The sequence below is a fragment of the Mesoplodon mirus genome, assembly GCF_964341445.2.
Source record: "Mesoplodon mirus genome assembly, chromosome: 1".
Taxonomy (NCBI): domain Eukaryota; kingdom Metazoa; phylum Chordata; class Mammalia; order Artiodactyla; family Ziphiidae; genus Mesoplodon; species Mesoplodon mirus.
This window is the reverse complement of record NC_138976.1, coordinates 75,839,102-75,907,185: the sequence shown is the minus strand read 5'-3', so window position 1 is coordinate 75,907,185 and position 68,084 is coordinate 75,839,102. Positions and strand designations below refer to the sequence as shown.

The following is a 68,084-nucleotide window of genomic DNA, read 5'->3' as shown; positions in this document are numbered from 1 at the left end:
AGTAGTAATAGAATTTTTTCATTTCTCAAAATAAAAGAAAAAACTTTCATTAAGAATGCCTCAACATGCTGTTCCTAGACATATTACATCATTTTTATAGGGAAAACCCATAAAATTCACTTCTTCATTACTTCCATGGAATACAAAGGTCCCGAAGGACTTTGTCTAAGTTCATGCTAAACATCAGTGAAACAGTTCCCTCTCTAGCTTCTGAAAGCATAGTCTGTGATATTCTTTGCTACTCATTTACCCCTGTACTGAGTTGATCAGTGTTCCCCACAAAATTCATGTCCTTCCCGGGAACCTCAGAATGTGATCTTAGTTGGAAATAGGGTTGTTACAGATTTAATTAGTTAAGCAAAGGATCCAGTGTGACCAGTGTCTTTATGAGAAGAAGAGTCACAGACAGCACACAGGGAGAAAGCTGCATGACAGTGGAGGCACAGATTGGGGTGATGTGCCCACAAGCCAAGGAAGGCCAAGGGTTGCGGGCAGCACTGAAAGCTAAGAGAAAGGCATGGAACAGATGCTTTCTTAGAGCCTTCAGAGAGAGCACGGCCCTTCTGACACCTTGACTTCAGACTTCTAGCCTCCAGAACTGTGAGAAAATAAATGTCTGTTGTTTTAAGCCACTCAGTTTGAGGCACTTTGTTAATGGCAGTCCTAGGAAACTAATACACCCCTTAAGTCACCATGGTTTTCCTTCTGGCTTCAGGATTCTTCTGCACCTGCTAGAGCCAAATCCAGTCTTTATGTGACCTTCCTGGACTCAGGCTACTCATTCATCCCCTGTCGCTGCTCTTCCGCTTCTGTAACATCGCTGGCCCTTGGTTCTCCTCTGCATCCTTCTCAGCCCCTCACTGCCTCCTACTCACTGACGAGCGCCATCCCTGGGTTCACCCCCTCTCTTCTACTCACCCCCTGTTGTGATCTCATCCAGACGCCAGCTCTCCTAATGCCTGCAAGCTGAGGACGCCTCACAGTGTCCCCTGCCCGCCAAACCGCTCTCCTGAGTTCTAGTTTTTAACTTCCTACTGCCTCCTGGACATTTCCACCTGGCACTTGTACACGCACTTCAAATACTACACAGCTAAGATGGAAGTCATCGTCTAGAACTCCCTTCTCAAACAAGCCTGTTTCTCCTCCTCCAGTGTGTCCACGCAGGGGCACAGGTCAGACATTAGACGTCTTCCTGGACCCCCACTGCACCCTTCACTGTGGTCACCAAGGCCAAAGGATGTTGCCCATGAGGGTTTGGGGACTCCAAGGCCTCTGTCCATCCCTGCCGCTGCTTCGGCTCTAGCTCAGACTCTCACCATCTCTGTGACTAGTACCAAATCCCACTTTAAGGCTGCTCACCGGAACTGCCTTCTTATGCCACCTTGAGGTAAGTCACTTCCCTGGTCAAATGCTTCAGAGGCTCCTGGTTACCTGCAGGACAATGCCTTCAGCATACCTCGGCTTGGAAAAATAAGGCTTCTTAGCACCTGGCTCTCAGAAGTTTAGAGTGAAAGGACTCTAGATTCAATTCCAAAATGCACCATGTGCTTGCTGTGTGGCCTTGGGCAAGGTATTTAACCTTTGTGCCTCAGATTAGATTTCTCATCTGTAAAATGGGTATAATAATAGTACCTACCTCACTGGGTTGTCCTAAAGATTAAATGAGTTATGCTTAAAGTGCCAGAACTGTTTCCAGCACATGGGAAGTGAGCACTGACCATTAACTGCCATTGCTATGGAAACTGCGTTCTTCCTCCTTTCCTCCCAGCTCCGCAGGTACCTTGTTCTCCAGTCAATCAGAATGATTCTCTCATCACGCTCTGTGTTCCTCTGGTTCCCAGCCTCCACACACACTGCCTGGAATACCTTTTCCCTCTCCCCTCTCAGCCCAAGAACTCAGTGAACATGCTTCAAGACCCATCTCCTCTGTGGAGCTGCCCTAGCCACCCCTCTGCTGGGGTCAGACGTACTCCTCACCGGGCCCTCATCAGTTCAACATGTGTTCCTCTGTCAGAGCACAGATCATACTCAATCATAACAAACTGTCTCCTGCCTCTTGGTTAAGTCCTCAGGCAAGGCCTGTGCCTTATTGATCTTGGCAATGCCAACACCAGGCATAAAGGAGCTCGATAAAAGCTGCAGAATTAAGTAATGAGTAGTACAAGGCGGAGTAGAGGTGGGGTACACGTATGTCCTGGGCCGCCTGGGATGGTCCAATTTAGGCGATGGTCCTGACATAATTGTTAAAGCACCCCCTTTAACTCTCAACAGTGTCTCCACATGCATAATAAATTATAAAGTCACTCTAGGTATTAGAGCTGAGATTCTCTATCTGACCCAATACTCCCTTTGTCTAACGACTATTCTGGAATGCCCCATGCACTATCCTTAAATAAAATTGATAGATAATAGAATCTGAATAGAATTTCCAAATAATTGATGCAATGCCCTAGATAGCAGGTAAAGAAGACTTAAAATGAAAGTAGCTTAAAATAAAATTATATGTATTTTGATGTAATGATATATGTAATGATATAATTTTATATGTATTTATAAAGTACATACAAATACATATGTATAAAATACATAAATAAATATATATTTTATACATATAAATATGTATTTTATTCATACATATTTGGGTAAATGACTTGCTTCTGGCCAAGACAGTAACAGAGACCAAAATTACCCTCCCACCTCAAAAAACTAAAAAACTGGACAAAAGGCATGAAACAATGGTCTTCAAGACACTGGAATTAAGCAACAAAGGACAGTAATCCCCCAGATTCAGTAAACAAATGAGGTGAGCTCTTCGATTGTCCCCGTTTACTGCCTTGTGGGGCTCCCTGGCCACAGCACAGGGAGGGGGATGCAGACAGAGCCCAGGGGTCTCCCTGAGGGCGGAGGGCAGAACTGGGGATCTGGGAAGGCCAAGGCGGCTAGAATTCACAGAGCAGGGTACTGCAGAGAAGAGCGCTGCACAGAACTGCAGGGAACACCCATCCCCCTGTGTATCTAGCAGAGTACTGACGAGAGCATCCCTGTGAGAAAACTACCTGAAACTGGAGAAAGAACGACCCATGAGGGAAAAGCACTGGGTGCTCACGTGGGGCCATGAATGGTGCCTGGTGCCATCAGTTAGAGTAGAAAACCTCGATTCATGAGGCAAGAGTAGAGGATGCAGATGGGTTTTGCCTCAGTAGGGGGCAAACAAGCCCTAGACTAAATGCTGTTCTTACCACCTAATAAAGCCAAATCTGAAAGGATCACACCCCTTCCAAGTAGCTTAATGGTGTGACAGAACAAAGCTTAAGAATATTTATAGGAATACACATTTATCACATACCCAACAAGGTAAAATTCACAATGTCTGTTATCCAATCAAAAATTCTCAGGGCTGTGAAGAGGCAAGAAAATATGACACACAAAGATCAATCAAAACCAATCCAGAAATGACACAAATGATAGAATTAGTATACAAATATATTTGAACAGTTACTGTAACTGGATTCTATATGTTCCAGAAGATAAAGATTAAGCATTTTAACCAGAGAAATGGAAGATATAGGAAAAGGCTCAAATTGACTTCTAAAGATGAAGACTATAATGTGTGAGATTTTAAAAAATACACTGGATGGGATTAATAGCAGATTAGACATTGCAGAACAAAAGACAGGTAAATTTTAAAACACAGCAACAGAAATTACCCAAAATGAAACAGAGAGAAAAAAATACTAAAATAAATTAACAGAGCAGCAGTGAGCTGTGGACAACTTTAAGTAGCCTAATATATGTGTATTTGGAATCTCTGGGGGGAGAAGGGACAGAAAGAATAGTTACAGAAATAAAGGTTAATGATTGTCCAGATGCTGAGGTAAGACCGTGAACTAGTTATACGCTTACGTTTAAACACATAGATTACCATGACAGCAACAGCTACAAATGCAGACCACTGCAGAAGGTGATTCAAACTCAAATACCATGAATGTTTTTTTGCCTTGGGTGGGACCCTCTGGTATATTTCAGGATGTTCATCAACCCTAAACCTCACCCGAAAAAATGTCAGTAATGCCTCCCAATCCCTGCACCCAAAACACAAGAACCCCTCCCTAGAGTGAGGTGCCACTTCTCTGAGGGCCATTGGGCTACAGTAGACAAGGACCAGCAAACTATGGGCTGCATTTGTATGGCCTGTGAGCTAAGAATGATTTCACTTTTTAAAAAATTGTGTAGAGGAGGAGGAGAAGTACGAACAATAGTAGAAGGAGGAAGAGACGAAATAAAGGGAAAGAGACAGATTATAAGTGGCCCAAGAAACCAAAAATAAGATTTTGCTGACCCCTGGTCTAGACTCCAGAGGGAAAAGGACATCACACGGCCCATTCCTGCAGGGCGTTTATAACCTAATGGGGAATGCATCTGTTAGGATTCAATCCAAGAAGCAGAACCATGATAAGCAATATGCAATAAGGGATTTAGTACAAGGATTAGTGTGCAACTGTGGGAGCTGGTGAAGAAGTCCACGGCAGGCTGATGCCTTCGTGCCTGGTGGGGGCCGGAGGTCACTGCAGGTAGACAATGCATCCATCTGGAAGAAAAGCTACACGCGAGGTTGGGGAAAGCAAGGACAGACGGGAACCCACCAGAGCCAGCTGCAACCGATGAAGACAAACTAGAGCCTGCGTCTGTCTCTCTACATGTGCTAATTCTAATTTTTAAGGTGTTGTGGTGACGCCGTGTTATTATGCGGGGCTTCATTGACAGGCAAGAGCAATTCTCGTTGTAAACAAGGAGAGTTTGCCCAAAGGCTGTGTACTTCACTATGCTGGTCCTTGGGAAGCAATGGTGTGCACGCTTGTCCCTCACACCAGAAGGCTGAGCTAAGCTAGCAGGAGACCTATGCTGGGAACCTTCTAGCTGGAAAGAAACATCATGCCTTGTACATCACCCATATGAAGCAGGAACTACAGGACGCCCACCATGTAAAGACTGACCAGGACTCAAGAAAGAGGTTATCAGGGAAGGTTCCACCGATACTTAAGGACACATCACAGTTATTATCATCACTAAATAATAGCTGACATTTATAGAGCATTTAGCCCGTGCCAGGCTAACCATTCACATGCATTATTTCATGTAATCTTTACAATGAAATCTATAATTATCACCATTGGATAGATGGGGAAATCGAGACTTTGAGAGGTTGTTTGTCCAAGATTGCAGCGTTAGTAAGAGACAGAACTGGAATGCAAACCAACACACGTTTCATCCAGAGACCCAGTTCCTCACTACCATCTATCCTTGGAAACTAGGCTAGTCCCTAAGAAAACTTGAGGCTAAGTTTTATTTTAACAAACAGAAGCTGTTTCCCTACAGTAGGTACTTTTTTTAAATTGGGGTATAGTTGCTTTACAATGTTGTGTAGGTTCTGCTGTACAACGAAGTGGATCAGCTATATGTGTACATATATCCCCTCCCTCTGGGACCTCCCTCCCACCCCACCCTCATCCCACCCATCTAGGTCATCACAGAGCACGGAGCTGAGCTCCCTGTGCTATACAGCAGGTTCCCACTCACTATCTATTTCATACATGGTGGTGTATATATGTCAATGCCAATCCCCCAGTTCATCCCACCTGCCACCACCCGTGTCCACATGTCCATTCTCTCCCTACAGTAGGTGTTTAAATGGTTTTAGTAAACATGGCAAATCTACTCCAGGATTAAAGTTTCAAAGCTATTGAATATAAAATATATACATATATTTGTATATACAGATATGATATGTGATATCATATTAATTAAGTGCTGAATGCTGTGAATCTGGAAATTCAGACAAACAAGAAATACCTAACAGCATTATATAAAACACCAGCTGCTTACCAAACAGGTATTGAATGGTTAAGAATATGACCTATTAATTAAGGTATTAGAATATCCAAATCTAGTTTTACCTAAAATCTCTATTTGTTCTAGGTAAATAATACTTTTTGAACAACTATAATTTGAATAATATTTACATCCATCTAAACTTAAAGGAGAGCCCAATATATGTACCACCCTTTTACACACATCAATATTATAGATACAATAGATTCAAATTAATTTCACGTGTAGTTTTGAAAACGTGCTGGGAATTGTTTGAGATACAAAGACGACTAAAATTTGGTCTCTACGTATATAGGATTCCAGAGATTGGGGGACAGGGACACAGAAACTTCTGCAAAGAACTGCAGAATGAGAAAAATGGTAATAAAAGCCCAATGTACAATGGAAGAATGGAAATGGAAATTGAATTTAGTATGCATACTCATTAAAAAAATAAGGAGTCCCCAAAGTTGGCTACTTTTAATTTTTATTAAACATATTTCTTACATTAAAGTGAATTTTTTTCTGTTCAGTCTAATTTCTTTCATATCCTAAGTCTGTTCAATTTAGCGTTATCCTAAAATGAATTTTCTTCTCATGAGCCTATTTATGAAATTTAATGTTACCACTTTTCATTCTAAAATACCTAACAAGGGGCTTCCCTGGTGGGGCAGTGGTTGAGAGTCTGCCTGCCGATGCAGGGGACACGGGTTTGTGCCCCAGTCCAGGAAGATCCCACATGCCGCAGAGTGGCTGGGCCCGTGGGCCATGGCCACTGGGCCTGCACGTCCGGAGCCTGCTCCACCACGGGAGAGACCACAGCAGTGAGAGGCCCGCATACCGCAAAACAAAACAAAACAAAACAAAACAAATAAATAAAATACGTAACAATATAAAACATAAAAAAAAATTTTTTTTTTGGCCATGCAGTATGCAGGATTTTAGTTCCCCGACCAGGGTTTGACCAGGTATCGAACCCGTGCCCCCTGCATTGGGACCACAGAGTCTTAACCACTGGACCACCAGGGAAGTTCCTAAAACATAAAATTTTGAAACATAAAATGTTTTTGGAACTTCAACTAAAATTTTAAAGGTGTAAAGAGCTTCATTCATGCCAAAATAAGACTAGATTTAAATTTTTAGATGAAGTATTTGATTGGTAATTTTATATTTCTATAGATACATGGGAAATAATCTCATTTTTAAAGTTGTAAGAAAATGTGATCTCTACATTTAGGAAAAAATTACAAAGCTTTCCCAGATCCATGCTTACCCTAATAATATAATATTTTCTCAACAGTTGACTCTTAAAGGTATCTTAGCTAAGCCCTGCCCCTCTACAAACAATATTATTATCAATATTTGCTAGTATTCAAAAGTCTAAATAAATTATCTTATCCCCAGTAATATCTTTAAATATCATAAAAATATTGCCTGTAACCACAAGATCAAGAAAGTCAAATTCTTCCACCTAGAGAGGTGGGATACGGAGGGTGGGAGGGAGTCGCAAGAGGGAGGAGATATGGGGATGTAGGTATATGTATGGCTGATTCACTTTGTTATAGAGCAGAAGATAACACACCATTGTAAAGCAATTATACTCCAATAAAGATGTTAAAAAAAAAGTCAAATTCTTAAAAAAAAAAAAAGTCAAATTCTTGAAGATAGTCCAGTTTCTTCAGCAAAAACAAAAATACAATTTAAAAAAAAGGATTGATGAAACCTAAAAGGAAGAGACTATAAGAGACTATATCAGCCAAATATAATGTGTACCCCTTATTTTCATCTTAATTCAAACAAGCCAACTAATCAAAAACAGTTTTGAGAGAACTGAGGATATTTAAGTATAGCCTGGATAAATTGATCCTATTAATGAATTACTTAGGTGTGGTGATTACTTAGGTGTGGTGATATTGTGGTTACCTCAATGGAATTCTTATCTTTTAGAGAAATGTTCAAAAATATTTGTGGGGCCTCCCTGGTGGCGCAGTGGTTGAGAGTCTGCCTGCCGATGCAGGGGATGCGGGTTCGTGCCCCGGTCTGGGAGGATCCCATGTGCCGCGGAGCGGCTGGGCCCGTGAGCCGTGGCCGCTGGGCCTGCGCGTCCGGAGCCTGTGCTCCGCAGCGGGAGAGGCCGCAGCGGTGAGAGGCCCGCATAACGCAAAAAAAAAAAAAAAAAATATTTGTGGATGGAATGATAAGATATCTGGGGTTTGATTCAAAATAATCCAGTGGGAGAGGACTGTCAGAGGGTAAAGATGAAACAAGACTGGCCTAACCAAGGGGTACACAGAGGTTAATTATATTAATCTCTTTACCTGTATATATGTTTGGAAGTTTCCATTACAGTAAACTTTTTAATAAAGGAAAAAATAACCACTGCTTGAAATATAGCACAATGTCTCTTATACAACAGATACCTTGAATAACATAATAAGATAGTCACCTTAATTTTAAGAACAAATGGTCAGAAGCATGGCTTTGAATACAAACATAGCTATAGGTATCAAAATGACAGTACCTGAAGAAAAGGAATTCTCTCATGCTTAACTTAATCTCATTGTTCTCTTTGCCTGGAATTGGGAATAGAAACTGCTTCGCTGGCTGAATAAATGATAACTATCCCCAAATAGTCTTAATTACTGATTTCAATAAGCATACCCCTGCATTCTAAGGACAAACAAGTAAAGGAAGTTTATAACCAAATACTTCTTTTATAAGCATTCATTTTAACATATAAATCTTGATTATGCTAAGGTAGCTGAGCAGCAGGAAACCGGTGTTAAACTGATTTTCAGACTGGGTCTTCAAAGCCTTTTTCTTTTCCGTCACCTAATTTTCCTGGGTTTTTATTTGGGGGGGGGCAAATTTTGGTATTAATAGATAAAACCTATTTAAGTTCTTTGCACCTAGTGATGTATATGACATCAATGAATGTTTAAACCAGAGAATAATTTCAGTGCTGATATGAAAATTAGGCCATTAAGACTAACCAATTTTTGTAGAAATTACAAGAAGGTGACATTAGCAATTAAGAGTAGGATTACAGTTTAGACTGGAATAATATGTTAACGTGAGAAGACATTTCTGAACATTCTTCCTAAGTGCTGAGGGGAATGAGAGCTAGGAGTTCCCCACACAATAAAATGTGCAGGACGGGTGCAAATTCTTAGAAAACAAAATTTGCTCTACCTCCCTCCCCCAGCCTTAGTTAAATCTTATCATCCTTTTGATTCTATTTATCGTAGCATCTGCTGTGTCTCTAGATTTTCTGCTGTCTGTTATGGCATCCAAGTCAGAATGAAAGACAGGGGGTGTCCGGTTTAGGCAGACAGGAGATGAGAGAGGTTCCTGAATCACTGGCTACACTCCACTGAATACACAAAAACCATACAGCCGATGTACGCAGGAACGGGGCGAAAGTCGTGTTACCGCGGTGCCAGATCGTACCTGCGCGGGGCGTGCAAGCCACCGACAACGCCCAGGCTTGCAGCCTTCGACCACCTCGGGGGACTCCAGTCCGCCCGACCCACAGACGCCCTCCCTCCTTCTCTGCGAGGGTCCCCACCTGACTCCAATTCCTGCCGGCCGGGACCTTCTGACCAGATGGTGACTGAGGGCTGGTCCTTCCTCAGTCCGGCGTCCCCCACCCCTCCCTCGCCTCTCCCCAGGCCGGTGGCGCCCAACAACCTGGGCACATCAGGGCCCCCTTCGCGCTGCCAGGATCCAGTGCCCTCACGGGGCGCGAAGCGGAGCGCAGGGTCCACATTCCGGCGAGGAACTGTGTCTGGGCGGGGCGGCGCGGGGCAGGAGGGAGCCCACCTCCACAGCCAACGGCGGGAGGCAGGGAGGAGGCAGCGGCTCTGGGCCTGCAGGCGGTCGGGGTTCGTAGTACCGCCGACGCCTATGCGCAGGGGTGCCTGGGCTGCTGGCGACCACGAGGGGAAAGAGCGAAAGTCCTACTGGGGAGGAAAAACTCACTCTCAGGACTCTGCTGACTCCTCACAGGCGACCTTGGGTTAAGCGAAGTCCTCGAGTTTGGCGAGGGCTGGTGCACTTGCCAGGGCCGGGACGGCCGTGACCTTCCCGTCGCTCCGCTCAGGCGCTTTCTAGGGAAACGCAGAGCGGAGCCGGGGCGCTGGGCTGCGGATATGACCGTGCGCGGCCTAGGGGCGTCCGGGTCTTGCGGAGAGAAACGCGCTTCCTGGCGCGAGGGGCCGGATCCGGGAGCCCGGATGTACGCTCTGGGACCGCGGCCCTCTTCCTGCCTCAGCCTCGGCGACCCACTAGAAGCCCAGGCATAAGAAGATTGCTGACGCCCAGGGGGCTAGTGGTTGAGAAACCCGACAGAGCCCGGTGCCACCGCCCGAGGTCCTCGGGCAAGTTTCTTAATTTCTCTAAATCGCGAGTTTCTTATCTGTGTAATGGAGGTTCCATAGTGTCTTCTTCATTGGCTGCTGCTGGGAGGGTTGAAGGGGACTCCATTGCCCCGCAGACAGGGAGCAGGAGATAAGGATTAGACGCTGTTGTTACTATTATTAGTGTTATTGTTAGCGGGCTGGACCTGAGGGAGAGTCAGGTTTCCTTGTTTCTCCTTCTGCCCTCGCCGGGCCTGTCTGTGCCTCCCAGCTCCTTCGCACTCCGCTCGAGCCCTTTGGCTCCACTACTCAGGCAGCTCTGGACGCTTCCAGTCAACCCGGCCTCAGGAAGACGATCCCGAGGGTAGGAGACGACCCCTGACCCTCTAGTCCTTTGCGTAACTCGGAAGCGCTGCGCACGCGGGAGTTTAAAATGGACCAGCGTTCTTGTCCAAGCCTGGGGCCGAGGCCAACCGCGGGGCGGACGGAAGCCCCGGACCCGGAAGGTGTCCTGACGCCCCTACTCCGAACCCCCGGGGCCTGGGAACCAGAGCTGCGGCCTCGAGCTCGGCGCGGTACAGCAGGCCAGGCCGCGTCCTGTACCGCGCCGAGCACCACGCGCCCTCAGCCCATTCCCGCCGCCTGCCGCCCCTGCCCCGGGGGCTGCGCCGCCACAAGGCCGGCCGGAACACGCTAGCCCGGCCCCGTAGTAGCAGCGGCACCAGGCGCCGGTCCGTTCGGCGAGCCCCAGTGAAGGCCGGAGCTCTCTGCGCGGTCGCGGCGCTTCGTGCAGGTGGACCCGAGCGCCACGTGCGCTAGGAGAAGAACGTTTAATTTACTCTTCGACGGAATCGATATTTTCCTTGAAGATTGATCGTTCGATACGGTTTCATTCGGTAATAATTAGGAGCTTAGGGGCCGGCTTGGGCCGGCTTCCGGCCCGCAGTCACCCACGTTCGTAGCTCCGCTGGTCTGGCCTGGGGTCAAGGGAAGGAAAAGTAAACGGCGTCTCCTGCAGGGCGCGCTAGAGAGCCTCAGGGTCGGCTCTGGGCTCATCCGCGGCTGTACCTGGCGCTCGGACGTTTGTTGATCGTATAAATGAACGAATGTAGGCCTGGAGAGTTTCCACACAAAGGGCAAGAGGAAATTGGAATGTGAACGGGTGTGTTGTTGGCATGACATAGGCTCCCTTTATACTCTCCCTTGTTTCCAAACTCTTAGGTGAGCCCCAACCCATAGAATTTGCTAAAAGGATCTTAAAGCTGAGGTGATGAGGGCGAGACAGACTGAGTTCACGATTTGGCAAAGCCTAAGGAGGAAGAGGGGGATGAAGGGGATGAGGGGGGTTTGGAGGATCGCCTGCAAGCCGAGGATAGGGGCCGACATAGTCAACCGGTGCTGCTTGACCTGTGGGCGAAGGCTGCAGGTGCAGAGCGGAGGGCAATTGAATCGGAAGCTCGAGAATGGCGGCTACCAAGGGTTGGGCTTGGGAACTTTCCAGAACACCCTCGGAACGAACTACTGCAAGCCAGGAGTCAGTGGGGGTCTTAGGCAGAAGTTCCGAGTGATGGGATGGAGATGAGAAGCTGGAGTAAAAATGGGCCAATTAAACGGCTGTAAAAATGTGTGTCTCTATATGTTCCCTCCCTCCTGGAATGAGAAATTCAAAACTGGGGCTGAAGAGTAGATGAGGGGGAACGAGCTTCTTACACTCACGGGGGGGACTTCCTCCAAACCCGTGCGGAATACAGTTCTTTTGAAACGTGAGCCCTGGTCAGGACCTTGAGAGCTGCAGGGTCTCTAGAAATTTGCTTTCTCTGGCGGGAGTATTTCTTGATGGACATCTTCGTCTTGTTTGCCTCCCACCCAGTCACCTGAAACCGAATACAGTAAAACCTTTCTGGTTGCAAAATCTTTTCAGAAATTTTTTTGAAAGAGAAAGTTCTTTCTGTTCTAAAGAAAGGGAATAGAAGTTCCTAGAAGATACCTGACCTGGGAGTTTTTTAAATTGCAAATGTCTGGGATCCGAGTGCTTCATTTGATATTTCCCTTTTCTCTGGGCCCTAGTTTTGACATTTCTTATTTTTTAAATTGCCTTTTATTTTTCCCGAATAATCTCTGGCCACCACATCTAAGATTCATGTCAAATCGCCCTTCAACTTATTCAGGAGAAAAATCAACGCTTTAGAAAGATGGAAAAGAAATGGAGAATATATTTAGATGACTAATTATTTTTCACTTATAGATTTCATACATACTAAATCCCATATTTTAAAAGCCAGAATTTTTTCAACTTCAAATATTCGGAAGTTTAAAAAAACATTTTGAAAATGGATTGTTTCTGACGTCTATAATGAATATGAATTGTAAAACTAAATTGTTTAACTGGGAGGAAAAAACTAAGTTTTAAAGTAAGTTCCATTTAGGGGGCTTCCCTGGTGGCGTAGTGGTTGGGAGTCTGCCTGCTGATGCAGGGGACACGGGTTTGCGCCCCGGTCGGGGAAGATCCCACGTGCCGTGGAGCGGCTGGGCCCGTGAGCCACGGCCGCTGAGCCTGTGCGTCCGGAGCCTGTGCTCCACAACGGGAGAGACCACAACACTGAGAGGCCTGCGTACCGTAAAAAAAAAAATAATAATAATAAAAATAAATAAATAAATAAAGTTCCATTTAGAAGGCGAAGTAATATAAAATATAAAATAAACAATGTTGTGTAATGATTTAGCACTTTATTTGGTCCATATAGTCAGGTTTAATTTTAACACCTCTCCACGGAAGATGGCACATCAGATATACAGATCAGAAATAAATCCTCTGAAATTAAAATTCTACTCATATTACACATTGATTTCAGGAAGACAAAAAGGGCACAGGGATTCTGCGCTGGATTTGGGAATAATACTTGCAGTTCCTAGGGAGTGAAGACGGGGGAAACGTTGTGCATTGGACGATTTATTTTCTCTGTTTTTCTTTTAATAACAGAACAAAATGCCCCACTCACGTTCATAGTTCCTCTGGAAATGTGCAAATCGGAAAAGCCTTGGAAGTCACGACTGGAGGCTGGAAAAGAAATGTTCGACGCTGACGCCATCGAACATTTACGTTCAGGTTGTCTTAAGGGAACAATAACCAACTTTTCCTTTGTAAGTATTTCTCAGCGAACCGAAATTAGTGGTTGCTCCGCTGTAGGATGCAGATACACACTCTTGGTTCCGGCTGTGGAAGGTGGAGTGCGCCAGGGCAGGCGGCGAGGAGAGCGTGACCCCGGGTGGCTCCGCCGTCCAGGTTGGCTCCCTGTCCGCCCCAAGGAGTCGGCTCCAGGGCAGGTGTGGGTGCTATTCAAAAGGCCGGTGAGGTCCCCTCTCCGCCCGAAAGAGCGACCAGCGGCGTCAGTCTAGAGCCCTCTACTCCAGGCTGACACCCCAGGAGCGCCGCGGTGGCGGACAGGTGCCGGCCCAGCAGAGCGCCCTTGCTGGGAGCGCAGCCGCTGGCAGAGTCCTGCTGCTGCTGCTGCTGCTGCTGCTAGTGGATGCGGCGGCGGCGGAGACGTGGAGCAAGGGGGCAGCGGTCTGAGGATGCAACAGGCACGACGGGCGCTGCAGCAGGTGGCAGTAACCCCACGGGGTCGGGGGCAGACTCTGCGCGGCGCCTGTACCAGCTCCCCGGACCCCTTGCAGGATACTCTCGATGCTGAAGGAGGTGCATCCGCCTGCCGGCCGCGACGCCGGCCCCTTGCCCTCCTCCCAAGGCTGGGAGCCTAGCGTGGGCTGCAGCGCCGGAAGGGCGCCGGGGGTCACCAGATCCGCGCCTTGCGGTTTCCTGGGCGCCTCAGCGTAGGCCGGGGCAGAGAGCAGCAGGTAGCGGAGGGGATGAGGATGCAGCAGCGCGCATGGGCGGCTCCCGGGAGTGGAGGTGGGATAGGCCCCCGGGACAGGCTGCGGCGGGGTCGGGGGCCCGAGCAGCATGCCCGGGTAGGGGGCATGCAGGGCGGCGGGAGCAGCGGGCAGGGGGAAGGGGTGGTGCTGGTGGGCTCCCGGAGGCGGGTGGTGGCGCTTGAAGCGCTTCCTGCGCCGAAGGAAGCTGCCGTTGTCGAACATGTCCTGGGAGGCGGGGTCCAGGCTCCAGTAGTTGCCCTTGCCAGGGTGTCCCGGCTCCCGGGGGATTTTGACAAAGCAGTCGTTGAGCGAGAGGTTGTGGCGGATGCTGTTCTGCCAGGCGGGGAACTTGCGGCGGTAGTAAGGGAAGCGGCCACTGATGAAGGCGCAGATGCCGCTGAGCGTGAGGCGCTTGTGTGGGCTCTGCAGAATGGCCATGGTGATGAGCGCGATGTATGAGTAGGGGGGCTTCGCCGGCGGCGGGGCGCCCGCAGAGGCCGCCGCAGACCCCGTCGGTGCCCCAAACTTGGGGCCAAACTCGGAGGAGTCGCTTGGGCCGCCGCCGCCGCCGCCCTCGGTGCGCTCTCCGGGAAGCGCACCCGCGCCCGCGCCCCGCCGCGCCTTCTGCGGCTCCGGCTGGTGCACCGGCTCTAGGAGCCGCTGGCTTCCCTCGGGCTCCTCGTCTTCCTCTTCCTCCTCCTCTTCATCTTCCTCCTCTCCCAGGATATCGATCGCACCGTCTTCCGTATCGGAGCCCCGGAGGCTGCGCGGAGGTGTGGAACGAAGGCGCTCCGCTCTTGGCCAGTTCATGAAGGAGCAGGTCTTGCAGATGCCGGGGAGGTGGCGGCCGCTCACCTGGCTCTGGGTGGGCTGGGCTGGAAGCCTGTGTTAGGAGTGTTCCAAGAAGCAGAGATGCTCGAGGTCACCCTTTTAGGTGGTGTTCTTTTTCTTTTGCCGATTTCTCCTCCTTTCCTACACCATCCGGCAAAGATGCACTTTGCCTTTTATTGAAGCTTCTTCTGAGTCCTTGTGTGGTGGACTCCCCCGTCCCCCTTTATACCCTTTCTTGCCCTACCTCAGAGCGCTCTCCCTTCCTCCCGACGCAGTCCAGTGATGAGGGTCCTTTGAGCATTACCCGACGCGGCAAGAGCCTTCAGCTGCCCCCTCCTTAGACGCACCAGCCAGCAAGGAAGGTGCTTCACTCCTCAGGCTCAGCCAGCCAATTGCGCCAGGAGTTGCATAGGCTCTGTTAACGCACTTTGAAAACAGCGCAGACGTAAGAGGGGATAGGAAAATATGTACCCGACAATCTAAGGCCACCTCCATATTCAGGCCTCTCTCCTGAAGGATAAAAATAGGAGGTGGGAGAAGGCACTGAAATATAGAAGGCATTGAAATATACAGTGTTTGACTGTAAAAGAATGTGTAAGAGTAATCTGTTTTTGTGTTTCATAGCTGGTTAGTTACCCACTTTCCCTGGTAGATTGTGTCCTCCACCCAGAATGAGGAGCTGAAGTATTTTTAATGTTCTTACTACATTCCCGAGCTCAGAGTGGAGTGTGAGAGGGTGTTGCCTTGTCCCTACTACCCCCTACCTCAGCTTCCCAAAATGTTTTCCCTGACTCAAGTTTTCAGAAAAGTCTGAAATGTGCTGTCATGAGGTTGTGGAAGTTCAGGGTGGAGGGAAAGCAGGAGGGCTAGAGAGAAGTCCCCTTCCAGCAGTGATTCTCAACTTCTTTGAACATTTAACCTCAGTATGAAGTAAATTTTATACCACGATCTTGCATAGACTTATATAACTGAGTTTCATAAAACAAGTGATCACTGATATTCTTTCTTTTTTAATGGCCATGACCAACTAAATTGATTTTGCTGCATACTAACCAGTACAAACCCAGTTTGAAATATCCTTTTCACAAAAATGGCCCAACAACTCCAAAGTATATACCCAGTCTGAGACTCCGTCTCTTTCTCTCTCTCCCTTCTTCCTTCTTTAAAAAGAAACCAACATTAAGCACTTTTTACTATAATAATAAATTCTAATCTTGAAACTTATAGGAGGCAAAAAAGGGCTGCAGTTTCAGTGTCTTTAATTCACCAGGTCATCATTCCTTTCTCACACTGGAGAAGAACAAGATGACAGAGACGCTCTGTTTAAGTCACGACATCCTTGGAAGTAACATGATTTTTAGGTTGGCTTCAGTTAAATTAGTTCAGAGAATAAAGTGGCAGTGCAGTGCAATATAATTTTTTTTTTTTTTTTCTGGTACGCGGGCCTCTCACTGTTGTGGCCTCTCTTGTTGCGGAGCACAGGCTCCAGACGCGCAGGCCCAGCGGCCCTGGCTCACGGGTCCAGCTGCTCTGTGGCATGTGGGATCTTCCCGGGCCAGGGCACGAACTCGTGTCTCCTGCATTGGCAGGCGGACTCTCAACCACTGCGCCACCAGGGAAGCCCAGTGCAATATAATTTAATGTGTGTTATATCACTAGGTATCCTATGGTAAAATACTAACAATATATACTCATAATTTAATACCTACCTACTTGTGAAAAGAATTTGAGGTGGCATCTAATAAAGATTCAGCATAGAAATATTGTATTATGCCATTGATGGTTACATAGTAAATCTTCTATTAGAGTTTGTAAAATGACAACAAATTTTCAGTGAGAAATCAGAAGCCAGCTAATATAACAAAAAATAGCTTAAAGGAGTTAGTTTCTTCAGGATAAAATTTTGAAAACAGCTTTCTTACAAGTCTTTTTAAAGTCTTATCCTCTATTTCTGAGGTGTTTACCCTCTAAGCCTTCTCAGTTGTATGTAGTTTGAAGTAGAAAAAATAACAGAAGTTTTCGAGCCTAACAGATTTGTGTTTGAGTCCCAAATTAACCAATTACTACTTGTGTGACCTATTAAACTAAGCTTCAGGAGGGCTGGGACAGGTGTCTTATTCAGCCTTAGATTCCCAGATGCCTCTCCCTCAACCCCCTGTAGGTAAGGCACATTTCTTCCATCAGCATAGGAATCCGATTACCTGGGAAAGGGAGCATTGTTAGTTTTCCTGCAGTCAACTTCTATGGGGATTTGGGTTATTTAAAAATGAAAGGAGAAAAGTAAGGGCACTTAAAAAAAAAAAAGGCAAAACCACCCCCAATGATGGAAGTATGTCAAAGAGGGCACTGGGAGACAAGAAAGAGCTGCCAATGGCCAAAGCTGGGGCAATTAGAGCATCAAAATATAGTATTAGATTATTAACCAAAGTATAAAATATTCATGTGTCTATACTGATAAAAAAATAGATGACTGAGTAAATTAATACATGGGGGAAAGAGGCAAATCTCCCTTGCAGAAACTTCCAAATAAATTATGTAGATATTCCACCCTCTAGGAGGTAGAGCATAACCCCCCAGTCTCTTAACTGTGGGCAATGCACAATGACTTCCTTCCAAAGAGAACCATATGAAGTGGGGGGAGGGGGAATAAGTTAGCGTGGAGAAACCTGACAAAGGTTTCAGCCAGGTGTCAGGTAATCAATGTCAACATCAACAGTCATAAATCAGGTTGATAGTATGTGCCCTTGATATGAGGTGATAAAAATGGGAGACATGACTACCCATGTAGTCATGGGGGGTGGAGGAGGGTGGCTGGATATGGGAATTCCCTTCTACTATCTGCTCTGCTCCATGTTTCTGTAAACGTAAAACTGTTCTGAAAATTATATTTTATCAAAAAATTAAACAGGAGAAAAAGGGCCTAGTAGCCAAAAAGTAGAAACTCAAATGTCCATCAACTGATGAGTAGATGAACAAAATGTGGTGTATAAATAGAATTTTATTCAGCAATAAAAAGAAACAAAATGCTGATACATGCAACAACATGGATGAACCCTGAAAACATTATGGTAGGTGAAAGGAGTCCAAACAGGCAAATCTAGAGACAGAAAGTAGACAAGTAGCTGCTGGGGAACAGGGGCAGGGGGAAATGGGGATTAACTGCTAATGGATACAGAGTTTGAGAGCTATGAAAATGTTCTGGAATTACTGATAGATAGTGGTACTGGTTGCCACTACCTGTGGATATACTAAAGCCATGAATTGTATACTTTAAAGGGTAAATTTTTTTGCTAATTATATCTAAATAAAATTAATATACAAAATATATCAATGTAAAAATAAATAGCTGTATCAAGGAAAACTAAGTTGCGTTTTTTGGAGATACTCCATTATGGCAAGTAATTCCTTAAGGAAAAAAAAAGGGTGGGGGGGACTCTTTCTGTCCCACCTGATTAATTCTTTAGTGTTGTGTTACTTTGTGCTCATGAAACACTGAAACATTTAACATGGGGTCTGGTGCATAGTGGGCACTCAATAATATTTGGAGATTACTTCTTTCCTAACACTGAATAGGTTTTTTGTTCCTGAACAAATCAGGGGGTCATAAATGCCATCCACCCCACTTTGAAAAACCAACCTCTCTAAACTACTGTACAGAAAAGAGGATGTCTGATTTCTCTCCATTTCGCTCTGAAAATTAAAGGCAATTCAGTTATCAACCAAGTTGATCCTTATTTTAAATAAGTTGATTCTAATATTAAGACTAATTCTGAGAAAAAAGTCTAGTTCTTCTTTCTCACCAAAGTAGGACAAGTTGCTAGACATTCAAAGACAGAATTCACTTCTTTCAGTATCACCTCCACAATGTATGGCATTTCTAGAACTGGGAAAGTCCTTTCAAAGAAATCTTAAAATATAATTTTCCACCTACATTACTAATCCAAAGGAGACATTTATGCAATTTGTAGCAAGCAACCAAGCCCACAAATGTTTAAAAGTTTTAGCTTTGTTGATAATTCCCTTCAAAATTCATAATATATTAGGAATTAGAGACCCTTTCAATCCCTGGTCTTCCCTCACCCCCTGGGCTGACCCTTCCTATAGCTATCTTAAACTCAGTACTAATGTTCTTGCCCCTTTCACTAAAAGCGGGAAAAGCCTAGGAAAGAATCATGTAAGAAGCTGTGCAGAAGCTTGAATGTATTATCAAGTCTTGCTGGAAAAGGAGAATTTACATTTACTGAAACTCTGTATCAGGGTACTTTAAATTTAATCCCTGGAACAATTCAAAGAGATTTGCACTTTATTGCATTTTATGAATAAGGAAGCAAAGGTTTAGAGAGACTTAGTAATTTATCCTATGTTACTCAGTAAACTATAAAGTTACAAATGAACTATGCCTAAACCTTGATTATCATCATTACCATAATCATAATACCCTGAAAATCTTCTATGGTTAGCAGAATAATGGCCCATGTTATTTATTTGTTAGTGATAGCCATTATAAAAATAAAATCTCTCGAGGATATCTATTGGAGGTTCCAAACCCCTCTGAAGTACAGGTTAAACTGGTAATGTCTCTGATCACTGAAAAATACTTCATGTTGGGAAAAATAAGAATGAAGAACAGGGCAGTGCATATTTAAAAGAACTTATAAATAACATAAAAATACAATAAAAAAATCTAAATTAAAACAGTGAGATGCCATTCCATCAGAATGGCAAAGGTTAAAATGTGTTAGCTAGGTTTGGAAAAAAGGGTACTTTCATACACTCCTGTTTTACAGCAAGAAGGTACAGCCATTTGGGAAGGCAGTTTATCAGTATCTATTAAGAACTTTAAATGTGCATATCCTGGAAGCCAGTGATTCCACCCTTACATATCTCTTCCACAGAAACATTCTTACATAAAAACAAAGAGGCACACATAATGATGTTCACTGCAGCACTGTCTGCAATTTCAAAAACAGGAAGCAACTAGTTCATCTGCCACAGTGATCACAACCACATCACCTGTCCAGCTCAAAACCCTTCAGCCACTTCCCAGGGCTTTCAGAATAATGCATATTTTGCTCTGTCCTGTAAGCAAAAAGCCCGGCCCTGGCTCACAACTCCAATCCCACCTCCTACCCTGGCTTTCAAACCTTCCACCACACTTGCCTTCTTCCTGGTCTTCCAGCACACTAACTGGTTCCCACCTAAAGACCCTCTCCACTACTTGCTCCCTCTGTGTAGAATCTTCTCCCTGACTTTGCATCAATGACTCCTTTTAACTCTGTTCTCAACTTAAAAGCCACCTCTGGCAACCTGGATGAACCTTGAGGTTCATTATGCTAAGTGAAATAAGTTAGAGAAAGACAAATACTGTAGGATTTCACTCATATGTGGAATATAAAAAACAAACTAACAAAATAAATAAATGAGCAAAACAAAACAAAACAAAACATGTGTATACAGACAGCAGAGCAATGGTTACCAGAGGGGAAAGGGAAGGAAACTAAACTGTATGGGGAAGGATGGAAACTAAATTTTTGGTGGTGAGCACACTGTAGTGTATACAGAAGTAAAAATATAATGTTGTACACATGAAACTTATATAATGTTAAAAGCTAATGTCACCTCAATAAGAAATAAAGTTTTTAAAAAATGACAATTTTCACCAAATTGTACTATAGATTGAATTCAATTCAGTTAAAATCCTAGCAGGCTTTTTGAAGAAACTAACAAGTTAATGATAAACTTTATATTGAAAACAAAAATATCTAAAATAGCTGTAACAACTGAAAAAGATAAACAAGATTGGAATATTTACACTACCTAATTTCAAAACTTACTCTAAGGCTAAAGTTATCAGTACAGTGTGGTAGTGCCATAAGGACAGACGAATGAAAATAATGTCCATGAACACACACACACACACACACGTGATTTTCAGCAAAGGTGCAAAAAGCTCATTCAAAGGGCAAAAGAGTTTTCAAGACATAATGATGGAACAATTAACTTGAAATGGATCATGATGCTAAATGTTAAGAGCTAAAATTATTAAGTTCCTAAAAGAAAACATAGGGAAGATCTTTGTGACATTGGGATTATCAAAAAGTTCTAAAACAGCCCCACCCCACCAAAAAAAAAAAAAGCCACTTCTCCTCAGAGGCTTTTCATGCCCACTCATTCTAAAGTCAGTTTTGAATTTTATCAGCCTTCTTCAGGCACCTAGTATTTTCTCACTTATTTATGTCCCTCCACTAGAATGTAAGCAATACAAACCTGGCTTTTAACCATCATGTGCAGTTTCAGCCCCAGCACTAATACTGGGCAAACTTGGAAGCTCTCAATGAATGTTTTTTTAAAGAAATGTATTCTATGCTATACCATGAATTTCTGTCCAGCAGTTAAAGACATATTTATATGCATTGTCACAGAAAGATCTAAGATTAATAGTTTTTTTAAAGAGCAAACTGTATTATAATATGTAAAGAATGATTTTTTATTTAAAACACACATTATAAAAATCTTTCCTTGAGGATATTTATGGCAAGTTTGTAAGTTTTCCGAAGAAATTCCTTAAATTATAGCTTTATTATTGGAAAATAATTCACTCTGGGAAACAATGTAAACCATAATGTGTGCATAAGTGAAAAGAAACATCTAAAAGGATAGACATTAAACTGACAACGCTGCTTACCCAGAAGTGACAGTGACTGAAGGAGAAAGGTCAGGAGAGACTGACTTCATCTGTAATGCTTGTGTTTTACAACACAAATGTAGTCATGCAATACTTTTGTAAAGAAAAATATTTAAAGATTAATACGTTATAAAGAAAAAAATCAAATATTTATCAGTTTAAAACAGATTTTTAAGAGTTTAGATTAATATTACTTCAAACATTTCTCCCACAAAAGTACCATTAATTGTAAGCCCTTTCTCATGGCCTAGAACAGATGAATCTAAATACTTATTATTTGCCAATGAACATTATGAAGTATTATCGTGACTACATTAATTATAAAATAAATTGAAATTTTTAGGAAGGAGAAAACATTTATCTATGCTCTGTTGTGGGCCAGGAGCTGAGCTGGGTGCATTACAAACCTATTTAACCCTCACAACAAGCTTGAATGTTTGATATTATCACTGTCCACTTTAAAAGTAAGAAAACTAATCTCAGAGAAAATACTTTGCCCAAGATTATACAGCGAAGCAGCAGCAGAGCTGGAATTAAAGCCCTGGAATTAAAGATCTGACTCAAAAATCAGCTGACTTTCTATCAGGCAATTGGCTGCCACAAAATAAGCGTATTCTCTCAACCACAAATTAAGAGAATAGATTCAGGAGGCAAATGGATGAACATAAAGAAGTTATATTAAAAAGGTACAGAACACAGGGGAAGGGAGATAGATAATCTAATCAATTAGCCTGCCTCCAACTACTGGAACCATTCAAGATACAGAGATGTAATTTTGACTTAAAATTCTGAAAAAATATTCCAAAAGCCATTCTGACAGCCTTCCGATATTTAACAACCATTAACTCTTCTTTAAATTCCATTTAATGCCTTTCTCTTACAATTTGAATATAGTTAAGCTGACCTGGCCTTTAGCAGGAAGAAGAGAAAAGTAATCCATTGTATACTTACATGCCTACCATTTATATAAAGATTGTTAAATTATCAAAAGTTAAATGCAGTTACATCTGAAGTTTTATACCTTGTCACTTTTTAGTTTATATTGAAAAATAAAGAAGTCAAAAAAAAAAGATGAATTTAATACCAGTAGTAAAATCTACTTTAAAACTAAAATCTACTCTAAAATTAAAAGCTCTACAATTGAAATCTTTGAAATATATTACAAAGTGAATGGCTGAAGTTCCATTACACTGACTACCAGTAAGGCTTAGAATCTGACTAAGAATAAGAGAAAGTTTCAGTTAATTTCTTTGATTTAGGTTCCTTCCACTTATAAGTCTCTACCACTGTAAACCCTTTATTTCCTTTAATAAAAATGGTGACATTGTTTTTAAAAATTTTTGTTATTAACAATAAAATTACATCCACGCAATCAGCTGAAGTTCTAAGGGAAAATGACAATGTTGAAGTAAGTTTTCCCATTATTATAACTTCTATGAGTGAGAAATTCAGCATATGTAAACTCCAAAGCCAATTCTGAAAGATATGTTTATGAATCATCTGTCCACAAAAAAAGTCAGAGGGGGGCTTCCCTGCTGGCGCAGTGGTTGACAGTCTGCCTGCCGATGCAGGGGACGCGGGTTCGTGCATCGGTCCGGGAGGATACCACGTGCCGTGGAGCAGCTGGGCCCGTGAGCCGTGGCTGCTGGGCCTGCGCGTCCGGAGCCTGTGCTCCGCAGCGGGAGAGGCCGCAGCGGTGAGAGGCCCATGTACCGAAAAAAAAAAAAAAAAGTCAGAGGACAGTGTATTTTATTGTATGAATACCAAATGTTTTATAATACTGATTTACTATGTTGTATGTATTCTATAAAATAAATACTATTTTAAAGATTACACTGGAATTCATAAGAGAAGTAATGCAAAGAACAAACGCTTGAAATACATCCAATAGGAAACTTATTCCCAATTTTATTATCCCATCCTTTTGGTGATGCTTCTAGTGTTATGGACAAACTTGATCTTCTTTGAAATGTGTTGTCCATTGATTTTCTGTTTCAGTAACAGTAGCTATAAATAGTTGTTTAAGAATATCCTTATCTAAATTCCTGCCTGCAAACAGAACAAAACATGGTATGAGTATATGATGCTTATTAAAATGACACAGTTTACCTATCAAGTCCAGATCATTAAATGTTTCATGATCTTCAGAAATTTATAAAAACAATAGTAATTAGTGATTCCTTCCTTAACTTTCTAATTAAGTCCCTTAGAACCAAGTTGGCATTTGGATTAATCACTTTTCTAAAATTATTTGAAGAGGAGTAAAAGGCTTAACAAGTTCTTATGATGTTATCTCATAATTAAGATAAATACATTAACCACAAGCTTATTCAGATTTACAAAAGAGGTTCAGATTGGTTAGTACTGCTTACGTAGCACATTATATCCCTTTCTCTCTCTCTCTCTCTATCTCTCTTTTGCTTTAGAAATTTAACTGTCTATAAGGGAAAAGAATCTGAAAAAAATAGATATATATGTATGTATAACTAAATCACTTTGCTGTACACCTGAAAATAACACAACATTGTAAATCAACTATACTTCAATTTAAAAAAAAGTTAACTGTTTGTCACTTACCAATGAAGACCAATCGATTTGTTCTCTCACTATCATCTTCCCAGCTCACTGGTGTCTCCTCCAGATCATACAGCTCATGGACACCCTGGACAATCACTTGTTGTGGTTTGTCTTTGATCGACACCAGCCCCTGCTCAGAGGAGAATGAGCAATCAGCCACAGTTTGAATTTAAAAGCAGAAATCGAGCATCAATGTTAATGGATTAATTACTCCCATTTCTTTTTAAAATACAAACTCATAAAGGAGATGCTGTTAAAATTACTTAATTCCAGTTATTTGTGCATTAAAGAGTTTCCTAAATCCTCCAATTTTTAAAAAAGGCTTCTGCACACATTTTTTTAAACAATCCCTATTTCTAATGATAAAATTAATATACGTAATTAGGATGTTTATTCAGTGTTACCACAATGAAAACTGAAACAACCAAATGATAAAACATGTTATATCTCAAATTCTACCAATGATTCTACTTTTAAGGATTTTATACTTGTTTCACAGTTTTAGTGGGAAAATTTGAGAAGTTAAAGGATTTTGGTGATAATCTGTTTTTGAATGGGTTGTAATAAATGGAGTAGATAATGATGAAATAAAGGAAAAGAAAAACTATTATTATTTATCTGAATAAAATTCATTTAATATTGCTTTGCAGAAATGAGGAACAAATTATCTGATGAACTGGCCTATGGGAATGAAATAATTTCTCTGAAATAATATTTGTTATACATATTTATTATAAAAATAATATATGTATTAAAAAATAGTAAGAGACAAACCACTGTCATTCCCACCACATAATTTTTGATGTATTCATGTATTTGGGGTACATGTTCTTCTAGTTTTCTTTTCTTGTGCAGAGTTTTGTTTTCTGCTTTTCAAATCTGAGTTTTAATATGTAACAGCAAGCTCCATGGAGAGAATTACCTAAGCATCAATTTTATACTTGTATAAAGACTTTGAAGTGTCAGCTGTTATTAGAATTAACAGTTTAAACATGTTGATTATTTTCAGACTAGTATAATACTTTGTAACAGCAAAGAGAAGGAAGTCTATGAAGAGAAAGGCTGTGGTGCCTCAGAGGTCCCAGCGTTGCTGTGATGAGAGGAAGGCCAAAAGAAGAACCAAGGAGGACAGCTGCAGAACAACTGTCATACACGAAGGACAAAATCCAGACTGGGATGGTGCAAGATGAGCCACTGAACTCTATACAGAGGTCTCGTTGCTGCATTCGTATAAACGCCCAAATAGTTGCTTTTCTAGGTAACCACCCCCCATTCAGTACTAGGGGATAAAAGCAGTTACAGAATGAAATATGATCTTCCAATTAGGATCACAGACTGTAGATGGGGACACAGTCATAAAGAAGCAGCAGGATCTGGCTTAGTTCCTCTGCGGGGGAACGACGGGGGAATAGACTAGGATTCAGCTGTGCTGCTCTGCAGCGCCAATCCCAGGTGGAACCAGCACAGGGAGTGAAGAAATCTAAACCAAAATAGTGACCCTAGGAAGTCGGCTGCTAGCCAGAGAATGTGGCTACTAACAGTAATGATAATAAACAGTAATAATAAAACCTTATGCACACTTCTGGAAACACAGGAGTAGACACTCAAATGACTGTTGATTCGTTAAGCACATAGCCTAGAACCCACTGCTCCCTGGAAAAAACACCTTTTTTTACCCAAATATCAAGTAATATGAATAGATTTCCAAACACAGAGCAAGAATTCTTCTAGTCCTTTGTAACACTGTCTCACAGTATAACAAATGTTTAGTGTCTGCTAAATTCATCAAGAAACATAAGGTTCAGCTGCAGCAAGATTTCTAATATTACTCCTCTGTTAATGAAGCTCTCTTAGAAAAAGCAGCATGAGCACGCTTCGCTGGTGGCGCAGTGGTTGAGAGTCCGCCTACCGATGCTGGGGACACGGGTTCGTGCCCCGGTCTGGGAAGATCCCGCATGCCGCGGAGCAGCTGGGCCCGTGAGCCATAGCTGCTGAGCCTGCACGTCCGGAGCCTGTGCTCCGCAACAGAAGAGGCCACAACAGTGAGAGGCCCGCGTACCGCAAAAAAATCAACACAAGAAGACTTTCAGTTTTCTCTGACTAACCAAGCTGTGTGCCAAGGGGAGGAGAGATTTAACAAGTCAAGCTCATTAGCCAGATAACTGCTCAGAGCACCTGGAAGTAGAGAGCAGGGGGTAACATTTCAAAGCACACAGGTTGTTTTAGCTGCAACACTCAATGAAGCTGTGCAAATAAATCATGCTTTATGCAATGACTTCCAAAGCGTCTTTTCAGAAATGGAAATAAGGAAAAACGAAAACAGACAAAGGTTATTTGGACTAAAACTAGTCCTTGTGTTTAAGACTAAATATGGTTTTGTGTAACAGCAAAGAAAGGGACTTTGTCCAAAAGTACAAAACTGTAAAGCTATGTACTGCACCTTTAGTCGTATGACCTCCATGCAGTCGTCATCCCTGTTTCTCACATTCTTTTCCCACAGAAGATTCTGTATTAAGTGACATATTTTAATAAGATCAACCACTGCTCATAGGAACAACTACATAGCAAAACAATTGATAAATCATTAATCAGTTAAAATTGCATTCACCTGAATATAGACATTTAGACTTTCTTCCTTTGCATTTCCTGGTACTTCGAATGTGACTGTAACAATACTCTGTAAACCAAGAGATAGTCAACAATGATTTTTTTATAGTAATGTCAAAATATTTTTTTAAATCACAAGTTTTAAGATGAAAAGTAAGGAAACATTTATGGACATCTGTGTTGCCTTAACAACTATATTAGGTATATCTTTTTCACTATATTTGCTGATTTTTGGTATCAGCAACTCCATGTTCTATATTCTGCAGAGTTAGTCAATGGCTTAGTATTTACACAGAGAAACTCTTATGAAAGGACATTCATTGTTTAATTCATTCTTTACAAGACTCTCAGCACTAAGAGGGAGGGTAATATAGAGAGCGTATCAACTATGTACTGAACGAGGCACTTCTGCCTGGGTCACTTTATTTCATCTTTTCATTTACTCATGACAACAATCCTGTGGATTAAAGAGAATTATTTCCATTTTATAAATTGAGGAAGATGAGGCTCAGAAAGAATAAACTACCCAGAGCAAGGGATAAAACTCAAATGCAAACATTTTCTGGGAAAAATAAATATAAATTAAAAGATTCAGTTTATCTCTGACCAAACATGTACCAAGGGAAGAAGAGTTCCTAGAGATGAGAATGATAATATAATGTCATCTTTGGTTTTAGAAGGTTGATGTCAACATTTATAGAATGTTAACTCTGAGATTTATTTTTCCTCCTGATCTTGATAAACCTCCCACTGTCCACTCTAAGGAATCAGAAGCTTAAGATTTCCTCTAGCTGAGCACATAATTAAAATCCAAACCTCCGTTTGCCACAGTAACCCAAAATTTCAAAATTAATGATAAAAATACACAAGGGCTAAGCATAACACAATAAAAGCACAAACACCACTTTGGATAATAACATGCTCAAACCAAGCTTTAAAACAGGCAGGACGAACACACTAATGCACAGCTTTGCATAACTGTCTAGAACCACATATCTTAACAAATAATACTTAAAAATCCATACCAGAATGTATAGCAAGTCATATAGCATATCAAAATATACAGCAAAACGTTGCCAAATGAAACATAATTTGTCAGTTTCAAAAGACAGTAGTGGGGCTTCCCTGGTGGCGCAGTGGTTGAGAGTCTGCCTGCTAATGCAGTGGACACAGGTTCGAGCCCTGGTCTGGGAGGATCCCACATGCCAGGGAGCAGCTAGGCCCGTGAGCCACAACTACTGAGCCTGCGCGTCTGGAGCCTGTGCTCTGCAACAAGAGAGGCCACGACGGTGAGAGGCCCGTGCAGCACTATGAAGAGTGGCCCCCGCTTGCCACAACTAGAGAAAGTCCTTGCACAGAAATGAAGACCCAACACAGCCAAAAATTAAAAAAAAAAATTAATTAAAAGGCTAAAAAAATAAAATAAAGACAGTAGTAATTCAACTTTCAAAAATGCTTAAAATGTATTTTATTCAAGTTGGATAACTTGGCTTTTAATGTTGGGAATGTCTCAGTATAGGACTCAATACTGTCTTATTCTTAGCTTAAAGAATTTTGTATCAGGAATGATTTTTGCTTTTGGCAAGTTAGAGATATGACAATATCTCTAAGGGGTACAATTAACTCCAATGTGAAATTTTTTAAATGGTTTTAAAAATTAAGACAATGCATCATGGGGCTCAAGGAGGGAGAGAGACTTTTAGAACTAGATGTTTTTCTGTACCAATAAACTCTTCTCATATTAGACAAACCCTAAAGAAGATGAAACCCATAAATGCCCAGTGCAGAAGAGAAGGGTCACAACGCATAGTTCACAACTGGCTCTACTAATAAGTATACATAGAATGCCACCTGGGTTTTCTCATCTACCTTACCACCTTCCAAACCCAGGTCCTCTTTATCAGGATGACCAAGAAATCCATGAAAAATGGAGAAATGCATTAAACATCACTCAGTGATAAAACTGTAATGACATACATAATATGTCCTAGGTATTACCCATTTCAGACTTCTTTTTGACCTAAAAAATTTTTATTTTGAACCTAAAATTAACTCTCCTTTCCCCAGACACAGAAAGAAGCAGAAGCCTGAGGCAATAATTCAGAAAACTGAAGCAAAATAAGGTACTGCCCCTAAAATAAAATTTAGGAATAACTCCCAAATTTTTGTAGTTTGGTGTGTTTTTTCTGTAACCTCCCAGGTTATTTCCCTCCGTTTTCTACTCTTTTACAAACAATACCTAATATGCAATCATTCCTATACATTTTTTCATCTGGAAAACTAAGCCCACTAACATGCTTAAACACAAAACCTCTGTCGCCACACTCCACTCCCCTGCTCCTCCTTCCCTGTATCACCTCTGCGGTGATATCCTACCATCAGGTACATAGCTAAATATTTGGTGTTTTCATCCAAATCAGCTTACCTTCTAAATTTCCCTATGTCTAGGTTCCTCTTGTCAATCTAGGCTTGTTTCCCATCACTTCTCTCTCTCCTTACTGCTCACCATCAGTTACTTAGGCTATTCATGCAAGCCTACCTGTGCTCGTTTTACACCATTTCCATTCTCACTGTAACCAGCATGGATCAGGCCCCAATCACAGGGTATCTGGACTTCTGCAATATCTTCCTGCTTGGTCTCCTGACTCCACACTCCAATCCAGCTCACCGGACACTGTCCAGTAGCAGAGCATGAGTTCTCTTTGTCTGGCAAATCAAAGCCTAATACCCTAGGTCAGGATTCCAATACCAAGCATTCATCAGGACTTCTGCACTAGAATACTGCTCTTCTAAAGCACTGTCACTTTCCCACTTTTAAAGATCTGGATTGCTCTTTCCCTTATTTCTTCCAGTCTAAAAAACACAAAAAACAAAAAACCTCCTAGTTTAAGGCTACTTTTTGGTGTATAAATCAGAATAGCAGTTACATCTTTGGAAGAAGAAGGGTTACCAACTGGGAAGGGACACGAGGGAACTCTCTTAACAGTTTTGGAAATCCTTATCTTGATCTGAGTGAGAATTACAGAGATATGTGTTCATGTGTACATATGGACAGCTATATAGACACAAATGTAAGTAAAGATACATTGACTTGTACTCTAAAAACTTGTATGCTTTACTGTATGTTAAAAAAAAAAGAAAAAAGAAAAAACTATCTTTCATGAAGCTTCAGATCCACTAAACCAAATAAGACTGTTCATGCTTCTGAAACCCATAGTCCTTGGTCTGCAATATTATATTATACTCTGCCCTATGTTTATATATCTAAAGCAGGAAAGTGCATCAGAATCTCCTGCAGAGCTTTTTTAAAAAAAAATAGATATGCCCTATTTACTGGTGAAATAACGTAATGTCTGGGATTTGCTTTAATACATACCAGCAAAGGTGATGGGTATTTGCAGGTTCATTATACTATTCCACTTTTATTTATGCTTGAAATTTTCCATTAAAATTTTTTTTAAAACACTCCAGCAAAAGAAATGTTAGGAAGATGGATAAAATAAAATCGGCAAAATGGTAAAAGCCATTGCAACTGGGTCATCTGCACAGGGGATTGATTCATTTTAATATTCTCTCTACTTTTGTATATCTTTGAAATTTTCCATAATAAAATGTTAAAAATATACATACACATTAATTTGCACATACCCAAGGTCTGCTCCTGGAGATGTAAGAGATGCGGACCACTGAATGTCCAATATTTTTAAAAAGCCTACAAGTGATTCTGACCTACATCCCCATTTGAGAATCACAGCTTTTCATTCTTCACTGAGCACCCACCATATACCACATCCTGTGCTAAGCAATGAGGAATGTATATTTAGGAATTTATAGACTACCGTTGGGAAAAGCACTTCAACCCAAACTACAAGACATTATAAATGCCACGACAGGGGTACTTTCAAGATACTGTGGGTATAGATAATGACCATGATAAAGGTTCTTGAAAGTAAATACTACATATTCTTCATCTTCTACTCCTTATGACTCCTAGTATGATGTCCTTCACCGAGAAGAATGTGATGTGCTTCAACTTCTTCTTTATGACTAATACTGAGTATCATGAAGAATTTTTCTAAAAATTCTACCTCTAGGGACTTGTAACTTCTCTCATTCACTCATTTGAAAGATAAGTAAGATATACTGTGCTCACGGATTAGAAGAATTAATATTGTTAAAATGTCCATACCACCCAAAGCAATCTACAGATTCAGTTCAATCCCTATCAAAACACCCTTGGCATTTTTTTACAAAACTAGAACAAATGATCCTAAAATTTGTATAGAACCAGAAAAGACCCCAAAAGCCAAAGTAATATTGAGAAAGAACAAAGATGGAGGTATCACACTCCTTGATTTCAAACTATATTATAAAGCTACAGTAATCTAAACAGTATGGTACTGGCACATACAGACATACAGACACACAGATCATTGGAACAGGATACAGAGCCCAGAAATAAACCCATACTAATGTGGTCAATTAATCTATGACAAAGGAGGCAAGAATATACAATGAGGAAGACAGTCTCTTCAGTAAATGGTACTAGAAAAACAGGACAGCTACATGGAAAAGAATGAAACTAGACCACTTTCTTAAACCGTATAAAAAATAAACTTGAAATGGATTAAAGATTTAAATGTAAGAACTGAAACCAAAAAACTCCTAGAAGAAAACAGAAGCACTACACTCTTTGACATAGGTCGGTCTTAGCAATATTTTCTTGGATCTGTTTCCTCAGATAAGAGCAACTAAAGCAAAAATAAACTACTGTGACTACATCAAACCAAAAAGTTTTTGCACAGCAAACAAAACCATCAGTAAAATGAAAAGGCAACCTACTGAATGGGAGAAGATATTTGCAACTGATTTGTCTAATACATGATTAATATCCAAAATATACAAAGAAATCACACAATTCAGTATCACAAAAAACCCAAACAATATGATTAAAAAATGGGCAGAAGATATGAACAGACATTTTTCCAAGACATACAGATGGCCAACAGACACATGAAAAGATGCTCAACATCACTAAGCATCAGGGAAAAGCAAATCAACCACAATGAGATATGACCTCACACCTGTCAAAATGGCTATTCTCAAAAAGACAACAAATAATAAGTGTTGGTGGAGATGTAGAGAAAAGGGAACTCTCATGCACTGTTGGTAGGAATGAAAATTGGTACAGACACTATGGAAAACAATAATGAAGCTTCTTCAAAAAATTAAAAATAGGACTACCATACAATCCAACAATTCCACTTCTGGGTATTTATCCAAAGAAAATGAAAACACTAATTTGAAAATATATATGCCCCCCCCAATGTTCATTGAAGCATTAAGTATTTACAATAGCCAAGATATGGAAACAACCTTAAGTGTTCACCGACTGATGAATGCATAAAGAAGATGTGGTATATGTGTTGTGTGTGTGTGTGTGTGTGTATACACACAATGGACTATTACTCAGCCATAAAAAGACTGAAATCTTGCAATCTGTGACAGTATGGATGGGCCTAGAAGTATTATGCTAAGTAAAATAAATCACACAGAGAAAGACAAATATCTTATGATTTCACTTATATGTAGAAACTAAAAAGCAAAACAAACAAGCATACATAGCAAAACAGAAACAGACTCATAGATAACAGAGAACAAACTGGTAGTTGCCAAAGGGAAGGGGCAGGGGGATAGGCAAAACAGGTGAAGGAGACTAAGAGACACAAAGTTCCAAATTGTAAAATAAATAAGTCACAGGGATGTAATGTACAGCAGAGGGAATATAGTCAATAATACTGAAGTAACTTTGTATGGTGACAGATGGTAACTAGACTTACCATGGTGATCATTTCGTAATGTATAAAAATACCGAATCATTACATTGTACACCTGAAACTAGTAATATCTTATTCTGTAATAACACTGTAGGTCAATTACACTTCAATAAAATAGATAAATGAAGATGAATATTCTATTAGAAGTTTCTCAGAGAAAAATGTCACAAACATGGTAGTATAGTTTCCATAAATATGAGCCAAAATGAAGACAAATGAACAAGTATGCTATTTTCTTGGCCCTATTACAATTAATGACTCAAAAAATAAGTAACAGTCTCAAGATAAAGGAGAGAATGCCAGGCACACTGCTCACTCATATGCCCCTTTTTCACTGTGTTTTAAGAAGTTACCCTTTTTTTTTTTTTTTTGTGGTATGCGGGCCTCTCACTGTTGTGGCCTCTCCCATTGTGGAGCACAGGCTCTGGACGCACAGGCTCAGCGGCCATGGCTCAGGGGCCTAGCTGCTCCGCAGCATGTGGGATCTTCCCAGACCGGGGCACGAACCCATGTCCCCTGCATCGGCAGGCCGACTCTCAACCACTGCGCCACCAGGGAAGCCCTGTTTTCCTCTTTCTGACTTACTTCACTCTGTATGACAGACTCTAGGGCCATCCACCTCACTACAAATAACTCAATTTCGTTTCTTTTTATGGCTGAGTAATATTCCATTGTATATATGTGCCACATCTTCTTTATCCATTCGTCTGTTGATGGACACTTAGGTTGCTTCCATGTCCTGGCTATTGTAAATAGAGCTGCAGTGAACATTTTGGTACATGACTCTTTTTGAATTATGGTTTTCTCAGGGTATACGCCCAGTAGTGGGATTGCTGGGTCGTGAAGAACCTAGGGGTAAGACGGGAATAAAGACACAGACCTACTAAAGCATGGACTTGAGGATATGGGGAGGGGGAAGGGTAAGCTGTGACAAAGTGAGAAAGTGGCATGGACATATATACACTACCAAACATAAAATAGATAGCTAGTGGGAAGCAGCCGCATAGCACAGGGAGATCAGCTAGGTGGTTTGTGACCACCTAGAGGGGTGGGATAGGGAGGGTGGGAGGGAGGGAGACTCAAGAGGGAAGAGATATGGTTACATATGTATATGTATAACTGATTCACTTTGATATAAAGCAGAAACTAACACACCATTGTAAAGCGATAATACTCCAATAAAAATGTTAAAAAAAAAAAAGAAGTTACACTTAAGCTCCACCATCCATAACTTGCTTAAAAGAAAGATGGTTACAGTAAAAATATACTTTCTTTGTTCCTAGCATTTTCAATATTTACCTCAGGAATTATAGTTTTAGAGCATGAAAAACACCTTAAGGAGTTCAAATTTACAGTGCTATCTGAAGGTGAAATCAAAGTCAATATTTATTTAAATTAGCCATGGATGCCCGTACTAGACTTTTCCTTAATCAGTTAGTTAAATATAGTTAAAAATAGGCTGCATAAAGAACCCCCAGGCTGCTTTTATATAGTAATTCCCTTCAGAAGAACTAATCAAAATATGTTGACTGACCTGTGGAATGAAGAAGCTAAAAAGCATGATTTTCTAAGATTTTAAATAACTCTGGTTTGATGAACTCCTATTACGTATTAAGAAACTAGATTAGATGACCTCAAAAGCATTTAAATTCTGAAAACTATGAAAATAGTTCAAAAATGCTTTATAAAAAAGAATTCTAGGGGCCTCCCTGGTGGCGCAGTGGTTGAGAGTCCGCCTGCCGATGCAGGGGATACGGGTTCGTGCCCCGGTCTGGGAGGATCCCATATGCCGCGGAGCGGCTGGGCCCGTGAGCCATGGCCGCTGGGCCTGCGCATCCGGAGCCTGTGCTCCGCAACGGGAGAGGCCACAACAGTGAGAGGCCCGCATACCGCAAAAAGAAAAAAAAAAAAAAAGAATTCTAATAAAACAATCCTAAACAGAACAATTTAGTTAAAGAGATACTTTAAAAACTTTTTTTTAAGATTTTTTTACCTGATCAAGGTGAGGTTGTGTTGTTGGCACATTTTGAAGTTTTCTCTGCAAACTAAGAATAAGTGATTATAAATTCAGAGCTCAATACACTTCTGATTTAACCTTATATATTACTGAGAGATACAAAGCTAAACAAGGGAGAGACTTTCCACAACTGAATCTATTACACAGCTCTAATTTTACATGCTGTTTACATATTCTAATAGACAAACACTGGCAAACTGTTTAAAAACTTTTCTTAAAAATGTATATACATTTACATACATACATATACACATAATAGAGATAAAAACTAACCTTTAGCAACACTATTTGGTGTGGTTAAATATGTTAAATAAATTTCTTTTTTATTTCCAAAAGATCTAATACAGGCCTAGGAAAATATACATAAGCATTTTACAATGGCTCAAAATTTCATCAACTCTCCACAAGCTTCCTCAGATGAAAATAATGCTGGAACCTAAAGAAACTTAGAAGGGTAAATTTTTCCTTTATCAATGCTTTCCCTTGAATATCTCTACTTAAAAAAAAAAAACAGTATCCATAAATGTAAGCCTTCTATATAGTCAGTTACCAGTAGTTGAGAGAAAACAAAAGGTCAGAATCCTAAAAATGCATTGTTATGATATGGAAAGAGCAAAAGATCAATATGCCATAAATTATAACCATAAGAACTGCAGCATACCTTTAGAGACTGATGGGGGTAGGTCGGGAGGAGGAAAAGGACTTAAGACCTTGCAGATGTTTTGCCTTGAAGAACAGTGAGGGGTAAATTAGTAACAGCAAGTTTAGGAAAGAGAAAAGGCTTGTAGGAACTGTTGGAGGGAATGAGTCTCCTTGGGGGGTCTTAATAGGGAAAGTGTCAAATTAAATCCTTCCCAGCTGGTTGCTCAGGAAAGGATTCTCTTGTTGAGCATCTAAGCACAAAGAAAAGTTATGCAGAGGCGTTATCCAGAACAAGGCTTCACCTTAAACAGCTGCTTCTTTAAATGTCACTAACGCAGTAAGTGTGGAATGAAATGACCTTAGAAAATGTATGAAAAATTCTATGTTCTTTCCCTGTGTTCAATATTTAATGTTGGACAATGACTGCCTACAACTTCCACAGGGAAGGAAAAAGTTTTCCTCTACCTCTTAAGTCCCTGGCTGGGTCTGAAAATTAGACTGACGAAGATTAACAAGAGAAAGGCATATACATTTATTTAATAAAGGTTTTATTTGACAAAGGAACCTTCATAGGGAAATGAAGACCTGAAGAAATGGTTAAACCTGAGTGTTTTTGTGCTAGGTTTGATGAAGAGTGAAAAGCCACAGAAAGATATGATAGGACAGAGGACGAGCCAAGTGTAGTAAACCAGGGGAAACTCAGAGAGGCCTATGCCTTCAGATTCCTCGTGTCCCCCTTTGTCTTCAGAGATAGGATGCTCTTTTCCTCTGGGTGTAGACAGGTTACCTTTCACATAAGGGTGTTATGACTCATCTTACTTCAGAGGAAATGGGAGAAAATATTTGCAAATCATGTATCTGATGAGGGGTTAATACCTAGATTATTTAAGAACACCTACAATTCTGCCACAACAACAAAAAACAAATAATCCAACTAAAATATGGGGAAAGTACTTGAACAGACATTTCTCCAAAGATAATAAACAAATGGCCAACAAGTAAATGAAAAGATGCACAATATCTAATTGTTAGAGAAATGCAAATCAAAACCACAGGGAGCTATCACCTCACATCCATTGGGACAGCTACTACCAAAAACAACAGAAAATGGCAAGGATGTGGAAACACTGGAACACTTGTGCACTGTTTGTGGGAATGTAAAATGGTGCAGCTGCTATGGAAAACAATATGGTGATTCCTCAAAATATTAAAAACAGAATTACCATATGATCCAGCAATCTCACTTCTGGGCATATATCCAAAAGAATTTAAAGCAGGATCTTGAAGAGAGATTTGCACACCCAACTCATGTTCATAGCAGAATTATGCACAATAGCCAAGAGGAAGAAGCAACCTAAATGTCCATCAATGAATAAATGGATAAAGAAAAAATGGTATATACATAAAATGGAATATTATTTAGCCTTTAAAAAGACCATGTTGTCACATGCTACAAAATGGATGAAACTTGAGAACTATGTGAAATAAGCCAGTCGCAAAAAGACAAATACTGTATGATTTCACTTATTTGAGGTATCTAAAGTAATCAAATTCTTAGAAACAGATAACAGAATGGTGGTTATCAGGGGCTGCAGGGAGGGGAACACCAGGAGTTGTCATCTGATTGTTATAGAGTTTCAGTTTTGCAAGATGAGAAAGTTCTGTAGATCCACTGCAAACAGTGTGAATATACTTAACACTACTGAACTGTACACTTAAAAATGGGTAAGGATGATTTAAAAAAAAAAGATATCGATGTCCAGGGAAAAACAATTTGTTCTTCTTTCCCTATCAAAAGGATTCTCTCTGGGGAAAGAGGCAGGAAACTGATCCATCACTACGGGAAAGGGAGTATCTGTGGGAACACGCCAAACTAAAATTTTCTATGTATTTCATGCTTTTTCTCATGGAAAGAATTACACATAGTGGTTGGTAAAGAAATATTAACAATAAGTTTCTAAAGTTAACTACCATTTACACTATAATTTCTGTAGGAGAATACACATGATTTCCGAACATACATTTAGCAAAACTTTCAAGAATGTAATCATTAGGAATGGTCGTGTATGCCAAAGAAATGACAGGAAGCATAAATCATATGTGCATCTGTGTAAATCATTCCTGTAACTCCTATAACTATGGAATAAAAAGTACATTATAATAAAAGTGACCAAAATACAGGAAACATACCTTATTCCAGAGAGACTGTCAAAGGCATGAAGATCGAATATACTTGAGAGATCAACTCTGAAAGGAAGAAAACCATTTTGAAGTGTTAATTTCTGTAAAATATATTCAATTAATCAAGAAAAAAAATCTCTATTCTGCTAGAAATGCAGACATAAATGTTAATCAGTATATACCATTTTGGGAAAAATAAAATGATAGGCAAGGAACAAAAAGCTGTTGTAAAAAAATTTTAATGGAATTTATACAAAAATTTTTAAAATTGAATAAATGGTTTAAGACCAAGGCAGAAAATTACTTGGTTATTGGTTCAATAAATTGTAGTGGTTTTTTATTTTGTTTTTACCTTCAATTATCTTTTCAATCCTGAAAATTTGAGCTTTTCAAACTATATTTTTATAACAAAAAAAAATCAGTTAAAGAACTGAAATTTTTCAAAAGTAGCAGTTTATTACTCAAAAGATGAAATGAGGGAAATTGAACAAATGGAAATAACACAGTAATATAGGTACATTGTCTTTGGAATTTCTGTATTTCTTTTACTCCACCTCCCTGCTTTCATGATACAACAGGTATTATCATAAGAATACGAGGAGTCAAACAATGTATAAATATTCACTCTAGGACCCTTATCTACATCTAAAGAATGTGGTTTGATTTTATTTCCTTCAGATGGGGTTGCATATAGACTGAAACTTCCCAGTTAGTGCTCTGTCTGAATAAACATTATTTCTATTATAATTATTTGGTGGTAATTAAGCCTAATTTATTAGGAAAGCAGAGATTAAAATCAGAAGAGATTATATCACAATTAGCATTAGGTTCGGTTTAAATACATAAAAGTAAATTTATAAAGACTAGTGATTGAGTTCCAAATTTTACGTCAGCCTATGAAACAGTAAAGGACAGTGATTTCTCCATAATCAAGGCTATAATGAAGGAATGTTTGGAGAAAATGACAACTATAATTAAGTCTCAAAATCAGACTCCAGGGATTTGCCAACATTTATTAAATTTTCTCACAAGGAAAACAAAACTTTGCAAATTCAAAACTTTTTCAAATACAAAAACATGTAAAAGCCACCCCCTTTAACTTAGGGCTGACCAGCTGTGTCTGCTTTGTTCATTCTCAGCAGTCTGCCATATATTCATACTTGTGGCAACAATACTGTTAGATTGTGAACACTTCTGGCACAAGGCAGACAAATTCCCATCTTACTAAAAGAAGAATACTCCAGAGTTCTATGTTAACAGAATGTAACATTTCAAATTCTGGACATTCTAGATGAACAGAATTAGGAAAATAATCAAGCAAAGAAGTAAATGTTCCAGGAAGAAATTTTTGAATACCAATTTACATAAGAGACCAAAGCCTTAACATTAAACCTATTTCCTTTCACACCAACAGAGTTGAGCAAATATTTATACTGACAGGTGACAAGTGGATGAAGTTTTCCACCAAGTTTATCACCTTTAACTTAGGAAACAGCTTAAAGTTTAAGAAGTTTACACATGCTAATTGTGTCAATATCAAAATTCAGGTCAACTGTGTGAATACCAAAAGTCAGTTTGAAACACAAGTTTCTAAATACACTACAGTTTTCACTGCAACAGTGTCCTTGAGAATACATATCATAGATTTAGAAATAATTCTGCTTTGTACCCAGATTCTTTTGGTATTTTCAAAACAGATAGGATCAACAAAAGATCTATACAGGTTAAATTCTACAGAGAATAATAAAATATCAAAGCCTCTCACTGTATCTCACCAGATTCTCAATGGAGAATAAAAGAGGAAAAAGTCTAAGGTTCCAGATGAAAGTTGCCATGGACTTTAGTACTACCATCAAAAATAAATTCCTTCACTCATCCAAGGCATATAACTAGAAAACTAATTTCCATGGCATCAAATTTTATTTAACTTCCCCCTTCAGAGATAAAAACATCGGATCTTTTCCAAAACATTAACACAGAAAAAATAGACTATTACCATCATGTAAAAACTGAATGGGAGAATGAAGCAAACAGAGGGGAAGGAAAAAAGTTCCAAAGCTCATCTTTTCTCCTAATTTCTTGAACTATCCATGCCAGGAGTACCTGATCTTTTCTCTATGAGGAGCTTTCAGTTATCCGTATGTCTAAAGACTGCTTTAAGTCGCTTAAGACCAAGGACAGGAGAATGAAAAAGGAAGAGGGCTCTGGCTGTCTCAGGGGAGGGGAGTTCAGCTACTACTCCAGAGATATAGCTGTCTTTTCAAAGTTCAGTGAGTCTCAGAAACAGGGGCCACCAGACCACCCCAGACCTACGAGTTGTTGATACCATCCAATAGTAAGTCTTGAACTCTAGAGCTAAATTTCCAAATGCCCTCCCTAGTGTTATCTCAAATTCAATGTTTACAAAATGGAACTAATCCCCTTTACCAAACCCACTGCTATCACTACCCTACCCCAAAGTTGCCCCTCCTTCCTGTATTTCCTAACTTGGAGAGTAGCACCACATTCAATCCATCTCCCAAGAGTCATACTGCTTTTTTTTTTCCCCGGTACGTGGGCCTCACTATTGTGGCCTCTCCCGTTGGGGACCACAGGCTCCGGACGCGCAGGCTCAGCGGCCATGGCTCACGGGCCCAGCCACTCCGCGGCATGTGGGATCTTCTCGGACCGGGGCACGAACCCGTGTCCACTACATCGGCAGGTGGACTCTCAACCACTGCACCACCAGGGAAGCCCTCATACTGCTTTTAAAATCCTTCATTAATTCCTTGCTGCCTACAGGAGAAAATCCAAACCACGTGTCATGGTGTTCAAGACCCTTTGTGGTAATTTCTCCATCTGCCCAGTCATACCTCTTTTTCTCTCCGCAACATAATACAATGTGTTCTAGCCATTCTAAAATATTCACAGGTTCTGGAATACAAAATCTTCCTTATGTCAAGAAAGCCACTGCTACTCTTGTCCATCTGGAAAACTCCTATTCATTCTTCAAGATTCAAGTCAATGATAACCTTCTCAGTCAAAATATTCTGACTCTTCATCAAGAAGAGTTGAATAGTTGCTCCTCTATCTTCCTGATCTTATAGGATCCTGTGCATTTAATGTTACTGTTATATTGATAATATTTAATATATTGATTTTTGCTTGTTTTCTTGTCTCTCCCAAATGACTAATTTTAAAGGCAGAGTTTTTACCTTATACATTGCTTAAATCCTCAACATTCCATGAAATGCCTAGCAACTAGTAGAATGATCAGTAAACTGTTGAATTGATTAACTTATTATTGATCAACTGGACTTTGGTTTTCCTCTATCCAGTCCACTTAATCTCCAAGATTTAAAAAAAAAAAAAGTCTGGAAAAGATAAGAATGGCACTTCTTCTAATCTTCCACTCCTGAAGTCCATCAGAACTTCCATTTGCCTCAAAATCAACTTAAGTCTCACCAATGAGACCATACTATGCCATTCTTATTCCTTAACTTAAATACTCAAGGTAAGCCTTTTCTATACGTTTATAGCAGTTTTATGACTGTCATTTTACTATTGTAAGCATTTGCCAACCACAAGATGCTTAAGAGATTAAAATTTTTTTAAGAAAGAAAATTAAAATTTTTTCTTTATTTCAGAAAGCTCCTAGATTCTCAGATGTACTGGCAAAAAAAACTGATTTACAATATTGTAAATACAAACTGAATAAATGCTATTACAACAAAACCACAGCTATTTATGGGTATGATTTTTAAAAACTTAATTAAGCATTATGTGGTTGTCTGTGTGTCATTTTGTAAAAAGCAGAAAATTTAAGAAGAAAGAAAATGGTAACGCAACAGGAAGAAGACAGATACTGAGGAATGGCTCATGGTATGAGTTAGGTTATCACAGACCTTCTACACTGGAATTTGAAATGAAGGGAGCACATGTGGTATATGCTTATACAGGACTTAACACTAAGGCATTCTTCTGCTACCTCTACCAGCAGAGTGGCTTCTGAGAATGCATGGCAAATTAATTCACCAGCTGTTCACATGCATATAAGCAGCTGCTGCTGTTACTGCCTAACATTATGGTAGTCTGTCAGCACCTCTAATCTCTACCATGGCAGACAAGCCACTCAACTAAGGCCTTTGCTGTACTTCCGAGGACAGAATCTCTGAATTGAGAACTGGGTGGCACTAGACTGCCAGCTGTGAGCCTCAGAGCTTCTAGCTGCATGTTGCTGGGTCTATCAGCTGCTAAGCCATTCTTGCTAAAAGATAAGCTTAACAAAAATACCTCTGTACAGAAATTTTCTGAAATCATGATAGCACTCAATGCAAAATAGAGTTCAATCTACAGAAATTCATTTTATAGATGTTTTAAGAACACATCTATTTTATAAAGCACATCTGTATGAACAAAATTAAAAAGAGAGAAGAACCTATAGGAAATCAAAATCAAAATATTTAAAAAGAATGCATCAGGAACTTAAATGTAAAGGTTCCACGTATTTTTACATGACATTATTTTTGCAACTATTAAACACTCAGAAAGTTTTTAAAATATTAAAAAGCCATCTAAATATCTCAAATTAAGATAAGATTCCTAATAGTATATTTTTTCAGATTTCTATATTAATTACTTCCTTGAGTGGTTCAAAATCCTATGTTTTCTTCCTCATTAAAGCAAAAGCACAGTTACACAGTGTAATCATGGCTCTGAGGTCTTAGTTACAAGACCTCAGTTACAATATATTAACTAAATATGCCAAACTAATTTATAAAGAGCATTCAAAACAACCTTTTGGGCCTAATTTTTTTTTAATGCACATGTATCTTCCTTATATTAGAATCAAACATAGTTATCAATTACTTAATATTTATTAACTGAAATTATTTATTGTTAATATTAGTAACAGCTTTTAAAAGTACCTTGATCTTTGTGTTTCTAAAATTTTTCCCAGTCCATTTGTTGATCTGAAATAAATATAAAAATGAGGAAAGTAAAAAAGTAAATGTTAACTGTTTAAAAAACCATTCCATCACATTATTTCTAAAACATGAAGTAAGCATATACAAATATATCCTAGAGCTAGAGAACAATAAACAATAAAAAACAAACTTACATTTTTTATAGTTTAGTTTTTCCTTCTAATCATAAATGAGGTACATTCCACTTATGCATTAAAACATGATATGCAAAAATCTACTGCACAACTGACAGATTAGGGGCTACTTTGTGATTTATATAAAGACCCCTCACTTTAGAAAAAATGATTCATAAATAGCCAGTAATTCTAACATTCTTAAAATGAGTAGATAAACTTTTAACTGACACCTAATTTTCCTCAACACACATTGTGGAAATGGCTATACACACACTAGATATAAAAACCTGGTTACAAGTGGCTTTGACCCCAGCCTGTCCTCAGTATTCAGCCACACATCCAGTTTTTTAATAGAATAACCTCTTCAGTTCTCTAGCTAGGATCTCTACGTACTCTGCCAGGCCTCCCCTTTCTGATACAAAGATAATGAAATATGGCTCCCTTTGTATGGCGCCAAAAATACTTATTAAATCCTTTGCAGTAAACTGTACACCTCATCTATTTATATCATCAGTTCCATTGCCTTTAGGGTTACTTGCTGAAGATATGTGCTATTTGTTCAAGCTTGTTCTCATGGGTAAGGCTTCCCAATGATTCTGAGGCAAGTCTCTCTACTAATTCACAAAACTCTTATTAATCTTCTCTTTTGAACATACTCTATAACCTGAAGGCTATTTCCTCTCAAACATGTTTATCTTCTTCCAACTCTTCAAATCTAATTCTGAGTAAGTCGCAAGTCTGAGGTACAATGGAGGGTAAAAAGCCCAAAGGGTCTGTAATTTATCAAAGTGCTTTGTCAAATTCTTTTCTGGTATTGCTATACAGTACAGGCTGGCAACAAGCTGGCTAATGTCAATACTGCTCGTGTTAGAGATCCAGCTTACATAGTCAGTATGGGGATAGAAATGCCCAGCAGTAACAATTTCTCTTTTTATGCCAAAAATGTTTGTGACATAGATTACGTTCCCCGTTCGACATAGATTATGTTCCCCGTTCTACAATCACAATGATGCATAGGATTTTGAAAAGAAAAGCAAAATTTAGGAGACCAGTGTCAAAAGGGGTAAAAGAAATAATCTCCATTCACCACTTTCATCTTTCTAGACTTTTCAAAAATATCAACCATCTTTCTATTTCTTTCATTTTTTTATTCACTGTAACTGGAAATTACTATGTAAACTAAGAAAAAAAATCTACAATCTAATAATGATAATAATAGCTAACAGAGCACTTACTATGTATCAGGCACCGTGTGAAGCTTACCCACAACGCCTCAAACCAAACGCAGATTCCAAAGCCATGATTTTAAACATTATTCAATACTACACAGCACTACCTACCCTCCACATGAAGACATTCTTACAGCTTTTTATAGTAAAGTCTAAGAGGATATTACTACTAAAATAAGCCAAATAAGAAGAAAAATATGAATTCTTTCTTCTGCAATCATTAACCACTGCAGCCAAAATCCTAATGAGCCTTACCTTTACTGATTCAATTCATAACATATATTATATGAACTGGCACTGACAAACTCAAAATCTGATGTCAGCAGATTGTACGCACCAAAGATGACCAATAATAAAAGCTATCAAACGTTTCTCTGTAGATGGCTTTTATTAGTTTAGGTCTTACAAAATAATTAGAAGTCCCTAAACTCTAACCTCATTTGAAAAGTCCAAATGACTGTTGGATCTTTTAACACATATCTGAGTACCATTCATATTGTCCTATGTTGATCAGCCTTGGCCACGGACACTGAAGACATTAAAGCTAGCTGGAAAACAGGCATGGTTAGATGACAGTTAAGGAAGACCAAAGTCAATGAGGGTTCAGGGAAAAGTGAAACCACCTGAGACAGGGAAGACTTCGCAGGAGGGAGGGAGAAAGAGGTGGGAGGAAGGGATGAGTTCCAGAGAATGGCTAAAATAGCTTAAAAAAATAAAAGAAAAACGGAGAGAAAGAACGAATTCAAGAACTGACAGAGTGAGAGTTGAGAATACATTAAGAGTAAAGAAAGGATTTGGTAAGATACCTCCATGAGAAAATAAGTAAACCGTCCTGGGTAAAGTTAGGGCACTTCATGTAGGGAAAGAGTCAAAGAGAAGACAGGAAAATGAGGAGGGAGTCAGAAGACCTTGAATATCAGTCCATGAACTTTGAACTGTAGTTGACCATGGAACAACTTAGGGGTTAGAGGTACCAAGCCCCCTCACCATCTAAAATCCTCAAACTGTTATCTCTGCCTCAAAAACACAGGAATTGGTAAATGACTCACCCAAGGGCAAGAAGCTGAAAGGGTTTGAACAGAATCAGGACTCAAACCCTAGTTCTTTTAATTCCACATATTATGATCTCTAATTGAACACAAACATTTCCCCATACTTAGTTAACTTAAAGATCTGTAAGATGAAAACACAGATACTATGCTTATTGGAAAAAAATCCACGTATAAGTGGACCTGGGCAGTTCAAACCCTGTGTTGTTCAAGGTTCAACTGTATATTCTGTAAGCAATGGGGAACAATTTTATATATCACTATTTACATAACAGCCAGTTAGGCAACAATAAAATATGTGATTCCCTAATGATACTTGAAGCAAGTCAACCTTGAACCTTAAATTTCTACAGGGCAATAGTCATGGTAAAAATATTCCGTACAGCACATTTTGAATTTGTAGGTACTTAACAAACATTTCTAATTTTGTACCTAATAGTTGTTCTTAATTTGCTCAAATCCTCTTCCGAAACCAAGTCTGTTTTATTGAGAATGATGATATCCGCCAAAGCAACTTGCCTAAAGTAGCAAACAAATAACAGATGTCAAGACAAATGTTAAGAAATTAAAAATAAATAAGAAACACCTCAAGATCAATTAGCAGTTAAGAAGGATATAGTACTCTATGTAATGATTTAATTTACTCCTAACCTATTTATCATCCTTCAAATAGTAAGGATGAATTGTATTCATCACTATATAAACTCAGATTTCAAATTATTCATTCAAAAAATATTTACTAAGTGCTCTTACTTGCTACTCTGAAACTACAAAGATAAGCCTCAAAAAGTTTACAATCAAGGATAGTTTACAATTAGGATGATTTTCAACTCATGATTTTCTTTGTAAAGAAATGCATAAAATTCCGATATCCAATGTGGTAGGAAAAAAGACACTCTACTTACTAAAATATTCCACATAATAATTACCATAATTTTCAAAGAAATACAAAGAACAAGTTCACTTAACATTAATACTACATTGAACAGTTTTTTTAAAAAAACTATACTTGGATCTTGAACAATTATCTTCATCACTATGAATATTTATTTTCTCTGTAAAACAGATAAACTACTACAGAAATTCAAGTTAAAGAATCCAGTTGACAGGATGCTGGATGACAAAATAGCTTATTATAATTAAAAACTCTATTTTCTATTAACAGGAGTAGGAAAGCTGAGGATTCTTTAAAATTTCCTCAATCCTTCAGGAAAGTTTAATCACTAGACTATTTGTTCCCAATACTGGTTTTATGCTACCTGAAGGTATAGCTAATTATTTCAAAGAACAACCAAATTCTCAAAAATAAATCAACTTCAGTTCACTGAAAAGCGGGTTTCAACAGTATGTACATCATAATCCCATTTTAATTTAAGTAAATTTCATAAGAATAAAGATTGAATGTGCACATCTCAAAATATAGACAGTTGCAATCTTCAACTTGGAGGGCTCCTATATTTAACTTTTTTTTGACTTTTATAACATTTTGCTATTTTCTATTTGGCTTATATTCTCTATAACAAACATATTTTAATAAGGAAAAAGTTACAAAAATATTTAAGTTCAGTCTAATGTGAATCATAGCTATATACCAAATGAAGTGTTCAGGCAGGATTACAAAACAACAGAGTACCATATTCTAAAATGATAGGGAATCAATCACCTCCTTACAGTCTATTATTTATGTCAAGATCATCTGTAGCAAATCTTGGGGTGGAGGGAAACCTCCCTTTTAAACCCAAGATCATATTTAGTGACTGTTGTCTATCCCAAAACTCTTTTCCCATTAGCAAGAATGTGCTTAGGGTAGGCAAACCAATTTAAATATTCATAAGTCTAAAGAGAACCCAATTAGGAACATACAGGTATTTAAACAAAAAAATGTTCTAAATGCCAAATTGCAACTATTTCCATATTTATTCCTCTGTTGCTCTGAGTAACAGTGAACAGTTGAATCAACTGAATTACTGTTAAAGAAGGCAGGAAGTGAATCAAATCTTTTTTAATAATCATTTTTAATCCCAAAGAAATTGTATGAGAACAAGAAAATATTTTTAAATGTGAACATCTTCCAAGTTCCTTACAAAAAACTCCTGTGCTCAGCACTCACTTTATGCTATAATATAGTTTTAAATAGAGAAAAGATCTTCCTTGACTATGTTTTTATGTTTCTCAGTTTGTTTTGTTTTTCATATCAATAATTTTCTTTTTCCATTTAGCCAGTAATCAATATATACTTTAAATAAATGAATACCTAGAAGCTTCATTGATAAGGCCATCAGGTTTTTCTTCTGCTAAGTGCTAAATAAAAACAAAGTTTGAACAAAAGTTACTGTGGTGTAACACATAACCTAATGTCAACACAAAGGATTTTACTTTAGGGACTCCTTTCTTGCCTCTAATAAAAACTTCAACAAGTTCTATTACTGAATACCCAAATTCAGGACTAACTTTTTTATCTGAACGCATTTTCTTCCTCACTTGTAATTTTTTCCCTACAGTGAACCTGTGAGGTGTGAGGGCTTAAACTTTGTCCCCTGACGTCTTCTTTTTCGTAAATGGAAAACCCTCCAGATTTAAATAATGTCATAAAAACACAGCACATTATAGTTCAGATTTTAGGCAACTTCCTTTTTTACAAACTGTCTTTGTTCTAAATATCCATTATTACTTATTTTAAAAAAAGAGAGATAACCACTGGAATTGTACTTTTAAAAAGTCTACTAGACTTTCCTCCATCCTACCCCACCCCCCAGCCCCCACCATACACACTATGAACTCACACTGGGTCCTTCCAATTCCCTAGAAACAAATTAGCTGTGGGTGGGACACAGCCCTATACCCAGCATAAAGCAGGTTATCATTTTGAAACCCACACTTGAATGATTTGGCCTCTCTGGGCAAGTGTTTAGTTTGCACCCTGCCAGAGTCAAGCTAGTGCCAAAAAATACTTTGACGTTGACTTAGAAGCCCACGAGGTCATTTTGGTCTCTCTGGAAGTAGTTATTATTTTTCCAAAATCCTATTTATATCCCTAAAGTCACCAATGTCATAAGGTTCTTCTCTGAAAAATGTTCCACCTTCATTACCTTAACCCTCAATAGATGTTTCCTGTCACAATAAAAAGCTGCCTACTGATGTCAGAGGCAATTCGATTATATAATACTTTTTGTATTTGAATTGAACTCCACAAATTATTAAATCCTTTTACAAACATTATCTCATTTAGCCTTCATAATGATTATGGGAAATGGCTATTCTCAATTTATAAAAAAGAAGCTAACTCTAACACTGTCACCATCACGGGATACCTTACCATAGGGTGATTTTTCAAAAATGAAAGTGGGCTCAATAGAAGGAAAATGAATATAATTTTTAAACCTTTATGAAAGCTTTTTATGTCATATAAAATCAGTCTTGCAAAGAGCGTTACACAAATGTTAATAACGACATAAAAGTATATGCATAAAGATTACCTAAAAATTATATTCAAAATTATTTCATCAGATTAGTTTTACAATTCATGAAGAGGTAGATCATTAAGGTATTTGGATAGTTTGGGACCTAAGAGCAAGTTGGTAATCATTTTATTTAATAGTCTTGGTAAAATCTACAGAGAAAAACTTTTTTTCTTCTAAAAGTTTGCCAAATTCTATTTTTGGGGAAGCTAGCCTAAACTAAAACTAAAGTAATGATGTACTGATCTCCACTTTAGGTACAACCTTATAAATTTAACTGCAGACCGACTCTGAAATTATGGAAGTCACAGAACTTGAAGAATACTGTATCAAAAATTGTTTCTTGTCAAAAGACCAATTCACTATTTTTGCTAATTATTGTTGGCCTGAGGCTATAACAAATCCTTTCATTACGTCCTCTAGAGAATAAGGGCTATTACCATCCCAGGAATAGTACCCGGCACCCAGGTTCAACAAATACTTATTGAATGAATTCTAGTTAACACCTCCTATTTGTTGACATAGATACATGGATGTTGTTATCTGAAAAATTCTACATAACATGCAACAACAACTCCCTTTCTTTTCAGCAGTAAATCTGTTTAGTAAAGATGTATTTTTAGCAAGGTATCTATCTGTCTCTGAATGATCCTATAATATTGAAGTTCTTTTAAATTTTTAAAATATTTGCAAAATATTGTATTTTTGACCTTTTGGGAGATTTATTTGTATATGAATTTGGGACTTTTTGGTTGTGAGCTGGAGGTGTATAAAAAAGATATGGTAAGAAAATTAGAGATTTGTTTTTGAATATCCATACCTAAATGTAACTAATAAAATAGTATTAATATTTTCACAAAGTAACTCATGCTTTTAACGCATCTAATCTAATCTCCAGAAGATTAGAAATTTTCACTCAAAGCTAACGGGGATGGACTAACATTACATGACCTCTAGGAAGTCAAGAAGTATCAAAAATAAAAACACGTTAAAATTCCCCAAAATAAAAACCTGCCAATAGGTACAACTCTATTAAGAATATGATATGTAATAAACATATTAAAAAGCAGAAGAGATAAATGTCCCTGTTCTATGCACATATGAAGGCTATACAAACATAAACAAATAATAAATGCACACTAACATTTATTTTCTCTGGATATCAGCCCATTTCCCTTATGCAACTTCTTACCTTCCCAAGTCAAACTTTGCAAAAAGACAAAAACCGATGTCTGGTATTCAAAAGGACATTCTCCAGTAGTACATTATACACCATTAGTCATTAAGTCAGATGACTCCCATTTACAAAGTGAAAAAATGGAAATTGTGACATTCTATTTTACCTGTACAGGCAATGAAGGAAAAATTTTTGCAAAATTTTTTTCAAAATATATTGTGTGTGTGTGTGTGTGTGTGTGTGTGCGCGCGCGTGTGTATCCCCAACGGATTCCTCATCTCTGCTTAGAGACTGTGGCTTTTGCTTATATATCAAGAAAAAGACCAGAAAAATTTTGGTACTAAATAATCCAACATATCAAAAAGGTTAAGGTTCCACCCTCTAACTTAGCACAGCGTAAGAAAGAAAGGAATCCTTTGAAATAACACCATCGTATGACATAACTTCATTAAGGGCTTTTCTGCAGAAACAGAAACAAGCTGGACCGAAAAAAAGAAAGAAAGAAAGAAAGAAAAAAACACTGTTGTTGACCAAAGTGGAAAGAAATCTAGTGTCAAAGATGTCAGTGACATTTAAAAAAAAAGCAGCAGCAGCTATTTCTTTCCAACGGATTGGTTATAGATCTAACACTATTTTAGCTTTTAAGAAAAGATTATTGCATAATGTCAGTCTATTTATTTTTCTGGTCTTTTCCAAGCCAAACTGTTTTCTGACTGAATTGTTTCAACAGTTTGTGCAATATAACAGAAGAATCAAAAAGAAACCTCTGACTTGACCTTTTCTGTGTAACTTCATTCATTGATTCTATTGCATTAAATGCTGTCACTTTTGTAGAACTGAAAAGGACAATATCAGTAGCCTGGGTGTCAAGTCCTGAGAATAGAGAGCTGTCATTTGAAGTTGTCCAATTCTTTGCCCATGATTAAAAAATGAATATTTCAGATCAATGGGTGACAATCCCATCAGAGTGATAGCCCATGATATCAATTACCACTTCAGTTTCAATTTGGCTGGCTGGCCACAAGGTACCATTTCTCAGCTTTACTTCTGATGGGCTGGCTCTGTGAAGCATGACACCCTTAAATTGCTGCCCATTATCCAAGTGTCATTACTTGTACTGCCTCAGAATTCTCTGAATCACAAGCAGCTACTGAGGTCAAGCTTTGCAACCAGAGGAATTAGACAAGTTGGCAAATCCTTTATATAAAGGAAAAGTTATTTATTTGGCACCTGACTTAGAAAATCTGAAGTTTCCATTATCCTGACAGTATGTCAGTTTTGTGTAGGTATATTGATTTAATAATTTAAGATGTTTTATCAAGGTGGGAGGGGGTTAAACGTTTGCTGTGTCTGCATTATTCAGAATATTGCTTTGTGGTTTTTTTTGGCCTCTATCACACTCATGGTAGATTCTATTTAACTCCTTTCCACATCCAAATATACATATAAAATTATTCCCATAATCATAAATACATAAAGAGTTTGATTTTAGGTCTGGTACTGTAAGTCTATCAAAAAAAAAATCCTACTATCCATCCTGAAGATATCCCAAATCTGGCAATAAATCTATATAGGAGATGGATTCAAACATGCCCTTTAATAAACATTCAGAGTGAAGAATGTGACTTTTTTTTTTTTTTGCTTCCTCTGTAAACATTTTGCTAGAAATATCATGATTTCAGAATAGTTGGAATATTTCTGAGTAAAAACTGTAATATCTGGGGTCTTTCTTTGGTTCTTAAGACTATTAATAAATTTTGACTTAAAAATCTAAAAAGGAATCATCTCCCAAACTTCTCAAATTAGGGTGCTCAATCCCTGAGGAAACTGAAGGGCCAATGAAGAGGTATTGGTAACCATTTGACAAGCTTGCCATACTAATTAAAGGTTTGGAAGAAAAAGAAACTTGTTCAAATTAAGAAATTCAGATATATTGTCGGGTAGAATACAAAATGGACATGAGTTTTTAAACATTAAATTTAAACTTCTAAGAAATGATTACTTTGGGCACTATTCATATTGCCAGACTGGGTCAGGAGATAGGATAATTTCACTCTCTTCTGCCTCTAGTAATTTTTCACTTGAAAAGTTGAGAAACACCACTTTACTTTATGTGCCAACATGCATTTTAAAATCTTACTAAGTGCATTTTGTGAACTGAAATTCATTTAAATGCATTTCAGGACCTTGCTAGTCGCAAAACATTCACAGCAAGATGCCTTTTAAAAGAGAGTTTCTCCTCCCTAAACCTAGGCATAAATCCTGATTACTTCAAAATATGGGAAAGCAATATATTTTTTAAAAACTCAGTCATCTGCAGCTTGTGTCTGACAGCAGTTTAACAAGAAAAATAAGCTCTCATATGCTTTATCAAGCTCAATTTCCTCTATCAAACAGAAAAACTTATCAACATTGGGGCTGAATCCTAGTGAGGGGTTACACATACCCAAACTTTATCCTGTATTATCCTCAATACAAAATATTACACTTCAAACTTTTATCACATCAAGCCAGAGAGGCAGAAAATAAACATTTAACTTAGAAACACCAAATAATAATTAAAAGACACATACAAATTTCATCTATTGTTCAGGATACTTTTAAAAAAATCTATTTTTTTTTTTTTTACTGTATTTGCTTTATTATTCTTCATGCTTTTTAAACTTCCAAAATATGATCTATTAAATTAAAAATGTAACTCACGGGCTTAACACACACAGTTTCTGATAATATTACTGCCACTTTAAAGAGTACTATCTTTTATATTTACAGTAGAGAAATATTTTTGTTAAGGATATTTCAAACAGACACAAACATAGAAAAACTAATATAATCAATCCCCATATAACCAGCTCTTAAATAATTAGTAACTCATAGCAATCTTTCAACTTACATTTAATCCATATTTTGAATCCACAACAGTTATGATACCTACAAAGGAATAAATCTTTTAATCATCTTTATATTTAAGAATTAAAACTAGTCTATTTCAGTTCACAAATGTCACTCAATAAAATACTGTTTTTTCTCTTGCCAGCACAGCAATTTAATTCAATTCCGTTAGTAAGCAGATGCATTTCAAACATGAACCTAGCACTATTTTAAGGCACTAGATGGGACATAATAAAAACAAATATTTAAAATTAAACAAACAAATAAAAAGGAAAATAAGATTTCTCTGGCCTTTAAAAAGTTTACAATCCAAAACATGAGACAAATTTCATAATATAAAGTGGAATGTGATAAATTACACAAGACAGCTTATCTTTATTTTCACATAATCAAAATCGAGACTTTTCTTATTTAAATTATTGCTTAACAAATCTGAGGCATCTTAGAATATCTCTCACCAATTTAACTCACACAACTGTTTTATCTAAGGTGTACCTGAGTTTCCAAATGATCAATTAGTTTGGCAGTCTCTGAATTTATATGCTAAATAATTTTTTCAAAGGACAACAGCTGAATGAGTTTGATGACGCCTAAGGAATTTAACCAGCTACATTCCATATATATTAGGGCCAAATGATGAGGCCCAGCTTCAAAAATTCTTAAAGTTCACCCCTTAGTCTATGAAAAATATGGTCTACAGAAAGGTGAAGAATCAGGTGTGGGGTGTTGCAGGGAACATATTTGCCTAATCCAGAAGGTTTCTAATGTGTCTTAAATGAAGTCTACAAATAAGATTGCCCAAAAGTGTTATGGTAAAGAGAGCAAGGGGTAGCGGGCTTTGTTTCATTCTTATTTTTAAGGGAAAATGAAAGCAGAAATTTGATCCTCATACTATATATGTTATTTAAAATAAAAAGCTCTAATATATACTAAGCACGTAAATTAAACAACAGGGAATATAGAAAATCTACATAGTATTTTAAAAGGAAAACCTTAATGGAAGCACTAAACTGGTAGTTGAGATTATGATTGAAATCTAGTTCTACTACTGTCTGGGGCTTTAGAATCAGTATGAACAAAGACTTATTTCATCATCAAACTAAACAAGCTTAAAAAGAGTACCAATACAAGGAATTAAAAGTATAATATGAATAAACAAAAATGATCTTAACCATAACATTAACATTTTACTTGAAAATTTTTTTAAAAATTCATTTCTAAACTTACCATCAAGATAAATATCAGCCCCTAATTCAGCATCAACCCAAAACATAGAAGCTACAGCACCTGAAAATATATGATAATATTCATCAAATAAAAATATTTCTTCAAACTAGGAAACAAAATTCTATCCATAATGTTTTAATTTGCTCCAATGGAATTATCAGGCAAACACATATATGAATTAAATATGGGTTTTCAATCTTCTTAAGGAAATTACAGTGATAGAACCATTTACTATTTTATACCCATTTCTTCCCCTCTCTCTACTTCAATAAACAAAAAAAAAACAACTCTTATTACATACAAACCCAATATCAAGCTTTCACCAATGCCATAATAATTTACCAATAAATAATATCAAATAATTTGGGCAGAATGGCTGTGTGCACACAGGTCTTGTTTTTATTTTACCCCTCCTGAATATAATAATCATACAGTTCACAAATAATTAACTCCCTAAAGGAAAGCAAAGCAAAACATAGATAAATCCAAAATCACCTGTCCGAAAATTTTTTTAATTTTTTTAAATTTACTTGTAAGTTTTACAGAAGAATAAAAGTAAAATTATACACTCTATGTCCTTACTAATAAATCCTTACACTATTTATTAGTACTGATATAAAATTTGGAAATTTTTTTTAATTGAGGAAAAATAATTTCTAAATAAGAAATTAAAACTTGTTTTCGACAGAAACTGGTTCAATACCAAACCACACACCCTGATTAGTATGCCACAACACAAGAAAAAAGAAAACTGACAGTAAAGAAAGAATTTGATTTTTCAAAGCATCACAGGTCCAGTTAGTGACAGAGCTGTCTAAAAGGATGAGTCCTGGGGAAAAACAAGGAAAACTGAACTCATTCCAATGTCTAAAGCTGTCCACCTACCCTGACAAGATGTGGTCTCCCAAGCATCACTCTGTGTCAACAATGAAATACCTGTCAGCAGTTTACAGTGATTACTCATGCAGGATATAGCAAGGGCCACAAGATCTAATGGTTTCCTGATATGTATTGATTTTTTCCCAAAAACTTAATAGTTTTCCAATTTGACTGAAATAGGATTTGTGAGTAACAGGGGCTGAATCAATGCCTGTCCTTTCCAAGGAAATTACTTTACCATGACAATTATTTAGCTTAGAACTGGAGAGTGTCAGTCTTCTAAACAGGAAACAACTGAATTGTCAATAAGAATTTTCTTCACTTACTTGGCTAACAACATGATTTTAATTAATGAAGGAGAAAAGTAAATCTATTGTGAGTATCATTACTCCAAACAATAAGTTATTTTTTTAAAGTATTAATTTTTTTCACTCGGTAAAATGCCCAGCACTGTACATAAATATTTTTTTTAATTCATTGATTTCTATTCGGAGAGCTTATAAGTCCGATAGTTAACATGTGCCTAGTATTAAGCTGAACTGTAAGAGTGTATTAGAGCTTTTATTCTAAATCTGATGTGTATCTTTGGCTTAGTACTTACCAGACTACAAAAGAAAGAACTACTTAAAATTTGGATGCAGGTGTTTAACAGGGGGAGTAAAGACGAGAGAATGAAGTTAATTAGTGATTCTAAACCCAGGGTAATTGTTCTCCCCAGGGAATATTTGGCAATGCCTGGAGAAATTTTTGGTCATCTCAACTACATGAATGCTACTGGCATGTAGTAGGTAGAAGCCAGGGATTCTCTTAAACATACTACAATACACAAGATGGCCTCCTAAAATAAAGAATTATTCAACCCAAAATGTCATTTGTACCAAGGTTAAAAAACCCTGAGCTAAATTATAGAATCTCCCTTCTTCAAAACCTAACAAAACAAACAATAAAAATAAACAAAATAAAATTTTGAAAGCCAAATTTTATCAGCAGCAACCAAATATACAACTTCCTGCCATAATTTTTGGATGATAGTAAAAATAAAAAACACAAAGTTCTATGTGATGTATGATAGTTGTTAATTCTACCCCAATACTCAACAAGAGGTTATAGATAAGTAGTTTAAAAAATCCTAATATTTATCAGAAATAGCTTTCAAAATGGTGAGAAGCAGAACTGAGGGAGAAATAAGCAATACAGGAAAAAGCCAACAAAGAAACTTCAAGGGTAAAATTTTCTAACCGTCTCCACACTTTCAGGGGAAGGGGTCACTTTTTAGGGCTCAGAGCAAAATGAAGAGAGAAGTCTGAAGCTCAAGCATGTCCCTGAAAAAGGTACGGGAAATCTACTCATGAGTAGTTTGAGCTAATACAGGAGGGGAACACTTGATATTGTAGGAGAGCAGAGCCTAAAAATCATATTGCCCATCTGGCTCTCTCAATCACTTCTTTTCTCTCTGCTTCCTCATCCCCGCTCCCAGCAATACCCAGCTTTCAAACTAAGGCTCAAGAGAAAAACAAGTTTAGGTAACATGGGTAGGGTATTTAAAAAATTCATGAACACCTCATCTAAGTAGACAGTTCTCTGAGCCTCCTACATCAAGCATAAACACGGTGAAAAAACTATGCACATGTTACTACAGATTAAAATAAGCAAAAAGCAGATAAAAGGAGGGATAGAATAAAATGAACAAATGAATGGGGAATACAGATGGCAAAGAACCTGTTCTGGAAGGAAACATAATTGAAGAAACCAAAGAAAATTCCTAAGGGCTTCTTTATAATAAGAAAGATAAAAACAATATAACCTTAATTAAAAACAAGCTCTAGGGAATTCCCTGGCAGTCCAGTGGTTAGGACTTGGTGCTTTCACTGCCATGGCCCAGGTTCAATCCCTGGTCGGGGAACTAAGATCCCATACGACGTGGCTAATAAATAAATAAATAATTTTTTAAAAGATCAAAAAGAAACAAGTAAAACTAGTTTTTTTAAAAAAGGAAAGAGCTTAAAAAAAAAAGGCTCCAAAGCAAAATAAAACAGAATAATATGAACAGGTAGTTTATAATGCGGAAGAAATAAAACTTAGGGCCAATGTACCATTACTTAATCAATTAATTCATTTAAAACATCAACAGACATTTGTGGAAACAATTACGGGCAAAAAGGAAGATTTGAGATGATTACAGTAAATGCAGAGGCAAAAGATATATCAAAACAATTAGAAGATAATAAATATGGAGAACAAAAGAAAATTCAATATACGAAAAATTTGTATCATAAAGAAGAGAACCCAATAATTTGACAGAAAAATTCTTCATGGTAATAAATAAGGAAAATATCCCTAAATGAAGCACTAACCCTACAGACTAAAGAGTATATTGTAATCCAGGAAAACATGATTATGAATGACACCTAGATGTATCTTGGTTATATTACTGAACTTTAAAAATAAAGAAAAATTTTTTCAGGCATTTTAGATGAAAAAGCAAGTCACTTTCAAGGAGGCAGGAAAAAAATCAGATTTTTCTACAGTAAAATTTATTGCTCCAATATAATAAAATAATGACCACAAAGTTCTAACGAAAGTGTTCTCTGAGGATATTACCTCCTGCCAAGTTGTTTTTCAAGAATGAAAACCACAGGCAGACATTCTCAAACACTAAAGGAAACAACAGCATTGAAACTCAAAGAATACAGCACTCACAAATCCTTCCCGATGAAAAGAGAAAAATACTGCACGAGGAAATCCAGCCAATCAAAAATACTAAGAGATCATGACGCAACATTTTCAAAGTTCTGAAGGAAAGAAATTGTGATACGAAAATTTTATACCTAGCCAAGTAATCCTTCAAGTATATATAAAAAAAAAAAGACAAGCATTCTCAAGCAATGAAGTATGCAAGATCTAAAGGAATACAGCACTGAAAGCTTGAAAAGATTACCTGACCATGAAATTCAGTCAATCAAGAGATTGATCAACTCAGGAATGGAGGAGCCATAGTGCTGGTAAAACAGTTTAAACACAGGACTAAACAAAGTATGACAGAATATAAATGTTAGAAACCTTGACAACATAGCAAAGAATACAATGAACCAAAACCAAATGGGAGAAGGCGGAAGTGTTTTAATTCTCTCATCCTTTATGCCAGAGAGTCAATAGGTACTACCCTGAAAATTTAAACATGTAATTTAAAAAATAACTTGTCCAATTTATGTTCTTTATAATTTTTTCTTTTTTTTTCTTAACTCATATCTCTTACAGTGAAGCATTTATCTGACACTCAGCAATTCTTTCACTTCTTTCAAGTCCTCTTCTTTTAGGGTCAAGTAGAACTACATTAATAATTATTTAGAATAGCACAAAGAATGTGATCCTATTTTATAAAATTACTTCTGCATATTTACACATGGAGCGGGGTTTCCCAAACTTATGCATGTGTAAGAATCACCTGCAGGGCTTATTAAAACAGATTGCTGGGTCCCACCCTTAGAGATTCCGATTCCATAGAGCTCAGATGAGGCCCAAGAATCTGTATTTTTCCCAAGCTACCAGCTGAGGCTGATGCTGTCATTCAACATACCACAGCAAGTAGCCCTGGCACGGAGAAATCCTTGGAATAAAATTTACCTGCTTGTATTTTACAGTAGTGAGATATAGGACAACATTCTTTTAACTTTCTTCTTTGTATTTTCTTAGTTACTGTTTAAATTTTTTTTAATGATCAATGTTTCATTTCTACCCAAACAATAAAAATCATTATTCTAAAGAAAGAAGAAACATCAAACTGTTTATACCTACAATTTGTACAAAAGCTCTCTCTGAGATTTTTATTTAATTTTTACTTCCTCTGAAAAGCTAAATTGTGTTTTAGTAAATTCACCTACTCTCAAAATTACAAGAATTTTTCTCTATGCAGTGGCTACAATGAAAGAAACTGATATTTTCTATTTCAAAAAGAGGCACACAATACACTTTCCCATCTTACCAGATTTAAATTAATATTTAACATCAATGTAATGGTCCAAGTCCTATCATCAGTCAGACCCCTTGGAAATGTATGAAAAATCCATGCCTACTCTAAGGACCAAAAGAGCCTAACTCAATCCTAATTTGAAAACATAGGGACAATGTTATTACATAATACTTCAAAATAAAGTAACGATTACATTTGAACCTTCAGTACACTCCAATATTTCTTTTAAACAATTATGACCCCTTCAATAAATTATTCCCGAACAGTTCTTTAATACGGTTTTATGGTGCAATGCCATAGACCCAGATCAAAAAAGAAATAATGGTATGGGTCAGCCTTACAAAACTAAATGTTCTGCATACTTGGAATAAAGATGTTAAGGAACAGAAACCCATTGTTAGAAACAGGTAGACTTTGTGTAGCTTTCAACAGGGAAGTTTGGATGTAATTCCATTCAGAGGTAAAAATTTCATAGATAATCATTATTAATTGCACACCAGAAAAAAAGGCTTGATTTAACTCTCTGCCTTATGACAATATTTACAAATAAAATTATTTCAAGTTTAATAGTAGAAAAACAAAATGCTAACAATTAATTTAAAGGGAATAAGTATTTCTGGGATTTAACTCCAAAAGTCCTTAGATATCTCTAAATGACCCTCTACGAAAACTGGATTAAAAAGCAATCAGAATTAAGATCTCTGTAGAGCAGAACCAACCAAATATATACTAGAAGTAGAATGTCTCCTTTTTCCCTACATTTTATTAGATTTTTCTAATATTTTTAACAACTTTTATTCGTGCCAATAACCCTAAATTAATCGATAGAACTTCAGATTTTATTAGCATGTTAAAATTACCAAACACTTTGATCATCATTCATCTGCCAAAGAAACATGACAACTCAGTATTTTTTCTCCTTTAAAGCAAAATAAAAAATTTTTAATCTAAAGTAAAGCTTTAATACTCATTTTAGATATTTCTCTAGTCCATTTATTTTTAAATGTTTAAGAACTATATTCTGGTTATTAATAATGACATTTCTTACCAGGATCTGCTAATCCAGTGGTCTCTAACAGTATGTAATCAAATTTCCCTTTCTTCTGCATCAAATTCTCAATAGCTCTAAGGCCACTGTCCCTGGAGAATGCCAAAACATGATATACATTGATTGCCTGAATATTTTAAAGTGATCATCACAAACATTTAAAAATATATTTAGCAACCAGGGATAAAGATATCTTTAGGCATGTGGAAATTTACCTCAGTCCCAAGCTTCTAACATGTCCATCCAGTATTTACCAGTTTGGGGGAGGGGAGGGAAATGGATGCGTATATGCTGACAGGTAATAAGAAATCAGATACTTGATGAGTTAATACTTTAATTTTATTAAAATTAAAAGCAGAGGGAATTTTAATATACCTGACTAAAGTAAGTCAGAACCTGTTATTTCTATAGCTTTATGAAAGAAAATACTCAATACAGAAAATGACAAAATTTAGGAATTATAGTAGCTTAATATAACAGCTAAAGGGACACTACAATTAAAAACCTTTCAATTCTGTTCTGAATTAGGGTAGCAGGCTTTAATTTCCTTTTTTCTTAATAATATCAAAAGTGCAAGAAAATACTTAATTTTAGTTGTCTAAGAAAATCTGTTATGTTTTAGCCTTGCTAATACACTTGACTCAAACACCTAAGATAGTAAATGATGTAGAAGAAATTTAATTCACTAGAATATACAAAATCAACCATATGGGTATTAATTTTCCTAATCTGCTCAACAAACATTTGAGTGACTACTATGTGTCACTCCTTTTCTAAGAGCTGTTATATTGGTGAATAAAACACTGTCCTTGGAAACAACTATAACTGGTGGAACAGGATGTGAGGTTCTTCTCTTTTTTCATGGTCATTTATTTTTGTTTTTAGAGGTTGAATTCTTGGAAATAAGACCAATGACTTATTAAATTCGGAATAATCATTTTTTACACATTAAATGAGACTTTCATGCACCACAGGGATTATTAATTAAACCCTGACATCAAAAACAACAACAAAAAACTCAATAAAAGGACCACAGCATTAGAGCAGATAGAAAAACAAGGCATCAAGAAATGCTTTAAGAAAATGCATCCTAATAAGTCGTTTACTTGAAAATACAGTGAAGAAGATTATGTAGATTCAGTTAATTTACATAAGGAAATCAAAGCTAGAAATATAACCAATAAACATTTCCAGAAGCCAACAAGCACACAGTAAAAACATTCCTCACTTTACGGAACAGCAGAGGCAACCGTTTCTGAGTTCCAGCCATTCTTCATAGAGTTCTCCACCTTGGCTGACAGCTAAGGATTTCTCCAATGCACTTCCTAGAATGATTAACAAGAAGCACTCTTTAGATTATGTCCACTAGTCAACCAAAAGCAAAGATGAGTATATTCAATAATGGGGAAGATTTCAAAGCAGACAATACATTTCGTAACTTTTATTCTTTCATTCTATTCAGGCTGCCTCAATATTTTAAACTATACTACTCTACATTATTTTAGCTTTTCTTTCTTTAAGAGAATTTAAACCCTAAAGAGGCAAATGTAGAATCTACTTCCTCTTTAGGCCTCTTACTAGCCTGCTCCCACTTCCTAATAAAGTAGCTATTTTAAAGGTGTTCTTTCTTGTCCATGGCCAACTCTCTAGATAGACCAGTATGTTTATATATTGGTTTTTATATGCCCTTCAATCTCTTACCTAAGTTTTCTTTTCATTCTTCCTCTAAATTGTTTCTGTGTCTACTAGACAGAGCGTTCAGTATTCCCCATATGAGTTATACCCTTAGTTCATTTTGAGGAAGTTTTGCTTGGCCAGGGTACCAATGTGCTCACTTAAAAATTAAATTTTAATCAAATACACATATGTTTCCTAGCAATGCTTACCTGAGAAAGGATAAAGTATATTTGAGAGCCTGAGATGCTTGTTATCAAATAAGAATGATTTAAAAGTCTTACTTTTCCTCCAGTAAAGAAACATACCCCAGCCAGGAAAGAGTTCTAAATATCCAGTAAAGCAAATGACCAACAACAACAACAAAAAACCTGAATAATTTTTCACTTACATATATTTTTTGTTTATACTTCAGTTAGGCAATGATCAAGAGTTTTGAAAGGGACTGCTACAGAATTCAGGGTGTAGAGAATATTAATAAAATGAAAAGGAAAGTATTACAAATGCTGTAAAGGACAAAGTTTTAAAAAAGGTCCAGAAAGATAGTAAGAAATAATAATAAATGCAATCAGTGTCCAACAGAAGATCAGTTAATAAGAAGTTAGAATTAAAAACTATGATTAAAAAATCTTAGGATTTTTATTTTTGTCTAACAGGACTCTTTAGTTTACTGAAACTATCTTCAGTTTACTAAAACCAGAAATCAAGTTCAACTAACAGGCCTCCCATCCTGTTAATAAACCTAGCTCCTTTACCAATTTGTAACTGAAAAAAAAGTATAATTTAAGAAATACCCCAACTGAAGCTATATTTTTTGGCTAAACATGAGTTTTATTAAAATTCACACTTGAGAAGAAAAGCTTATAAAAGAAATCAGAGAATTGTGTCTAACATTGCTGTATACATTTTTTTAAAACACAGTTCAATATTAAAGACAAAAAAACTGGAATGTTAAATGTACATATTTTCACAGATAAAGGAAGTTGCTTGAGGATGGAGACCACATGTTTAACTTATTTTTTAAATCTTCTGTTTTAACTGTTTTGCAGAATAATAAACATTCAACAAGATAAACTTATAAGCCTGAAGCATTTTCAAATATTTTTCAAAAGTTGCAATTATACAATACAGTCAGTACAAAAGGACCTTTCTAGTTGGTACAAATATCTTCCTGAAAGATTTTCTTTCATATCCTTAGATTTTTACTTCTGGAGATATTTATTTTATGCAAAAATCTAATTTAATTCTGTTGGTATGAATTCTAAAGTTAAACAAAATAAAATTTTATAGAAATTATCTGATTTCAGTATCTCGAATCCATACAAAATAAAGCTTGACATAAATGAATCTAATTTTTCCAAAACTATCTACAGCAATGTGTTCACATTATAATGTCTTGCATTTTCATTTTAAAATAAGGAATATCAATTCACCAGTTGAATTAACTGTCCAATAAATTCTTGCAGCATGGCATTTACTGAACTTTACTTACCTTCCCCGAATTCATTTAAAATCACTGCTATTCTTTTACTATGTTGCTCTGTCAAAATATAGTTCAGAAGTGTTGTCTTCCCAGCACCTATAAAATATGTTTGTTTTAAATAACAAAATTCAAAGACTAACTTTAGAGACACAAAAAAAAGATATAAAGGGACTTCCCTGGTGGTCCAGTGGTAAAGAATCCGCCTTACAATGCAGGGGACGCAGGTTTGATCCCTGGTCAGGGAACTGACCCACATGCCGCAGGGCATCTAAGCCCGAGTGCCACAACTATTGAGCTTGCGGGCCTCAACTAGAGAGCCTGCATGCTGCAAACTACAGAGCCCATGTGCCCTGGAGGCCACGCGCCACAACCAGAGAGAGAAAACCTGCACGCCACAACTAGAAAGAAGCCCAAGCGCCGCAATGAAGAGCCCATGCACCGCAAAGATCCCACGTGCCTCAACAAAGATCCCACATGCCACAACTAAGACCCGATGCAGCCAAAATAAATTAATAAATTAAAGTCTTAAAAAAAAAGATATAAAGAGTCCCAACACTCTTTAAAATTTGCATGCTATTCAAATATTATTTAACAATGGTAAGAGAAGATTCTAGAGGAAAAGATTAAAGTATTCTTTGTAAACTATTAAAAATGCTTTATGCTGACATAAAATTTTATAAATATTTATAAATACTCCAACAAGGTGGGTCACATAGATTTCTTTGACCTCATATGACAAAAAAATATGCCTTCTATATAACTTACACAAGTAATGTAAGGGCATCTAACTTTTCTATTAAATAAGGAATTATTGAAGTAATGGCTCCTAAGGAATAAAGTACTTGTGTAGTTTATAAAACATAAAATATTTAAATCCCTTCACCCGATGACGATGCTTCTTAGTCAAGAATATATGGTTTACTTCCCCAGAATTTACACATAAAGACCTTTCTTTTATTTTAACATTCATCATTAACCAGACACAAATTCAGAATATCTATATGGCTACTTTTAGTATGCTTAAAGCAATCTATAAAATTGATTACACACACACACACACACACACACAATGGAGAATGGACCTAGGAAATGTTAACAAAAGACACAATAATCAGTATTAGGAAAGAAAAGTTCATAAAGCTATGCTAACTCTATCCAGTAGGTGGCATATTACACCTAATACATTCAGCTCAAGCAGAAGAAAAACTTTTGTCTTGTGAACCATACATACCAAAGTCCATGGAGGGGAAAACAAACAAACAAAAAAACAAAAAAACAAACCCTAACTGCATGCACATACTAGTGCAGTTCAACTGGATAAATATGTCATTTATTTACCTATTTTTCTGCTGGTGCGCATTTGGGTTGTTTCTAGTGTTTTGCTATTACAAATAGTGCTGCCAAGAACTTTTACAGGTAAGCTTGTACACATCTTCTGAAGTACATTTACAAGATTTCTAGGGTATAACTAGGAGGGATTTACTGAGTAATAGGGTATTAATATCTTCAACTTTTGGGGGTCACATTCGTATAAAGCTATCAAAGGGATGGAAGGCTTGTATTTAGCAGGCTTTAGGAAGCTCAATGTCACTAAAGGTTGACATTTAGAATGGAAGGGACAGAACTTAAGGACACAGGGCAATGAGAAAATTCTTAAAACCAGTCCAAGTGTGAGACGGGTGCCCTGAGCATGAGTGCTGCACTAAGCAGTGGCAGTGAAAATGGAAAGGAAGGGGTGGATGTAAGAGACCTAATAGAATTACTAGGGCTTCATAATTAACCATATTATGAAGCAAAAGACGTTAAGACACAGTTCAGTCACTCAAAAGTCTCCTATGGACCAGATTTTATACGGAGCCTTGGTGAAAAGTGCACAAGACACAGACAAACTCTCTCTACCTTCAGGAAGCTTAGAAACATTAAAGGAAGTGGGAGAAGGAGGGGAATTCAGAGCAATAAAGAAGCAATTGTGTCATGGGATGACACATTCAATAGATATACAAGATGTCAGGGAGCACCTAAGAGGGACATCTAGCCAGAGGACTAACAGAAGAAAGTATTCCTGGGGCCAAAACACTTGGCACATTGTAGAAGTAAAAGTCGTTCAGTGTGGCTGGGCCACAGTTTCACAGGCTAAAGAGGTTGTCAAGAGCCAGATTGTAAAGCTCTGGTAATTCATGTTAAGGAATTTGAACTTTAACCCAAATAGAAACCACTGAAGGGTGTGACAAAATCAGACTGACATTCATAAAGATCATTAAGGCTCAAATACAGAGAATATATTAAAGGGCAGCATGACTCAAGACTAGTTAAGAAGCTTTTAGAATATTCCAGATGGTTGGGCTCACAGAAGCAACCATCATTCAAGATGGGATGGTAACATGAAGTTTTAGACATGCAGAGTTTGACATGTCTGTGGGACATCAAAATAGAAACCAGCTGGGTATGAAGTTAAAAGGATGGACAGAGAGCGAAAAAAATAAATTTTAAAGGAGAAGCCAGAGAAGTACGTGGAAAATCTGATGAAAAATGCGATGGAAACCAAGGGAACAAGAGTTCAAGAAAGAGAAAATGGTCAAGAATAAGTAAGGAAACTATCCCCTAGATTCAGCACAAAGTTGCTGGTATTAGTCCTCACTCCTAAGCTTCAGACCATTATCTCCAATGCTCTTCTGATCTACCAGTGAGCAAAATGGGGAAAGACGGGAGGGCAAGTCTAAACTATACTGTTTCAGACAAGAAATTTGCTCAACTTCGCAGTAGAGCAGCCTCTGAATAACAGTGGGAAATTCCTTTATTAATAAATAAACTCCTTTATAAAATTAATCCTGAGTAAAAATGAAAATAAGCTTAGTCTACAAAGCAACAAAAGAGAAATGCCAGTGATTTAATTCCTATTTTTATGTAAAAGGCCCTCAGGTGCACCAAGTTTGTACTTGTCTCCAGCAGCATCTAGAAGTGGTACTATTTTCCCCAGATTGTTTCACTTTATCTACACTTCTTAACTTTTCCCACACTTTTAATATGGTATTTATTCTAGCCCTTCTAGTTAACTGTAAAGTTTTAAAATAATACTTCTCAAACTTTTCCAGTAAAGTACCTCTAGTGTAAGCACATAAACTGTCCTTCAGGAAATTGTACTATGTTTATAAAGCTATGAATTCAAGTGATCCCATGAACTCCTGAAAGTCCTCAGTTTGAGAAATATAGCCTTTGAGGGCACAGTAATTCTATTCTTACTCTTTCTCCTACAGTACTTGACAAATAGACCTCAAAAAAAAAAAATGTTTGAGATAGGAGTACTCTACACGAAAGGCTGGAAGAGACTGGCTCGTCAGGAAGAGGAATATACTGAGGAATGGTCCTCCGGTGTCGGGCATTTTCAGAAAGGTCCCACTTTAATTGGAACAGAGTTATACGGTAGGTATTTCTTGCCCCACTAAGCAGAAGAGAAAAGCAAAGTCAGACAGGTGACTGGAACTATTTCCGTTTTCAAGTGAGGCAGGTGAACTTTAGAAATACAAGGTAACTTGTTAGAGGTCACATGCATAATGAGGGGCGGGTCCGTGCTTCACACTGCAAAGCCAGAACTAGTTTCAAAAATGCGAGGCTAATTTTCAATCTCACTTGATAAATGTGACCCAAACTTAGAGGGGTCTGAGCATAACCTCTGAGATGAAAAGCAACCCAGTCGGGGAGCAAGTGACCCAGCCCCTACCTCAGAGACATTTGCTGTCGGCCAGAAGGCCCCGATGCCTAAGGAGAACAGGCACCGTCAGCCTCAAACTCACAGGACAACAGCGTTCACTGCATTTTCTGACCGGGACTGTTAGTTACCTAAATACCCGGTGATAATTGTGACTGGGATCTTAGCGCCGGGGCCAGACGTTTCCTCCTTCTCCTCTCTTTGCTTCGTCTTAATGGGGACCAATTCAGGACAATCCTCCTCAGCCTGCTCCTCTTCCTCATCCGCGGAGCCCATAGCATGAAACATCCTGGCAAACAGCACAGCACACCTCTACCTAAGAGAAACACCTGGGATCAAAACACCGGCCCGCAGCTGCGTATGGTAAGCGCGCGGCGCGTGCTTTACGTCATCACGCCGCGACGCGTGGCGCCTCCGGATGCCGCCCACGGTTATTACCTGGTCTGCGGCTGAGGACCGCCTCCCCTATTAGACACGCCCCCAGGGGAACTGGGCAGGTCCCTGGGGCGTGTTCTCTGAACCGGACCCGAGCGAGGCGGAGTTGTTGGGCTCAGACCTGACGCCGTCTCTGTGTGCGCCTTTAACCTTAAAAGCTAATGGCTGGCTGATGGTAGAGTTGAGTCCCAGGTGGTTGGAACCTGGAGTGCGAAGCCTGTCCTAAACAGCTCTCATGAGGAATAGGCTTTATCAACTTGACATTTCTTAGTATCATTAAAAATTTTTTTTAATTCATAGGAGAAAGAATGGGAAGCTGTTAACACTGCAAAGGTAATTGTAATTTTTCTGCCTGAACTAGTGAAACTTTTTTCTTTTTTATAATTGCAGATTTTACATGTATATCCAAATTTTTACTACGTACATGCATTATTTTTATTTATTTTATCTTCTCATTTTTTATTTGGACTCAGTTACCCTGAGTTCATTTATTATATTCTTTAGTGCATGACACTCTCATCAATAATCCATGGATAGTCTGGACAAAGAATGTCACCTGCCATATCAGTAAACAAAGGCTGTTGCAGCCATCAAGCCATTAGCCTCTGCAGCCAAACCAACAGTGCACCCTGAGGGGACTCAGGATGGAGAAAAACAGGATACGGGCCCTAGATAGTTAAGATGCATATTAAAGGAATGATTTCACTAAGCCCAGACTCTTTCATCTTCCCATACATAGAAAAGCACTAAATTCATTAACTTGAGATGTCTGGTTTTCTTTAATTAACAGTAATCTTTTGATGTTCTAACTACCTGGCTTGGGTTTTTTGTTTTTTCTGTTTGTTTGTTTTTTTATTTGTTTTGCAAAAACTCCTAGATCCTGGCTCCTCCCTTACATCTTCCGGACAGTCCCTTAGAGCTATCTGAGAGGCTGTTCCCGTGCTTAATTCCTCATGAATAAAACATAATTCTCAACTTTTAGTTTGTGCATTTTTTTTTAGTCTACAGTAGCTCTCCTTTATATTTACATATATATTTATGTATATTTACAATGAACTCCTTTGACCTCACCTCTAACCCAAGAACGTTACCAATAAGTTACACCTATTCATGTGGCTGTCTCCTATTCCAACCCTCTGCCTCTCCTCTGAGATAGTAAGTACTCTCATAGTGGTTGATCATAGGTGACTTACTTCCTCTTTTCTTTTTAGTTCTATCACTTATATATGTACTTAGACAATATGATGTTTAATTTTGCTTGTCTTTGAATTTCATAAAAAGAGTATCGTACAATATAT

General features: G+C 38.0%; 2 protein-coding genes across 3 annotated transcripts; both read right to left on the bottom strand.

Moving 5' to 3' along the window:
- Positions 1-13,563: 13,563 nt before the first annotated feature.
- Positions 13,564-14,909, bottom strand: LOC309804534 (forkhead box protein D4-like 1; the record flags this gene model as incomplete). Its single annotated transcript, XM_082621928.1, is given in 2 exon segments — positions 13,564-13,742; positions 13,745-14,909. Coding segments are annotated over 2 exon segments (1,344 nt in total).
- Positions 14,910-23,494: 8,585 nt separating this feature from the next.
- LOC309806175 (zinc-regulated GTPase metalloprotein activator 1B) lies at positions 23,495-66,762 on the bottom strand. 2 transcript variants are annotated; one of them, XM_082624740.1, is made up of 15 exons: positions 66,483-66,761; positions 62,655-62,741; positions 60,717-60,813; positions 59,489-59,580; positions 53,592-53,651; positions 52,366-52,403; positions 47,092-47,138; positions 45,270-45,356; positions 42,384-42,428; positions 37,486-37,542; positions 34,630-34,681; positions 26,801-26,869; positions 26,633-26,698; positions 24,193-24,322; positions 23,495-23,664 (listed from the first exon to the last, which is right to left on the bottom strand). In XM_082624740.1, exons 1-15 carry the CDS (start codon positions 66,637-66,639, stop codon positions 23,558-23,560), a joined length of 1,191 nt encoding a protein of 396 aa, XP_082480866.1. In that variant the 5' UTR covers positions 66,640-66,761; the 3' UTR covers positions 23,495-23,557. The 2 variants fall into 2 exon arrangements, with proteins under 2 accessions (XP_082480866.1, XP_082480867.1); XM_082624741.1 differs by lacking the exons at positions 26,633-26,698; positions 26,801-26,869 and having other exon boundaries at positions 66,483-66,762.
- Positions 66,763-68,084: the final 1,322 nt, after the last annotated feature.

Coding starts and splice junctions, on each gene's coding strand:
- LOC309806175 (XM_082624740.1), bottom strand. CDS start 66,639: ATGTTTCATGCTATGGGCTCCGCGGATGAGGAAGAGGAGCAGGCTGAG. Junction 53,652..59,488: donor CACTGGATTAGCAGATCCTG/GTAAGAAATGTC, acceptor ATATATTTTCAG/GTGCTGTAGCTTCTATGTTT. Junction 52,404..53,591: donor GGCTGATATTTATCTTGATG/GTAAGTTTAGAA, acceptor ATTCCTTTGTAG/GTATCATAACTGTTGTGGAT.